General features: G+C 45.6%; 3 protein-coding genes and 1 long non-coding RNA gene across 4 annotated transcripts in view; 1 reads left to right on the top strand and 3 right to left on the bottom strand.

Moving 5' to 3' along the window:
* Positions 1-373: 373 nt before the first annotated feature.
* Positions 374-9,607, bottom strand: BNIPL (BCL2 interacting protein like). The gene is given in 14 exon segments (XM_075331113.1): positions 374-926; positions 1,381-1,479; positions 2,052-2,138; positions 2,325-2,456; positions 2,776-2,878; positions 2,972-3,136; positions 3,188-3,251; positions 3,253-3,375; positions 3,377-3,438; positions 3,530-3,591; positions 3,687-3,721; positions 3,723-3,752; positions 3,754-3,793; positions 9,513-9,607. Coding segments are annotated over 14 exon segments (1,122 nt in total). The 3' UTR covers positions 374-901.
* A 1,148-nt stretch (positions 9,608-10,755) lies between these two features.
* Positions 10,756-32,871, bottom strand: PRUNE1 (prune exopolyphosphatase 1). Its single transcript, XM_075329909.1, has 8 exons — positions 32,799-32,871; positions 26,653-26,754; positions 25,932-26,137; positions 25,668-25,852; positions 25,419-25,577; positions 24,734-24,828; positions 24,452-24,613; positions 10,756-12,940 (listed from the first exon to the last, which is right to left on the bottom strand). Exons 1-8 carry the CDS (start codon positions 32,835-32,837, stop codon positions 12,398-12,400), a joined length of 1,491 nt encoding a protein of 496 aa, XP_075186024.1. The 5' UTR covers positions 32,838-32,871; the 3' UTR covers positions 10,756-12,397.
* Positions 32,872-38,097: 5,226 nt separating this feature from the next.
* MINDY1 (MINDY lysine 48 deubiquitinase 1) lies at positions 38,098-46,116 on the top strand. Its single transcript, XM_075329608.1, has 10 exons — positions 38,098-38,268; positions 39,515-40,522; positions 41,425-41,482; positions 41,740-41,804; positions 42,926-43,084; positions 43,244-43,346; positions 43,550-43,692; positions 43,892-44,068; positions 44,154-44,297; positions 44,747-46,116. The coding sequence occupies exons 2-10, from the start codon at positions 39,896-39,898 to the stop codon at positions 44,822-44,824; spliced, it is 1,554 nt and encodes a 517-aa protein (XP_075185723.1). The 5' UTR covers positions 38,098-38,268; positions 39,515-39,895; the 3' UTR covers positions 44,825-46,116.
* LOC142257480 (uncharacterized) overlaps positions 44,738-60,948 on the bottom strand; it is a 259,149-nt gene continuing 242,938 nt past the window's right edge. The window contains exon 3 of the long non-coding RNA XR_012727634.1: positions 44,738-45,050. This is a non-coding gene — a long non-coding RNA (uncharacterized LOC142257480). The remainder of the gene's footprint in view (positions 45,051-60,948) is intronic.

Genomic DNA, 60,948 nt, shown 5'->3' with positions numbered 1-60,948 from the left:
ATGAACATCCTTGATATAGATTTTAACCAAGGATTGATCAGTTTAAGAAGTATGTAGTGTCTCTATGATCTGCCTTAAGAACAGAGACAGGAAGTGTTGTCATGAGGATTTGATTCTTTATTTTTAAATAATTTGATTTCTAGGCACTGCTTTCATAATAGTTACTGAATAAAATATTATTCAAGAGCTGAATTGTTTAAGTGATGTCCAGTGTTTCCAATTTGCCAGTGCACAGGGACAGTAAGTGTTGTCATAGGATTTTTTTTTTTTATATATATATACATATATATATATATATATATATATATATATATATATATATATATATATATATATATATATATATATATATATATATATATATATATATATATATATATATATATATATATATATAGTTAATCCTCCCACAAACACTATTAAAATAAATACTAATTGAGGTGCAGTGTATGAAACATAAAAAAAAAGAAAAAAAAACCATGACCTTAAAACACAAAAATATATACAGATATATGTAAACAGTTCGTAAATTAAAATATTCTACAAATTGTTCCGTTCACTTTGTAGCTAAACATAAGAACGTTAGAAGTCACTATGAAAGGACACGTCATGGCTTTGTTATTCTCTAAAGGGCAGTGGAACCGGGAAGTGTTGTCATAGGGAAAAGTCCATTTTTTTACGTTATAATTATTACAAACTTTGGCCACCAGGTGGCGCTATTGTCTTTATTCTCAGTCTCATCTGTGCAGCTTTCCAGAGAGTTGCCTATCGTGGGCCCTATCTCAACCTGAGACGTCTCACTAGTGCTTATTGCGGAAGATCTCCACTTACAGTGCACGTTATTGTTCCCACCGTGGTGTAAGAGTTGTCATAGGGTTTCGCAGCTACGTTATTATGGGCGCTATCTCTTTAAATCATTGTCCAACCTGAAAAAAGGAGAAGCGGAGGGTTTTACTGCAAAATATCAGTAGAGGACAAGATGGAACATGCAAAAAAAAAAAAAGAGTGAGAACTGTCATAGAATGACAAATGCAGAGAGCTGTAGTGTAAAGCATGGGGGAAAGTGACAGCCTGAGCCTTAGATAAAGCAAGACAGCACTCAGCAGGAGCATATATACATTTAGCTATAGCAAAAAGAGCAAAGCTGCAGTGTAAAGCATATGAAGAGGTGCAGCTTAGCTAAAACACAATCATAGCTGTGTCCTAATAGAGAAAAGCTGCAGTGTAAAGTAAGAACAGACTAGTCAGGACAGAAGTTCATGCATTTGAGACTACTGCAGACGCCACCAGACGGGGCAGCTGAGCTGAAGTCACTGATTAGAGCAGAAGAAAAGTAAAGCGGCCAAGATAATAATGTATGGAATACAGGGGGCGACTCACTCTTGTATACAGTCCGGTATGTGAACGTTATCTAGTGACACCAACTGCTCCAGCTCGCTGAGGCTGCTGACAAATCTGATCTTTTTTCCAAATTTAGAGCTTTAAGATAAAAAAAATGTATTAAAAAAAAAACAATAACAAAAACAAACAAACACAGGAGGGGACGGAGAGTGGTTACAAAGTGCCTCACTACCTGGAGGACCCATCCTGCCCTGCATACACACACACACACACACAATCTATTGATGGGACACTGCAATTCCTCAGTTGTCCTCTGGGTGTGCTGGGAAAAAACTGAACGCTTACCACAAGCAGATCACAGCCAATCACTGAAAGCTTGTGATAAGCTTATTGTCAAGGAACAACCTTTTGTTTCTGTTATTAGGAGTTGTTTTTTTTAATATTTTTTTTTAACTAGAGTTCCCCTTTAAATTTAAAAAAATAATAAATTTAAGAAAAATAGAGAATATATATATTTAAATTAATTTATTTTCCCCGAATTCTCCGTAAAATATACATAAAAAAATAAATCAATTTTTATATAAAAATATGTATGTACACACATATACACAAATTTTTTTTTATTATTTTTTTTAAATAAAAAAATATGTAAATATATAGTTCCCATTTAAACATAAATCCTGAATACAGTATTCGGTTAGAACACTAACCTGATAAATGGCCGTGTGATGACCAGTAAGACTTTCACGTACCATGTCGAGTGCACAATCAGGACAGATTTCAGATTTTTCTTTAACCTAAAAATAAAAAAAAAAATATTTCAAGGGGAACCCTGCCTGCAATGCTTCGATGCAGCAATCACTTGTGATTGATTCTTTATAAAGTCTGAACTTTTGGGGCCTTTAATCTTTTTTTTTTTTAATCTGAGTTTCCCTATATTATTTCCGCTCCACGTCGTGGGTCTCGGGGTGTCATGCACTTACCGTCTCCCTGTGGACTGGTAACAGCGCTTGATCCAGCTGATTGGGGGGATTTTGCTACGTGGGGTACATCCGTTCAGGTAGATCATCATGTAGTCCTCCGCCACCAGGAGGTCCAGAGTTCCTATGATGTACCTGCATATACAGCACAAGAGACTAATATAAGGAAAGATGGTGAAAAACCTAACAAAAAAAGAATTATGGGTGCAGTTCTCCTTTAAATATACGCATGGAAGGGGCGGAGCTATGAAAACTTTTTATTCATCTGCTCACGTGGTTGTCAGCTCATAATCTGCTGCTCCTGGATCATCAGAGATGAACAAGCAAAAAAAAAAAAAAATTAAAACCACAATAGGTTTTTGTATTTTGGGTGGAGTTTTCCTTTAAATGACTTTCTTCACGGTATTGTGTGGCAGTGCTGCCCCCCGGTGGCCAAGCTTTGTACTGAGTGTACCTGAATAGATTATCCATGATGTACTGGTAATCCGGAGTATTGCTGTCTGGTAGATAACAGGAGGCGAACGTAATAACGGCGGTCAGTCCGTCACCGTAATAACCTGCCGGTAAGCACAGGATAGGATTAGATACACGGCTCTGTGGACAGTATAGGATTAGATATGCTTTTATATGCCCCCCAGGCCTCAACCTACCTCCGTGGGACACTACCCTCTTGTAGGGCTCGATGGCTGTCATGTCCACCTTGTGTTCCCCCATCAAGAAGATTCTCCATTTTCGGCCATTTTGATCTTCCATGTCTGTCACACGGTTTTCGACTTCGGAAAAACTCTCCGCCCCTTTGACCTTTGGGAGATCGTCTGTAATAAAGGAGATTGAGGTCATGATCACATCCCCCCCACCTGCAGAGCCCCTCCATAGAGGAGGACGTTACCTTCCCACCTCATACTCATGGCTGAAGTCTAGGTTTTCACTGCGTGTTTGGAGTCTCCAAATCATCAATGTTAAAATCTAAATCTTCTTCGGTAGTCTGATCGTCGCGGGGGTCACTGAAGAAAACAGAGTCCTGGCTGTTCTCCAGATTGAAGCTGATATCTGGAGGCAGACAATCGTTTCTTCATGTGGCGGTTACCGCACAACTCCAGAGTACTGGGAGGACAAGCTGCGGGGGTCAGAGATAGGGCAAAATCAGAGCTCCTGAAATACTCTGTGCTGCAGGGGGGTACCTGGTGTCCGCTTTTCTCCGTCCTCACCTGAGGGATTATTCTCTTTGGAATCTGAATCTTCTTCCGTCGCCGCTTCCTCTGGAAAAGGCCTAAAAACAAAAACCGAGCGTCACATGATGGTAATAAGCACTATAGTAACGTTAGGTCCTGTGGATGGATCAGGTGGGACGGAGCGGGGAACGACCTAGGAAACTCTTCATCTTGCCATTCTTCTTTCACACTCCATGTCATCGATACCCAGACGAGAGGTCAGCGGATGAGGCTGCTGGCCGCTGCGTGACGTTGCCGGTGCTGCCGGAAGAGAATAGGACAATGAAGGGTCACATTTTATCCAAGCTGTCGCTGAAACGTGTGAGTGGATCGGTTGCGTTCATGTCAGGAGACCCGGTCGATCTGCTGACAGACACTGTGGGCCGTACGCATAAAACATGGATTTCAGTCGTCTTTGGCCAAACTCTGATCACACCAGACATTTGCTGTTGCGTCAGGGCTGGCAGACGCGTTATGTAAGGGCGGACAGTGCTATCAGGCTAGACCCCTGTGTTATCCCCCGCCAGGGCGGATGCTTAGCAGGGACCCCGGCCATAGTTGAATGCACAGCAGGACCAATACCAGGGAGAACGTTCAGCGGCATGAACGCTCAGAGCGGGACCACAGCCAAGACAGACTCTCAGCGGGACACCACCAGGGCGATCGGTTAGCGAGGCCCCCGCCAGGCCAGACGTTCAGTGGGACCACTGCCAGGTCAGATGCTCAGCGGGGCCCCCGCCAGGTCAGACGCTCAGCGGGACCCCTACTTGGGTGGGCATGCAGCGGAAACCCCAGCTAGGGCAGATGCTCAGCGGGGTCACTGAGCGGGACCAACGCCAGGGCTGATGCTCAGTGAGACCCAACACAAGGGCAAACGCTAAGCGGGACCAATCCCCAGGATGAGATGCTCGGAGCGGGACCCCCATGAGGGCCTATGCTTAGCAGGTACCCCGCCAGGTCAGACGCTTAGCGGGACCTCCAAGTGGCAGTGGCATGCAGAGAAACCCCAACACAGGGTAGATGCTCAGGGGCCTGCTCAGCAGGACCAATGCCAGGGCTGACGCTCAGCGGGACCAACACAAGGGCGGGTCACTAAGCTGGACCACCACCAGCATGAACGCTCAGAGTGGGACTATGGCTAGGACAGACGCTTAGCGAGACCCCCACCTGGGTGGGCATGCTGCGGAACCCAAGCCAGGGTGGACAATCAGCGTGACCTCCGGTCAGGGCAGACACTCAGCAGGACCCCTGGTCAACGTGGACGCTCAGCAGTGGGAGCACCACCAGGACAGATGCTTCAGCGGGATCCCCACGTGGGTTGGCATGCAGCGTAACCCCCTCCCAGGGCGGATGCACAGCGCGGACCCCCATTTGGGGGGACGCTCAGCGTGACCAACCCAAGGGCGTATGCTCAGCGGGACCTCCGGGTCAGAGGTGGACACTCAGTGGGACCCCTGTCAACACGCACACTTAGCAGCTAGAGCACCGCCAGGACAGATGCTCAGTGGGATCCCCACCTGGGTGGGCAATGCAGCGGAACCCCTGCCAGGGGCAGATGCGCAGACCAACACCAAGGGCGACCATGCTCAACGGGACCCCCATCAGAGTGAATACTAAGCAGGCACCCTGTCAGTGTGGATGCTTAGAGCAGAACCCCGTCAGGGCGGACACTCAACGGGACTAACGCCAGTGTGGGCACTCAGCGGGACCAATCCCCAGGATGCATGCTCTGAGCGGGACAACTGTCAGGGCGGACACCCCAGCGGGATCCCCCGTTAGGGTATATGCTTAGTAGGAACCTCGCCAGGTTAGATGCTCGGGGGCACTCTCAGCAGGACCAACGCCAGGCCTGATGCTCAGCGGGACCACGACCAGCTATGAACGCTTGGAGGCGGGACTATGGCCAGGACAGATGCTCAGTGGGTACCCCCCACCTAGGTGGCATGCAGCGGAACCCCAGGCAGGGTGGACGCTCAGCGGGACCTCCGGTCAGGGCGGTATGCTTAGCAGCGGGGAGCATAGCCAGGACAGACGCTCAGTGGGATCCCCCACCTAGATGGGCATGCAGCGGAACCCCTGCCAGGGCAGAAGCTCAGCGGGACAACAAAAGGGCGGACGCCAAGCAAGGACCCCTGCCAGGGCGGAAGCCAAGCGGGAAACCCTGCCAGGCGGACAATCAGCAGAACCCTGCCAGGGCGGACAATCAGCAGGAACCCCTGCAAGGGCGGACACCTAGCGGAAACCCCTGCCAGGGCGGACACCTAGCGGAAACCCCTGCCAGGGCGGACACCTAGCGGAAACCCCTGCCAGGGCGGACACCTAGTGAAACCCCTGCCAGGAGCGGACACCTAGCGGAAACCCCTGCCAGGGCGGACAATCAGCAGGAACCCCTGCCAGGGCGGACGCCGAAGCGGGAACCCCTGCCAGGGCTTACAATCAGCGGGAACCCCTGCCAGGGAGTGGACAGTGACATTACTGAGAAATATACATTTTTAAATTTTTTCTATCATAAAACCTGGTGGGTAAAGTGGCGACTCCCTTTAAGGGTCCTTCAGAGCAGAGTGTAGGGACAGAGCTCCCATCAACCAAACATATATCTAGTCATGGAAAATATCTCCTATAGATTTTCTGTCACTGGTCTACTTTCTGCAACAAAACATTCCCTTTGTCTACTCCCATAATGATGGCCATTTTGGACGTCAGCCATTTTTTCCCCACAGACAGAAACAATAAGAACCTGTCTGTGTTGCCCATAGTAACCAATCCCAGCTCAGCTTTCATCTTTAACAGAGCAGTTTTAGAGATGAAAGCTGAGCTCACATTGGCTGCTTAGGGCTACGAGGACAGATTTGATATTGAAGGTAGTTGTATGTAGGAGTTTAATCTCGTGCATGAAGTTTATTTCATTTCTGAAGATCCTCAGTAATCACACATCACAGTGAGCTCAGCATCCAAAATGGACGACACCTTCATAAAAATGCATTTTACGACTGATTTGTCACTGTTATAAAAAAACGATTCATAATATAAATCACTACAGAAAATGGCTGTCAGTATAACAAAAAAAAAATAAAATAAATTTGAGGACTACGGCGCTAAATCTCTGATAGGTTTGCTATTGGCAACGTCTCCATGGTGGAAAAAACTGCTGCATATGTGTTAAGAAATAAGTGCTCCCCCCCGCCAATACGTGCATATAGCATACGCCTTTATTTGTCGGTAGGAGCCTGTGTAATAAGCCATGTTGCCTCAAATAAACTCACACATGATAAATAATACCGCCATAACCGTGCTGAGCAGATACTTACACACTGCGTGTCAGGAGCTTGAGGACCCTGAAGTAGGCGGCTGACATCACCCATGTAGCTAGAGGCTAGGGAAGGTACAGCATAATGGGCAACTCCTAAAAAAGCTCATGTTACCTAGTAACGGCACTATCGGCCTGCAGCGCACCCTGTGCACACACGGCACAAGTATAGACACGCACCAAGCCAGCCCGGCCTCGTATATGGATATATTCATACTTTGGGACTCTGATTGTTCAACTCATTGAGTCTTTTTTTCCCCCACAATTCTCCTGGTGTGTGCTAATTTGAATATTAAAAAAAAAAGGTAACCATTGTAGGCCTAATTAAAGGGGCAGGTGTGCTGCCATGTCATTAAGGGTGGAAGACGCAAACGTATCCACCTTCAAAAAGTATTTGTAGACGAGACATCATCCGCGCTGCTCACTCCCTGTTATATCATGGTTAAAGGGGTTGTACAAAATGAGAACTAAGATGGCTGCCCCCTTTCAGACACAGCTCCACACTCTGATCATGGATTGTGCTGACGTGAATGGAGCTAAGCGGCAATATCACGCATGACCCATCATCAAAAAGGAGGCAGACATGTTTTGGCAGTAGTAGGGAAAAAAAAATCCTGATAAATGGAAACCATCAGCAAGTATGTGAATACTGTTGATCTCACAGAGGAATGTCCAGACTGGTGACAACCCCATAAGGCCCTGTCATGGCTGCCTACGATTGTTGCCACAGCATGTAGAGGGCAGTCCTGGTTACAAAATCTGAGCAGACGAGGACAAGTCCTTACCGGTCCGTCACTTTAACAGTTTGCCCGAGGCCAAACACACCTGTGAGAAACTCGCGTCTGAGTAATGTAGGTATATGTGTACAGTAATTAAAGGGACAGTGAGCAGGACATGGACGGCTTAGAGGTGACATTTTTAGGGCCTTGTAAAAATCCCGTGTTTATATACTGTCAGACTTGTTAATGTAACAAGGAGGTAATCTCCAGTCATTACCGAATCCAACAAAGTCCACATAAATAATCCACCTGCAGTTTAGCTCCGCCCCCCGGACTCCTCTTCTCCTCAGACACATTAAGGGCTTATGCGCACGTAACTGCTGAATATTCTGCAGTGATTTGACAGCACATGTGCGCTTCAAACCGCTGCAGAAACACTACGTAACGGATGCAGTATTTTTGTTATAAAAAAGCTGATTTGATGCGCTCTGGCTGCTGCCCCCACCATAGACAGAGCGGGAGCTCATCATTAGCGCACGGAATAAGTGACATGCTCATTTTATGAACGCACGGATTTGGGTCAAAATTTTAGCACCCAAATCGCTGCGTTCATAAAAGCATCGTGCGCAAGTGTCATGCATAGATTGTGCTGGGGACGCAGGATGCATGCATTTACGGTGCAGTGCAATACGCAGCGTAAATGCATGCAATTATGCAACGTGCGCATGAGCCCTAAACCAGGTTTTGGGTACTGTTTTCTCACCTAAGTATGGGGCTCTTCACATGAACCCTTGCCAAATCTCAGAATCTTGACAAAATCAAATTTAATTTTTAAAAGGTGCAACAAAATATTGCAAGCCACAACCACTTCATGTGGAACACCACCCCATTACTACATCTACGTCCTGCTGGACTTTAATATATGCACCACAGCCTAAAACAAAAGATACAGTACAGTAAGATACAGATATTCCTATGAGTCAATGGTCCAGGTACTCTCTCCCTGCCATCCCTCTTTATCTTGTGTCAGATAGTAGTCCTACATATTGAAGTGACACAATATACACAGAAAGATCGTGAAGAGTATCAGTGTTCATAGGGGGAGAGTACAGATGTTTCCATGAGCCAATGGTCCAGGCACTCTCTCCTTGCTATTCCTTTTTATCTTACGTGAGATAGTAGTCCTACATAGTGAAGTGACACAATATAGATAGAAACATCATAAAGAGTATCACACAGGGGAAAGGTGCAGAAGCCTCCATGAGTCAATGGTTCAGGTACACTCTCCCTGCCATTCCACCTTATGGAAACATTATCTTATGTAAGATAGTAGTCCTATATAGTAAAGTGACATAATATACATAGATACACCGTGAAGAGTATCAGTACTTATAGGGGACACATAGTTCTATGAGTCATGGTTCAGGTACGCTCTCCCCGCCATTCCCCCCTAGTACTATATATATCTATATAAAATCAACACTGTCATGAACTGTATAGGGGAAATGACAGGGCGAAAGTACCTGAACCATTAACTCATTGTAACATCTGCATTCTCTTATGGATGCTGAATATATTACTGATGCCTCTATGTATGTCAGTAATTGTACTGTGCTAATAACAGCACTACACCATTTAAAGTTGTTTCCATAGGAGGGAAATGGCAGGGAGAAAGTACCTGAACCACCGACTCAAACCTACACCTGTATCTTACTTTAAGACATTATCAGCTACTTCAGCCTTCACACACATAGCACCATACATGAAGGGATGAGTGGGGAAGAGATAGTGATATATACGATATAGGAACTATAGATGTCACCACAGGCCCCGATACAAATGAATGCTCCCTATTCAGTCACCAAGATACTATGGTTTATTTCAGGTCCAAGGAGAGGCTGCAGCCATCTTTCTTATGGCATGTACATGAGGGACGAGACAGAAGACCACTCACCTTTGGTGCGGAGATCCCGGCTTACCGTCCGTGTCCATCTTTATAAATAGATGTGTGATAGTTGTGAGTGAGGTTTTCTCATCGCCCAGCCTCATTATGCAGGGAATACACGCCTATCACAAACCAGTTCTTCCACCTCTCAGACCGGCATCAGTTTTTTTTCTTCCCTGTCAATTCAGCTGAGTTTTTATTTTTCTTCTCACATCCCTCCCCACCTCCATGACAAGTTGCATGGGGATTAATACTTATGCAACAGCCCTACATAGCCCAAAAACAATCACTAAAAGTTTCTTGACAAAGTAGTACCAGATTCCCTAACTTCCACTCCATGGTCGACAAGACTAGAAATGTTTGTAGTCCCCTGCTGCTGACCGCAGTGTCCAGACTAACAAGAGACAGCTCTGTCTTGATCACAGAAGCACATTCCAGCATTAGCGGAAACTCCAATATAATTTTTCTTGACGTGTTTGCAGTTGTTAAAGGGATGCTCCAAGAAGGGCCCCCATCCCATATTTCAAACAGCTTTAAAATTACACAGCTGCAGAGAACTGTGTCTCAACCGACATAGCACCTGTACTGCAAACACAAGTATCTCATAAAGGGACCCTATCAGCACAGGATGACTGTTCACACCGAGTAGAGGCACTTATATCATGGCGGGGATAATAATTGACATACACCTTCGCACCTGCTTGTTTTCCCCTCAATCTGGATCCTCCCCACTTCTGTGATTGACAGCTCTGGCTTCATAGAACCAGAGAAGGGAGGAGATGGATCAAAAACCAGCAGGTGGGCAGTTGTATTTAAATAATTAGTCTACACTATGACACCCAAGCACCCATACTTAGTATTATCAGTCATCCTATGCTGATATATTTATTTTCTTATCACTGTCCTTTTTCTATATCTTCTGGACTGATGGAGAATACAGGATTTTATTTTTCTTCTGCATCATTCCTCTGTGCACCATTATCTGAGATTTATTTCTTCTCCTGTCACAGCCCTGCTCCAGCATGTGTGCTTACGATACAGCTCCTCTTTCACTTGAGACATGGCTATTGATAGCTGCTTTTTATCAGACTGATGCGAGATAAGGACAGGTTGCTGCTTGAATTATGTGAAGGAGGCTCATCTGCCTGCTTCAGATGATGCTGACCTGTGTTGCTTGTGGACGTCGATGCTATGTGTAATATAGTACACTATAAAACAGGTGTAATGAAATCACAACTCCAGACACAACAGGGAGGAAGTATTAATTTAATAAACATTACATCCAGAGTCTCAAAATCAGGCATAGAAAGAAGCAAAAACAAAGGATGTACAGATGATATCTGATGTCAATGCTTTGTGGTACTGATCGTTTACACATATGATAAATGATGCATGCTGTGCAATCCTTCTGAAAGTGTAGTAAAAAGAAAAACAGTCGAGTCCAGTTCTGTGAGGGATTTCCCTTCCATACAAATTTTATTTACATCATATTACAATTCAGTGATGTCACTAACAGTAGGTGGAGCCATGACTACAAAGGATATGTTATTTTAGATAGAGTTGCCCTTTAAGTTACACCATATTTGATTGTCGCACCTTGGTACCTCCCATTGATACCGCATTTATAACAGGCGTCCCATAAAGTACAAATACACAAGCCTATAGGCCTTTCGCATATTTAATCCAAAGTGCAACAGTCCACAAATGACCTCCTAGATGTTGTGCACCTCGACCATGACGATCATCCCAAATACTCCTCGAGCCCCAATATGACCAGTCTAAAGAGCGCTCCCCAGTCTTCTTCTATGAGGTGAATTCTCCTTTAAGAGGTTTTTGGGCTCTTTTTCTACTCCATCACCAAACAGACGCCATTTTGAAACAAAACTAAGTCCCTAATGACCACCTTGTTTCTTCTATGTCTCAGGCAAAAACAAGGACACCTACAGCAGTTCTACTGTGTGAGGACCCCAACATTCAGCACCTCGTATCTCAGCTTCTTGAATCACCGTGAATCTGGATTTTTAGAGGTGGGATGCTGGGGTGATAGGCAGTCATGTCCCAATTTTCCAGTTTTAAATGGAGTAATCCTTGGCCTTCCTCATATATTTAATATATCCCCTTTATATAAGAGCAGGACCTCAATTTCCCAGGAATCACAGCTCAGTTAACTTATTAATATTAGTTTGTTTTCATCAAAATTTGTTTTCCTCAATAATAAATAATACTTCTATCAGGCTGTGGACATATAATGCCGCCATCATCCAGTTCAATCATTTTCTTCCTCTTCTATCTGGCAATAGCTGACTTTTTTTGCACTGCTCCACCAGCCAATCAAATTTAAACACCTGTCTTCGTTGCCCACGAAAACCAATCACAGTACAGCTTCCTTTTTAACACAAAACGAAAGCTGACTTGTGATTGGTTGCTATGGGCAACTAAGGTTTGTTGTTTTTAGACACTTCCGGCGGCCATTTTGATTACGTCAAGTACCATATTAGAAACTTATTCGCTCTACAAAATGGCTCCCTCTATAGAATGTTAAGTATTAGATAATAAATATTCCACTTCAAAAAGGAGTCTTATTACATGCGCCATTTTTACTTCATAAATGTTATTTCTGTTGAGTCGCATAATATAAAGCGCTCCCAGAATCCACTTCTGTCACAAGCAAACAGACAATGTTAGGAACATTTTTCCTTAAAGTTACTTCCCGACCTGAGGTAATTCACACATAACAGAACCCGAGCCTGCGACATCTAAAAATTTCCAAATTTGACAAGTATCAAAAATAAAAATTGCATTGCTGTCTGACGAGTACCTTGATTTTTTTTTTATCCTTTTACTGAAAAAAAAAAAAAATCTTTATTTGCATTTTAAAGGAGTTTGGGACCTTGTCATTGGTTTCCAGTCGTGGAATTTACGTCAGAAGCTACCACAGTGATGCGGTTAATCCGCTCTAAAATGGCTTCCGCAGTCAATTTTGGCAGCCCCCGATCAAGGGGACAACCTTCCACCAGACTGTTCATAGGGGTCGGAGGGAAGGAGTTGTCCTCGTCCAGTCCATCCTCCATCTGTCTTCTGAAACTGGTGCCGAACCCTTTAACCTTCATTCCGTCTCCGCCACAAACGTCCGGGTTGTCCGGCTGCTCCTCGGGATCTTCGTGTTGCCCGTTGCTCTCTGAATTCTCTTCCACATGAAGATCTGTAAATTCATTATGTCTCTTACAGTCCTCGGCCTCCCGGAAAGTCTGCATGGGTCGGCCGCCGCACTCCTCGATGTCCCTTTTCTTTAAGAAATCCTTCAGGATGGGCAGGACTTTCTTGCGTGAAGCGGCAGTGTTGCCTTGGCTGTAGACCGTTACGTGTTTACAAGAAGGGAGGGTTATAGGGGACAGCTCCAAAGATGGCGTTGTGGCTTCCTCCAAAACACTACTCACCTAATGCAGAAAACATAAAATAAATTAAAAAAAAAATCATAGCGACATACATATATTATATTTATTTTTACATATATATACATATACATACATTGTGTGTATATATATATATATATATATATATATATATATATATATATATATATATATATATATATATATATATATATATACATACATACATACATACATACATACATACATACATACACACACATATACATACATATATACATACATACATACATACATATATATATATATATACACACACACACACATACATGTCTGTATAATATATGTGTGTGTATCCATGTATGTGTGATATATATATATTATATATATATTATATATATTACACGTATGTATGGGTATGTACAGTTAGGTCCAGAAATATTTGGACAGTGACACAATTTTCGCGAGTTGGGCTCTGCATGCCACCACATTGGATTTGAAATGAAATCTCTACAACAGAATTCAAGTGCAGATTGTAACGTTTAATTTGAAGGTTTGAACAAAAATATCTGATAGAAATTGTAGGAATTGTACACATTTCTTTACAAACACTCCACATTTTAGGAGGTCAAAAGTAATTGGACAAATAAACCAAACCCAAACAAAATATTTTTATTTTCAATATTTTGTTGCGAATCCTTTGGAGGCAATCACTGCCTTAAGTCTGGAACCCATGGACATCACCAAACGCTGGGTTTCCTCCTTCTTAATGCTTTGCCAGGCCTTTACAGACGCAGCCTTCAGGTCTTGCTTGTTTGTGGGTCTTTCCGTCTTAAGTCTGGATTTGAGCAAGTGAAATGCATGCTCAATTGGGTTAAGATCTGGTGATTGTCTTGGCCATTGCAGAATGTTCCACTTTTTTGCACTCATGAACTCCTGGGTAGCTTTGGCTGTATGCTTGTGGTCATTGTCCATCTGTACTATGAAGCGCCGTCCGATCAACTTTGCGGCATTTGGCTGAATCTGGGCTGAAAGTATATCCCGGTACACTTCAGAATTCATCCGGCTACTCTTGTCTGCTCTTATGTCATCAATAAACACAAGTGACCCAGTGCCATTGAAAGCCATGCATGCCCATGCCATCACGTTGCCTCCACCATGTTTTACAGAGGATGTGGTGTGCCTTGGATCATGTGCCGTTCCCTTTCTTCATCAAACTTTTTTCTTCCCATCATTCTGGTACAGGTTGATCTTGGTCTCATCTGTCCATAGAATACTTTTCCAGAACTGAGCTGGCTTCATGAGGTGTTTTTCAGCAAATTTAACTCTGGCCTGTCTATTTTTGGAATTGATGAATGGTTTGCATCTAGATGTGAACCCTTTGTATTTACTTTCATGGAGTCTTCTCTTTACTGTTGACTTAGAGACAGATACACCTACTTCACTGAGAGTGTTCTGGACTTCAGTTGATGTTGTGAACGGGTTCTTCTTCACCAAAGAAAGTATGCGGCGATCATCCACCACTGTTGTCATCCGTGGACGCCCAGGCCTTTTTGAGTTCCCAAGCTCACCAGTCAATTCCTTTTTTCTCAGAATGTACCCGACTGTTGATTTTGCTAGTCCAAGCATGTCTGCTATCTCTCTGATGGATTTTTCTTTTTTTTCAGCCTCAGGATGTTCTGCTTCACCTCAATTGAGAGTTCCTTAGACCGCATGTTGTCTGGTCACAGCAACAGCTTCCAAATGCAAAACCACACACCTGTAATCAACCCCAGACCTTTTAACTACTTCATTTTTTTTTTTTTTATCATCAAGGTTTTTATTGAGTTTTCAGAAAAATACAAACTTCTCATACAACAACATCAAGAACAGGAGCATTGAGTAGCAAGAGGTGGAATAGCCTCGAGCCATTATCAGAATATCAATCTGGGACATTAAATACCCCTTACAACAACAACCTGAACATAGGAGCAGGGAGGGAGGGGGGAAAGAGAGGGGGTGGGGGAAGCAGCTCTACAAGACATTCTTAGGCATAATCAATTTATTTATGGTGTAGGTGTCGGTATCTGGGGGAGGGCCGTTGCATAAAGGGAAGTGGCCCACGGGTGCCATTGTTTAAGTCTCGCCGTTCTCTTCTCTAGGTTGGGGGCCAAGTTGGTTTCGTATAGCCAGTGTAGGTTGATCCTCTCAATTAGATCTCTTTTTGTAGGGGGGCTCACCGACCTCCACTTGTATGCCACACAGTACCTGCCAGCTATGAGAATGTGAGAAATGATGTTTTTTAAAAGATCCGGGATCCCATCTAAGCCAATGTGTAGCACCGCTAAGGTTGGGTTTGGAGAAAGGCGGAGACTAGTAACCTCATGGATTAGATTGAGCACCTCCTGCCAGAAGTTAGATAACTTAGGGCAAAACCACCACATATGACATAAGGTGCCCCTGTGGTTGCAGCCCCTCCAGCACAGTGGTGACACATGTGGGGAAAAAGAAGCCAGTTTAGTAGGGGAGTTGTACCACCTCAGATGAACCTTTTTTAATTGCTCTATATGATTGAGACAAGAAGAGAACTTGTGGATCCATTTTGAGGCCGCGAACCATTCTTGCGGCGGAAGCGGAGAAGCTAGATCTTTTTCCCATTTGAGCATATACGGCAATTGTTTGTCCGGTTGTGGGGAGTTTAGCATATTATGGATATATGAAAGGCCTTTGATTTTGCTATTTTGAAAGAATTTTTTAATTGAGGCGTGGTCAGCTGTCGTGGGAGCCGGGAGATGAGGAGCGGACTGAAGAAAGTGACGTATTTGAAAAAACTGGAATAGACTGTGTCGGGGAAGGTTAAATTTATCACACATTTCTGAGTACGGGAGTAGGATGCCTTCTCTATAGAGATCTGCTAGGGTGATTGGACCTCCACGTGTCCAGGCGGCAAGATTCAAGTTCGGAATGAAGGCTTCTAGCGATCTAAGGGGAATGCTGGGACCTAAAGCATGTGACACTGGCTTGCTCCACAAGGACCAAGCTTTCTTTAGAGCTGCTGTGGTGGGTAGAAGATCGCCGGGGGGCGAAGGGGTTAGGAGCAGGGAGTCTATGAATTGTTTAGGGGAGTGGACCTGTGCCCAGGTGTACTCAATCTGTAACCATCTTAAGTCTGAATCATTCCTCCACCAATCTCGAGCCGGTTCCAGGATAGCGGCTCTGTGGTATGTTAGAATATTAGGAATACCCATTCCTCCACCACTTAACGGGGCATGCATGCATCTCAGGGCTATTCTAGGTTTTTTCCCAGCCCATATAAATGTACTCATTAGCGAATGAATTTTGGTGAGATACCGTTGCGGAATTGTTAGGGGCAGGCACCGAAGTAAGTAGATAATTTTTGGGAGGCAGATCATTTTAAAGGTCTGCATTCTCGCCACCCAAGAGAGCGGGAGAAGAGAAAGGCGAGTAAGTTCTCTATCCAGTGAGGTGTGCAGGGTCAGCAGATTTTTCCGGATCACGGAGTGTAGCGGGGCCAGTATAATACCCAGGTAGGGGATACCCTCGTCTTCCCATTTGAAAGGGTAAAGATGAGAAAGAGTGGCTCTAGTTGAGGCGGGCAGGAAGAGCGGAAAAATTAAGGACTTGGTAATATTAAGCTTGTAATACGAGACTTGAGCGAAGGAGGACAGGATCTCCATTACGTGTTTTAGGGACACCTCTACATTAGTGCAGGATAAAATCACATCATCCGCATATGATGATCCGCACATCATCACATCACATCACATCATCAGAATCACATCATCCGCACGACTGATCACATGGTTTGTACTTCCCACTCGAATCCCCGAGATCCGAGGGCATTCACGGATAGTCTGCGCCAGAGGCTCTATAGCAAGGGCATAGATGATAGGGGAGAGCGGACACCCCTGGCGTGTCCCATTGGATAATTCAAAACTCCGAGATATAAATCCGGATGCCAGAACTTTGGCGTTAGGGTTAGAGTATAGTGCCATTATGGCGGTAAGTATGGGGCCTTCAAATCCAAACTTGGCCAGTACAGATTTCAGATATCCCCAGTGCACCCTGTCAAACGCCTTCTCTGCGTCCAAGGACAGGAATACACTGGGGATTTTCCTCCCCTCAGCCACCGCAATCAGGTCCAGCATACGTCTCGTCCCATCTTTCGCCTGCCTCCCCGCCACAAACCCCACTTGATCCGGGGAAATCAGTGATGGAAGGACTTTATGTATTGTAGCTGAGATTATTTTGGCGTACAATTTTAAGTCGCAGTTTAGGAGGGATATTGGCCTGAAGTTTCCTGGTGATGTAGGGGGTTTTCCTGGCTTTGGCAGGGTAGTTATAATGGCCTCTAGATTATTTGGTGAAATATCTGCTGTGGCTCGCCAAGAGGAGAAAAGTCTCAGGAGGAAAGGAGACAGGGTTTCAGTGAATTGCCTATAATAGGAGTTAGTGAGGCCGTCTGGGCCTGGAGCTGAATTTCTTTTGGCTGTGATCACCGCCTGGCGAACCTCTTCCAGGGAGAAAGGGGAATTTAGTTGCTCTAGATGTACTGTAGATAACCGAGGAAGATTAATATTGTTTAAGAAGGAATTAATTGCCGATTGGGTAGGCTTTGGGGCAGTGGGGTCATTTTTAAGGTTGTAGAGAGACTGATAAAAATCAGCGAATGCATTGGCTATTTCCGTTGGGTTGCGTATTGTGGCATTAGAACCCGTCACGAGGTATTCAATTTTGTTTTGCATTTCTCGTTTTTTAACCCTCCTGGCTAGTAAGGCACCCGCCCTGTCACCCATCATATAGTACCGCTGTTTGAGGGATCTTAAATTTTTCTCATAGTCTACCATCAGCAATTGGCGGAGCTGTGTTCTTAGTTTCCTGAGTTCGTCAGATGTTGACATGTTTGGGGCAGATTTATTGTGGGCTTCTAAAAGCGCTATGTGGGACAGTAGAGCTTTGGAAGTTGCCTGACGCCTCCTTTTCTCCCTAGTGGCAATTTTGATGAATGACCCCCTAATAAAGGCCTTGTGTGCAGACCATAGCGTTTCCTCTGTCACCTCCTTGTTGTCATTAAATTTAAAAAACTCTGCGAGGTCGGCCTGCAACTCCTCAGAGATTTGTCTACAGGCCAGGAGGGAGTCATTCATGCGCCACCGGGTAAAAACGGGCGTGCGACTTTGCTCCTGGACTGTCAGGTATATGGGGGCATGGTCCGACCAAGCTATAAGTCCAATTTTTGAATCTGAGCAATCCAAAATAAGTGAGCTTTCAACCAGAAAGTAGTCCAATCTGCTGTATGAGGTGAACCGAGGTGAGAAGAATGTGTAGTCCCTCTCATTTGCATGTTGGTATCTCCATATATCATGGAGATGCCTTTCTGAAATTATTGTGCTCATTTCCTTCCTCTTTACAGCAGTATTGGAGCAATCCAGAGTGCTGGACATTAACATGTTAAAATCCCCGCAGATTATTTGCTTACCCTCTGTAACGGATGAAAGCTTGGAAAGAAACCTCCGCAGAAAGCTGATCTGACCAGAGTTGGGGGCGTAAAGGGTTGCAATAGTATACTTAGATCCATTTATGGAGCAATTAATAATGGCGTATCTACCTTCAGGGTCTAAATGTTGGGAATGTAGTGTGAACGCAACAGTATTTTTTACACAAATGAATACTCCAGCCTTTTTTTTTTTCCCACAAGCCAGCAGTATGAAAGGAAATTTAATCACACAAAAATCTGTTATAGGTATACAGATATTAAAGAAGCTCAAAGAAGCCAGAATTACTAAAAATATATTTTTTATTCATAATTTATTAAAATTCATATATGAAAAAACTCCACTATATAGTACCCTAGGACTAGGTTAAACAGGTCAGAAAGTTTCACCAATGGTTCTACATTTAACGTATAAATTCAAGGATTCATAGTGCCCTATAGTTGATTATACATATATAAGGCTACAATGAAAATTCAAACCTGCTTTTTTCAAATGCAGAAACCATTACATAAAACATCATCATAGTAGCATACTATATGGTAACCAATAACTAGGTGCAAAATACCATAACTCAATTTTCTAAGTCCCTGAGGAATTCCCAGTTAACATTAGTATCCTGCTATGTGGACATGTGACCGGAGTACCATAACCATAAGGTTATCCCATAATACACCACATAGCTAATCAATAGGAATAGTAACCCCCAACCCCTCAGGGAAACCAATAGTATGCAATTTACCTATTAGAGACCTGATGTCCGCGTCCTGCGACCCCAACACGTGTTTCGCCTTTTCTTCTTCAGGGGGCGTGTAAGTAAGACACTATTGATTAGCTATGTGGTGTATTATGGGATAACCTTATGGTTATGGTACTCCGGTCACATGTCCACATAGCAGGATACTAATGTTAACTGGGAATTCCTCAGGGACTTAGAAAATTGAGTTATGGTATTTTGCACCTAGTTATTGGTTACCATATAGTATGCTACTATGATGATGTTTTATGTAATGGTTTCTGCATTTGAAAAAAGCAGGTTTGAATTTTCATTGTAGCCTTATATATGTATAATCAACTATAGGGCACTATGAATCCTTGAATTTATACGTTAAATGTAGAACCATTGGTGAAACTTTCTGACCTGTTTAACCTAGTCCTAGGGTACTATATAGTGGAGTTTTTTCATATATGAATTTTAATAAATTATGAATAAAAAATATATTTTTAGTAATTCTGGCTTCTTTGAGCTTCTTTAATATCTGTATACCTATAACAGATTTTTGTGTGATTTAATTGAAATAGAAGCTTTACCACAGTGGTGGTGGAAGTATGTTATAGTAGGCAAAACGTGTGAATTATTGAAAGGAAATTTAGCATTATTTAACCTGTGCGAGTCCCCTTGGAGGAGATGAGACTCTTGACCACAAATCACGTCACATTTGGATTTAACCACTTCCCGCCAAAACATGGATCTCTTGGCCGGCGAGTTCAGGCCCCTAACATTTATAGACATACAGTTCAATACCATTGTACATGAAAAAAAGTCTCTTGCCTAGAGCTGCGGGGGGAGAAAGGAAGGTTAGGCAGGAAAGAGGTAACACTGACAACATTAACATTACTGATGTAGGGAGCATCAGTCCACATAGAAAAAAGCCCAAAAAGGGGGCCTGCGGTATGGTGGAAATGTACCGCCATGGGGGCTCAGGGTCCTGGTTGAACAGAACCAGCGGACCTTAAAAGTAGCAACTAAGTCTCAGCCGCGACTCAGACATATCACATAACTCACGCGACGGACCAATCTTCATTCACTTTATCCCTTTGGGATGATCCTGTGGCTCTTGGAGATCTGGCCGGGAGATTTGCCATGTTCCATGAGGATAGGAGCTTTGCCAACTGTTGTGGGGAATGGCAGACGTGGGTGTTTCCTGCACGGAAAAGCAGGATCTTTACAGGGAAACCCCATCTATAGGATATAGCTTCATCCCTGGGAATTTTGGTATAAGGGGCAAATTCCCTCCTTTTTGCCAGGGTTCCTGCAGACAGATCCGGAAAAATGGACAGGTGCCGGAATTGCTCAGACAGAGGCGGCCTCCTTCTCAGGGCTTGCAGCAGGGCTTCTTTGGTCTTGTAAAAGTGCAGGCGAGCCAAAGTGTCCCGGGGGGCATCAGCACTGAGGGATTTAGGCTTAGGGACTCTGTGTATTCTGTCCACCAGGAAATCAGTTGCAGACAGGTCTGGGAGCAGCTCCTGCAGCAAGGAGCCTAGAAAGCTCTGCAGCCCCTTGTCTGGTATGGCCTCTGGAATTCCTCTGATTCTTATGTTGTTTCTGCGGGACCTGTCCTCTAAATCCAAGACCTTGGTATGGAGCTTTTGCACTTGTTCCTCCAGTGCTGCATTAGCATCAATGAGGCTATTGTGTGACTTTGTCAGCTCCTGCATTTTAGTTTCAATGTGTGCTGTGCGACTGCCTATGGCAGTGATATCTCCCCTCAGCTCAGCCACCATATCTTTCCAATCCTGCTGCAGTGATGAGCGGAGGGCACTGAGCAGTTTCTGCATGGTACCTTTGGTAAGCGGTATATCTGCAGCGTCTGTGTCCAAGTCTGGGCCTGCTGTGGATCCCCTCCTGGATGAGCGTGAGGAAGCTGTGGAGGAGGATGCTGCTGCCATTTTCCCTCGTCCCGTGCTGGAGAAGAAGTCTGTAACTTTCGCCGGGGACGGCTTCTTCTGGGACTTTCCCCTTGGCATGCCACGTTCCTGGGTACCTCCGCAGCACTTTCCCCCCGTGTGCAGAGAGATTGGTGCCACTGGTGAGCCGCAGTGAGCCGGTTAGGAGTCGAGGTGGCTGGAGCTCAGCAGCTAGGTGACCGGTGCCATTAGCAAGCAGGCCACGCCCCCCCTTAACTACTTCATTGATTACAGGTTAACGAGGGAGACGCCTTCAGAGTTAATTGCAGCCCTTAGAGTCCCTTGTCCAATTACTTTTGGTCCCTTGAAAAAGAGGAGGCTATGCATTACAGAGCTATGATTCCTAAACCCTTTCTCCGATTTGGATGTGAAAACTCTCATATTGCAGCTGGGAGTGTGCACTTTCAGCCCATATTATATATATAATTGTATTTCTGAACATGTTTTTGTAAACAGCTAAAATAACAAAACTTGTGTCACTGTCCAAATATTTCTGGACCTAACTGTATAATGTATGTGTATATATGTATGTGTGTTATATTATATATATATATATATATATATATATATATATATATAAAACTATACACACACACATACTTGTACATACATATACACACACACATATATATATATATATATATATATATATATATATATATATAATGTGTGTATATGTATGTACAAGTATGTGTGTGTCTGTATAGTTATATGTATATATATATATATATATATATATATATATATATTACACGTATGTATAATGTATGTGTATATATGTATGTGTTATATATATATATATATAACACATACATATATACACATACATTATACATACGTGTAATATATATATTATATATACACATATATACACACACACACACATATAAGCATATACATACATACACACACACACACACACTCACATATATATTTCATACACAGATATAGATATATATCTCAAATGTATTTTTTTTGCTGTTAAATTATTTACCAACTTTACAAAAAGGGTATTATTGGACAGAGCTTAATCCTTTTTAAAAATTTCCAGCCATTCTTGAGAAGTGAACACTTATTTACAAATAGTTGCCTTTGTTACAGACCACCACTGCGAGACAACGGAATATATGAAATGCTTACAAGCTCTTCTCCACCGAGCTTGTGAGCCCTACCGTTCCCTTTTAATCAATCAGTGTTTACAAGCTAAACAGCAGAGGTGGTCGGTCTCTTAGGCAACGAGCTGGAAACAAAAGTGTAATCTCAAAATCTGTAAATTTTAATAATCAGTATGTATAAAACCCAATATTTTTGTAAAAATCTTTAATTATCTAAAAATTACAGGTCTCAAGACAAGGCTGCGACAAATGTATCTTAATTTATGGTTTTTAAATTACGAAAGTAATTGCACCCCCCCCCCCAAAAAAAAATAAAAAAAATTGATGTTTCTTGAAAGAATTAAAGATACAGGAGGCGCAGTGATCAGCTGACCACCATGGGTTTTGATCCTCAAGATGAACCCCCCAAAACACAGCCAGCTATGCACTTCTCCCCACAGTGGCCACTACAGGGGATATGTGATATTATACTCTGACCGATCAGATAAATACCATAATGGCTCATGGAGGGGAGGATTAAAGGGGTCTTCCTTCCCATCTAGGACATGGCCGCGCCTCGTCAGGACATATACTAATGCGGGTGTCACACGAGACGATCTATCGTGCGATATGTCGTCGGGGTCACTGTTTTCGTGACACACATCCGGCATAGTTTGCGACGTCGTTTCATGTGACACCTCTGAGCGACTCTGAACGTTCGCAAATCGGTTACAAATCGTGTATATCGTTGACACGTCGCTCATTTTTAAAAAAGTCGTTTATTTTTCTTTGTTCTGGTTGTTCATCGTACCCGGGGCAGCACACATCGCTCAGTGTGACACCCCGGGAACGATGAACACAGCTTACCTGCGTCCCGCGGCTCCCGCCGGCTATGCGGAAAGAAGGAGGTGGGCGGGATGTTACGTCCCGCTCATCTCCGCTTCTATTGGCCGGCCGCTGTGTTACGTCGCTGTGACACCGAACGTCCCTCCCCCTTCAGGAAGTGGATGTTCGCCGCCCACAGCGACATCGCTCAGCAGGTAAGTACGTGTGATGGCGGTTTAACAACTTTGTGCGCCACGGGCAACTAATTGTGACGCACAAACGACGGGGGAGGATACGATCGCTCGTGCGATTGCACGATAGATCGTACCGTGCGACGCCCGCATAAGTGTCAGCTAAATTAAGAGGTCCAGTTTATCTGAAGAACGAGGCATTCGCAAAAGGAAAAGAAATTAACATTTCAGATTGTAATAATCCCCCCTCATATATCCTGTTCTCACCTACCGCGGGTTGTGGCCTCTCGTCGGGGACGGTCGGTGCGAAAACAAGCAAATGTCTCGGGTTCACATTTCACAGCTTAAAGTTTAAACTTTGGTCAAGTTAATGAATGACCCAGATCCAGTTACAAGAAGGCATGACAGCCCCGTGGGCAGCGAAAACATATGGGGGGGGGGGGGATGGGGTAAAAAAGAAAAAAAATATTTGGAATTTTAGGATTTGCAACAACTGGGGTGAAAATGGATGACAAAAGATCAATCAATTCCCGCTGCTGGAAAAATGAACTTATTTCAATGATTAAATTCTTATATATAGGTCCTCCAACACCAGTGTTGGAGCTCCCTCTAGTGGTTGCTTTCACACATTACAGTTCTTAATCTATTATTGGTATTGGGGAAGGTGCTGGCTGAAAGTGCATGTCCTGACTACGATTTTTCTACCATAGGCGGAGAATATAGGTGGAGGATCCCTTGAAGAACTCATTACCCGATCCTAATACAGCTTTTACATACCATGAGCTGACAGAAAAGGACAAAGTCCGCGCCTTGTCCTCGCTGCCCAGTATATACATCTGCCCCTGCTGCCTCGTAAACATACACAAGTCTTAGGCCGGTTTCACACATCCGGATTTTCGCCGGTTTATCGGATCCGGCGCTCTCCCATACAGTGACTACAGTACAGTGACAGCGCAACAAGCGCCGGTCACATGCTCTCATGTGACCGGCGCATGTGACCCGGAAGTTACAGCGCTGTCACTGTACTGTATTGTCTGTACGGGAGAGTGCCGGATCCGGTAAACCGGCGAAAAGCCGGATGTGTGAAACCGGCCTTATCTGTCACTTCCCTCCACCGTGCTGGGACGTCAGATAAGGAAACGAGTCGTCAGGGATACAGGCAGAAGAAAGATGGCCGCCGCCAGCTTCTAACCCAGGTGGCCACAGGAGTCTGGGTGGCGACCATACTGGACGATTCCACACCACATGTCATATAAAGGGACTTACCACAGCTCTCAGCGCCCCCTGCTGGCTGTACACCGCTATCTGCCTCCTCGGTTCGTTGGCACTGGTGAAGGCAATCGACATGGCGACAATAACATTGTAACGGTGTCTGTGACAGAAATCCCACAGCTCACTCTCCACGTTTTCTTCCCTTCGGAGGAACGCCTACGGAATATAGTAATTAGGCAAAGAATAAAGTGTGGAGAATGGCTTCCGAGATGCCACTTTAGGTGCGGGCCAGTGATAACAGACCATCGCTCATCATAAGATTCCTCTCACGCTCACCTCCATGTCCATGTATATGGCACTGATGGCCAGCCGGATGTCCAGACCCACCAGGGCCTTCAGGTCCTTCCGGAGCATCTGATCTGTGGTTAGGCCTGCATAATAAAAGTGTTAATACACTAGGTGCCTCAGAGACCATCACCAGTCACAGCCAATTCAGAATTTTTTGAGGGGGTCCAAAACTAGCAATTTTGTAGTTTTGATTTTTTTTATTATGTTAATTATACTTATATATTTTGATAAATCAGACTTTTATGGACGTGGCGATAATGAATAGGATTTGTTAAATTGTCCAAATGTTTATGTTTTATTTATTTATTTTTTTTTTACTTCTTCAATGGGACTCGAACCTATGATTTATCATTTTATATTGCGGCATGTGATAACATGGGTGCTCTCCGAAGAAACCCAGACATAGGGTGGAAACAAGTCCATCATAAGACCAAGAAAGTAGTTATGGAGGTCCACAGCAGTCCAGCGATACAACAGGAGCTGGCAAACAGACCGTTTACATGCTGCAGTCAGTGATTAGCAGCATCTTAACGGTTGAGCAGCCGTGATATGAGCTAATCGAGGCATGTACAGTCTTAACAGCGGTCCAAAAATCCTACAATGTGACCCATGAATGGGTGACATTGCCTCATATATTCTACATTGAATTACAAGTTGAATATCTCAGCGATACCTGATACATCAAACTTGGCGTTCTGAAGAGAATCAAACACAGCGCCTCTCGGCGGTAGGTCGGGGAACTTCGACTCCAGGATTGTCACATATTCTGTATCTTTCGGAGTGACCTTCCCGGCCTCGGGTGCCATGTTCACACAATCCAGGACAATGGCACCTGTGAAGGAAATGAATAAATACTTCACACAACGTTTAACCCTTTCATGCTCATTAGGTAATCAAGGCAACCACCGTGTAGAGAATTTACCACGCAGCATGGACGCCACTTGAGGGTCCAGGATGTGAGGGGCTTCTCGCAGTATCTTTTCCGCTACCAGCGTGGTACAGGATCCCACCAGCTCTGCGGTAACCCGGCATTTACGAGACTGGCTCCTCTCTACAGCGCGGTGATCTATAACCTCGGTCACCACGTCTTCCATGAAAGAGTCCGCCCTGACCGACAAAACGATCTGTAAATATTCCTATTTATCAAAGTCAAAAAGGGACGCATTACCCACAATGCACCCCTCACCTCGGCAGCACATTGTGATCCACCAGCGACAGTGCCAACTGGCCGGCCTCATACAGTCCACCTAGGTCTATCTCATCGCGGAAAACCAAGAGCGCCTCAGGGAGATTGTTTTCTTTGAGGAAAAATGTGCTCTCTGTCCGGAGAGGAAAATCCTGACGGGGAATGTTCAGCACCGGAACGTAGACAATGGTCTTGCTGGAAGAAGTCTACAATAATGGAAGGATAAACACTATCAGTGAGCAAATCCTGTCCATCCGGACTGGCCAAAATGCCCCCATTAGGATCGTGTCACTTCAATGCAACGGTCAGAGAGCTCGGCTCCGGTCCTGGCCATTAATGGCAGATGAGGGCTGTATACATAGCTCCTGAGCCTGCGTCATACACTCGCACCATAATTTAATAGTACATTGTGGAGAAAGAAAGGGTTAATAGAGCGGCCATTAAGGGTTATTTTCATATACCACTTATAAGAGGGGATAAAGGAGCGACACATTTATGAGAACTACCAATCCCACAGACTAGGCCTCGTTTATCACAACTGGCCATGTTGCTCATAGCAACCAATCACAGCACAGCTTTGATGTTACCACAGCCATTTAAAAAAAAAAAAATGAAAGCTGAACTGTGATTGGTCGCTATGGGCAACACAGTTTTGAGACCTAGAGTACGTGTTTAGTTGTGGAGTTTGTTCCATATCAAGGGGATTAAAACTGACACTCACCTTGGCCAAGTAATACGCCAGCGTGATGGCCGACACCATCGAATCTAGGTCACACGCTTCATTGCCCAGGACCACGTGGAATTCCTGTCCATCCTGCTTCTTCTGGATAAAAAAAAACCAAACAAACAAAATAATAAAACCCAAAACTTTGCGGAAACCATACCTCACTATAGGGCGGCATGCCCTATGGGCGGATCCAACAATAAGGGCTCTAAAAAAACTATGCTAGCTGAGCAGTTCCGGCCCTTTAAGGGTACGCTATCTAATGGGGTTATGCTGGTTAATATTGCCATTATCTGTATTCTGCTGCTTTTATAATCTCACCCACTAGAACAAACACATCAGGTACTTAACTATACGTTACTGTAACGCCAGATTACAGGAGGCGCCATTAACCCCATATGACTTCCGCCCCTAGACAAAGCCCAAACATTGGCGCTAATGTCGTGTAGGCAAACATGGGTTCATATAGTGAGATACTTAGCACACAAAAATGGCCAGTTTTATGTGAGCCCAACAGCCAGCGGCAAGGAAACCTTTTTGTTGGGTCTTTACCAAACTAATGCCGTTTGGCTGTTGGGCTTACATAAAACTGGCCATTTTTGTGTGCTAAGTATCTCTATTTTTGCATGTTTTTCATAGCAATAAGGCATGTCTATATTACCAAATTCATTGTTCCACATCTCAGTGCTGCAGAGTGCAACTGTCTCCTTTTTATTACTATGAGTTCATACAGTTCAGGTTGCCCCTATAAAACTATTTGATAAAGGCAGCCATTTTTAAAACAGCTAATATGTTTGGCTGCCATATTCTAACACCGACCTGCATCACCCTATAGCATTGTCAAGAGGGTGTGGCTTACTTAAAGGGTGTGGCTTACTTAAAGGGTGTGGCTTACTTAAAGGGTGTGGCTTACTTAAAGGGTGTGGCTTACTTAAAGGGTGTGGCTTACTTAAAGGGTGTGGCTTACTTAAAGGGTGTGGCTTACTTAAAGGGTGTGGATTACTTAAAGGGTGTGGATTACTTAAAGGGTGTGGATTACTTAAAGGGTGTGGATTACTTAAAGGGTGTCAGTCCTTATCTTGCTTGGTCCCCATTGCAGTGAAGACAGAAAAGGCAACAGTTATTACATCACTCAGCCGCTTTAATATCAGCTCTGCCTTTTTCCCCCTCAATTTATTGATCACAGATTCTAAAAGGCGTCACAAAATGGCGACCTCCAAAGACAACTTTAAGGAGACTGGAAGACATTTTTACGAGTTTAAAATAAAGAAAAGGCTCAAGCACAATCCAGGCATTATGCAAGACCCAAGTGCTGCTACTTTTTTCCCCCCCAAAATATAGTCCCTTTAATTTTTTATTTTTTTAAAGGGACGGTAATGTGCCACTTAGCACGCAGAACAGAATCAATCGCATGAATGGAAACAAACAGGAACTGTGATATACCGACAGATGACGGACAATCCCGGATGACGCCGTTTCTGGGATACGGCAGAGACTTCGGAGTCACGGCAGCGGACGTCGCAGCGTAATGTGTTTACAGAATGGATAAGTAATTGATTTATGGAGCGCGACCTAAAGTCCTAATGTCCGTAAAAGAAAGAGCACACAGCGCACCATATGCCACCGCTCGCCCCATTTATTTCGGATAAGCAATATTTGGAAACCGACGCTTAAAACCCCAACTGAAATAAATTAATGGAGCTGAAATGGAAAGAGCGGCGTGTGGACACAGGAAATCTGTGATCAGCAGCGGAAAATTAACAAGCCCCGCCTCCCCGACAGAAAAACAACTACAGCAGAAAGCAAGATGGACGCCAAGGGTCTGAAAGTTACCCCACTCTGCTCTACCATGTGGTGTTCTTGGGTTTGAAGAAGCAAGATCACAGTCATGGGGGGTCTCATGGCAGCAATAATAGAAGTCTTTTCTAGAAAAAGTAGACTGGTACTAAAACTAATATGGCCGCCTCCACTACAACCCAGCTTTCCCAAAAGTGAACAACAAATATGGCAGCTTCCACTACAACCCAGCTTTCCCAAAAGTGAACAAATCTGGTTGCCTCCACTATAATCCAGCATTCCCAGAAGTGAACAATAACAAATATGGCCGCCTCAACTACAACCCAGCTTTCCCAAAAGTGAATAACAAATATGGCTCCCTCCACTATAACCCAGCTTTCCCAGAAGTGAACAATAACAAATATGGCTCCCTCCACTATAACCCAGCTTTCCCAGAAGTGAACAACAACAAATATGGCTCCCTCCACTATAACCCAGCTTTCCCAGAAGTGAACAATAACAAATATGGCTCTCTCCACTATAACCCAGCTTTCCCAGAAGTGAACAATAACAAATATGGCTCTCTCCACTATAACCCAGCTTTCCCAGAAGTGAACAACAACAAATATGGCTGCCTCCACTATAACCCAGCTTTCCCAGAAGTGAACAGCAACAAATATGGCTCCCTCCACTATAACCCAGCTTTCCCAGAAGTGAACAGCAACAAATATGGCTGCCTCCACTATAACCCAGCTTTCCCAGAAGTGAACAGCAACAAATATGGCTCCCTCCACTATAACCCAGCTTTCCCAGAAGGGAACAGCAACAAATATGGCTCCCTCCACTATAACCCAGCTTTCCCAGAAGTGAACAACAACAAATATGGCTGCCTCCACTATAACCCAGCTTTCCCAGAAGTGAACAACAACAAATATGGCTCCCTCCACTATAACCCAGCTTTCCCAGAAGTGAACAGCAACAAATATGGCTCCCTCCACTAAAACCCAGCTTTCCCAGAAGTGAACAACAACAAATATGGCTCTCTCCACTATAACCCAGCTTTCCCAGAAGTGAACAACAACAAATATGGCTGCCTCCACTATAACCCAGCTTTCCCAGAAGTGAACAGCAACAAATATGGCTCCCTCCACTATAACCCAGCTTTCCCAGAAGTGAACAACAACAAATATGGCTGCCTCCACTATAACCCAGCTTTCCCAGAAGTGAACAACAACAAATATGGCTCCCTCCACTATAACCCAGCTTTCCCAGAAGTGAACAGCAACAAATATGGCTCCCTCCACTATAACCCAGCTTTCCCAGAAGTGAACAACAACAAATATGGCTGCCTCCACTATAACCCAGCTTTCCCAGAAGTGAACAGCAACAAATATGGCTCCCTCCACTATAACCCAGCTTTCCCAGAAGTGAACAACAACAAATATGGCTGCCTCCACTATAACCCAGCTTTCCCAGAAGTGAACAACAACAAATATGGCTCCCTCCACTATAACCCAGCTTTCCCAGAAGTGAACAGCAACAAATATGGCTCCCTCCACTATAACCCAGCTTTCCCAGAAGTGAACAGCAACAAATATGGCTGCCTCCACTATAACCCAGCTTTCCCAGAAGGGAACAGCAACAAATATGGCTCCCTCCACTATAACCCAGCTTTCCCAGAAGTGAACAGCAACAAATATGGCTCCCTCCACTATAACCCAGCTTTCCCAGAAGTGAACAGCAACAAATATGGCTCCCTCCACTATAACCCAGCTTTCCCAGAAGGGAACAACAACAAATATGGCTCCCTCCACTATAACCCAGCTTTCCCAGAAGGGAACAACAAATATGGCTGCCTCCACTATAACCCAGCTTTCCCAGAAGTGACTACATTTTATATTGAGGTTGGCATGTGTTTAAATAGGACCATACGCCAGGAAATCCGATATGTGGACGCACCGGTGTAAAAATAGTAATATTTGGCATAAGCCAACTGGACATGTCCAGAGCGAGATATTTTAAGACTGGCTTGATCAGGTTTCAAAATGGGAAATCCCGAGCAACGTGAGGTGCGGCCTTGAAGCGTCGCTGCATCTTTAAATGTAGAATGTACAGACCGGGGGAAAAGCAGATGGTTCAGGGAAAGACGGGTGAAACCCGGCACCAGCAGGAGCACCCGGCGAAACTGGTGCCAAGATATCAGATCAGTTTAGTTGCCAGCGGTAACACAAGTGTCGCTGGCCGCCATTTCTAAAGGTATTAGTAATGGATGACACTAGTGCAGGTAGCATCATCTACAGCAACCAATCAGATCCAAGCATAGTGTACAAAATAAAAGCAGTGATCTAATTGGCCAAGATGAGAATTCAAGACACAGACTGGAAAGTGTGGTGTTTGTCGTCTGTACTTTTCATCCTGTGGTAGTTTTACCCTTTGTATTAATGTTTGCTCACATGTCCAGGAATTACTGCAGGGTTTCCCGAGGCCCCTGGACACAAGATGGGGCTGACAGAACGCAGATCATGTGACAGTCACACAGAGGACAAGAAATGAAGGGCCGGTACATCAGATGACACAGCAGTCCCCCACTGCTGATAACAGGAGTCAGCGTGATAAAAGCCTGACAGCAAAACACGGGACGGCAAAACGCGAGGACGGCAAAACGCGAGGACGAGACGGCAAAACGCACGGACGGGGACGGCAAAACGCACGGACGGGGACGGCAAAACGCACGGACGGGGACGGCAAAACGCACGGACGGGGACGGCAAAACGCAAGGACGGGGACGGCAAAACGCAAGGACGGGGACGGCAAAACGCAAGGACGGGGACGGCAAAACGCAAGGACGGGGACGGCAAAACGCACGGACGGGGACGGCAAAACGCACGGACGGGGACGGCAAAACGCAAGGACGGGGACGGCAAAACGCAAGGACGGGGACGGCAAAACGCACGGACGGGGACGGCAAAACGCACGGACGGGGACGGCAAAACGCACGGACGGGGACGGCAAAACGCACGGACGGGGACGGCAAAACGCACGGACGGGGACGGCAAAACGCAAGGACGGGGACGGCAAAACACACGGACGGGGACGGCAAAACGCACGGACGGGGACGGCAAAACGCACGGACGGGGACGGCAAAACGCAAGGACAGAAAAACATGTAAACCAGAAAATACAGAGGAGCAGTGTACACTGTACTGAGCCATGGCACCCCTCCTGTACCCCCGAACTACCACCTCTCCTGTACCTATATCCCTCACCGACAGGCGGCACCCCTACTGTACCTCGCATCGACAGGCGGCACACTCCTGCTGTACAGATACCCCTTACCGACACTCTGCACCCCTGTCGTACCCCACACAGACAGGCGGCACCCCTCCCGTACCCCAGCTTACTCCTCCTCCTGTATCCCGACTTCCCCCCCTCCTCCTGTACCCCAGTTCCCCCCTCTCCTGTACCCCGCCTCTCCTCCTGCACCACAGTCCCCCCCCCTCCTCCTGCACCACAGTCCCCCCCTCCTCCTGCACCACAGCCCCCCCCCCTTTTCCTGCACCAGTCTCCCCCCCTCCTCCTGCACCACAGTCCCCCCCCCCCCTCCTACTGTACCACAGTCCCCCCCCCTCCTCCTACTGTACCACAGTCCCCCCCCTCCTACTGTACCACAGTCCCCCCCCCTCCTCCTACTGTACCACAGTCCCCCCCCCTCCTCCTACTGTACCACAGTCCCCCCCCCTCCTCCTACTGTACCACAGTCCCCCCCCTCCTCCTACTGTACCACAGTCCCCCCCCTCCTCCTACTGTACCACAGTCCCCCCCCCTCCTCCTACTGTACCACAGTCCCCCCCCCTCCTACTGTACCAAAGTTGCACCTCTCCTCTCCTCCTCCTGTACCCCCCTCCTGTACCCAGTCTCTCCCCATTAACACCATATGACTTACGCCTCTAGACCAGGCCCAAACATTGGCATTAATGTTGTGTATGCAGACACGAGTTCATATAGTGAGGTACTTTGCTCACATAAAACTGGCCAATTCTGTGTGCTAAGTATCTGTATTTTTGCATGTTTTTCAAAGCTCCCCCCTCCTCCCCTTATACCCCAGTACCCTTCTCCTGTACCCCGGCTCCCCCCCCAACCTTCTCCTCTTATACCCCAGTACCCTTCTCCTGTACCCCGGCTCCCCCCCCAACCTTCTCCTCTTATACCCCAGTACCCTTCTCCTGTACCCCGGCTCCCCCCCCAACCTTCTCCTCTTATACCCCAGTACCCTTCTCCTGTACCCCGGCTCCCCCCCCAACCTTCTCCTCTTATACCCCAGTACCCTCCTCCTGTACCCCCTTTCTCCTATAGTCCGGCTCCTCTCACCTGTACTCCGCTCTTACAGCCCTGCAGGAATCCCTCCATCCTGCTCCTCTGTCTCCAGAATACTAATCCGCCCCCCAGCGCACTGCATGTTGGGAGACGTCAGGGACAAGGGGCGGAGCCAAATCATGTGACAGAGTAGAGTATCTAATCTACAGAGTGTGATACCGAGAGCTTATCAATGTATCTAATTCAGTGTGACACTGAGTGCTGATCAGTGTATCTAATCCACAATGTGTAATACCAACTGTTCATCAGTGTATCTAATACAGTGTGATACTGAGTGCTGATTTGTGTATCTAATCTACAGAGTGTGATACTGAGTTCTGATCAGTATATCTAATACACAGTGTGATACTGAGTGCTAATCAGTGTATCTAATCTACAGAGTGTGATACCGAGTTCTGATCAGTGTATCTAATACACAGTGTGATACCGAGTGCTGATCAGTGTATCTAATCTAGAGTGTGATACTAATTGCTGATCAGTGTATCTAATGTACAGAAAGCGATACTAAGTGCTGATCAGTGTATCTAATCTACAGTGTGTGATACAGAGCTCCGATCAGTGTATCCAATCTACAGTGTGATACTGAGTGCTGATCAGTGTATCTAATCCACAGTGTGATACCGAGTGCTGATCAGTGTATCTAATCCACAGTGTGATACCGAGTGTTGATCAGTGTATCTAATCCAGTGTGTGAAAGAGTGCTGATCGGTTTATCTAATCTACAGAGTGTGATACCGAGCTCTGATCGGTGTATCTAATCTACAGAGTGTGATACCGAGCTCTGATCAGTGTATCTAATCTACAGTGTGAAACCGATTGCCGATCAGTGTATCTTACCTACAGTGTGTGATACTGAATGCTGATCAGTGTATCCAATCCACAATGTGATACCGAGTGTTGATCCGTGTATTTAATCTACAGTGTGATACCGAGTGCTGATAAGTGTATCTAATCTACAGTGTGATACTGAGTGCTGATCAGTGTATGTAATCTACAGTGTTTGATACCGAGTGCTGATCAGTGTATCTAATCTACAGAGTGTGATACCGGGCTCTGATCAGTGTATCTAATCTACAGTGTGATACCAAGTGCTGATCAGTGTATCTAATCTACAGAGTGTGATACCGGGCTCTGATCAGTGTATCTAATCTACAGTGTGATACCGAGTGCTGATCAGTGTATCTAATCTACAGAGTGTGATACCGAGTTCTGATCAGTGTATCTAATCTACAGAGTGTGATACTAAGTGCTGATCAGTATATCTAATGTACAGAAAGCGATACTAAGTGCTGATCAGTGTATCTAATCTACAGTGTGTGATACAGAGCTCCGATCAGTGTATCCAATCTACAGTGTGATACTGAGTGCTGATCAGTGTATCTAATCCACAGTGTGATACCGAGTGCTGATCAGTGTATCTAATCCACAGTGTGATACCGAGCTCTGATCGGTGTATCTGATCTACAGAGTCTGATACCGAGCTCTGATCAGTGTATCTAATCTACAGTGTGAAACCGATTGCCGATCAGTGTATCTTACCTACAGTGTGTGATACTGAATGCTGATCAGTGTATCCAATCCACAATGTGATACCGAGTGTTGATCCGTGTATTTAATCTACAGTGTGATACCGAGTGCTGATAAGTGTATCTAATCTACAGTGTGATACTGAGTGCTGATCAGTGTATGTAATCTACAGTGTTTGATACCGAGTGCTGATCAGTGTATCTAATCTACAGAGTGTGATACCGGGCTCTGATCAGTGTATCTAATCTACAGTGTGATACCGAGTGCTGATCAGTGTATCTAATCTACAGAGTGTGATACCGGGCTCTGATCAGTGTATCTAATCTACAGTGTGATACCGAGTGCTGATCAGTGTATCTAATGTACAGAGTGTGATACCAAGTGCTGATCAGTGTATCTAATCTACAGAGTATGATACCGAGTGCTGATCAGTGTATCTAATCTACAGTGTGTGATACCAATCACTAATTAGTGTATCTAATCTAGTGTATCTAATCTACAAAGTGTGATACCGATCTCTGATCAGTGTATCTAATCTAGTGCGTGATACCAAGAGCTGATCCATGTATCTAATCTACAGCACGTGATACAAAGTGCTGATCAGTGTATCCAATCCACAGTGTGATACTGGATGCTAAGCAGTGTATCTAATCCACAATGTGATACTGGATGCTGAGTATTGTATCTAATCCACAGAGTGTGATACTGCATGCTGAACATTGTATCCAATCCACACAGTGTGATACCGAATGCTGATCAGTGTATCTAATATACAGAGTGTGATACTGATCTCTGATCAATGTATCTAATCCACAGAGTGTGATACCGAGTATTCATCAGTGTATCTAATCTACAGATTGTAATACCGAGCCCTGATCAATGTATCTAATCTACAGAGTGTGATACCGAGTGCTAATCAGTGTAACTAATCTACAGTGTGATACCGAATGCTAATCACTGTATCTAATCTACAGAGTGTGATACTGAGTGCTAATCCGTGTATCTAATCTACAGTGTGTGATACCAAGTGATTATCTGTGTAGCTAGTCTACAGTGTTTGATACCGAGTGTTGATTAGTGTATCTAATCTACAGTGTGATACCGAGTGTTGATCAGTGTATCTAATCCAGTGTGTGATAGAGAGTGCTGATCGGTGTATCTAATCTACAGAGTGTGATGCCGAGCTCTGATCAGTGTATCTAATCTACAGTGTATTACCAATTGCCGATCAGTGTATCTTATCTACAGTGTGTGATACTGAATGCTGATCATTGTATCCAATCCACAATGTGATACCGAGTGTTGATCAGTGTATTTAATCTACAGTGTGATACCGAGTGCTGATAAGTGTATCTAATCTAGTGTGATACCGAGTGCTCATCAGTGTATCTAATTTACAGAGTGTGATACTGAGTGCTGATAAGTGTATCTAACCTACAGTGTGATACTGCGTGCTGATCAGTGTATGTAATCTACAGTGTTTGATACCGAGTGTTGATCAGTGTATCTAATCTACAAAGCGCGATACCAAATTCTAATCAGTTTATCTAATTTACAGAGTGTGATACAGATGCTGAGCAGTGTATCTAATCCATAGTGTGATACAGATGCTGAGCATTGTTTCTAAGCCACAGAGTGTGATACTGGATGCTGAGCAGTGTATCCAATCCACACAGTGTGATACTGGAGGCTGAGCAGTGTATCTAATCCAAAGAGTCACAGATGCTGGATGCTGAGTAGTGTATCTAATCCACCGAGTGTGATACTGGATGCTGAGCAGTATATCTAATCTAGTGTGATACCGAGTGCTGATCAGTGTATCTAATCTACAGAGTGTGATACCGAGTGCTGATCAGTGTATCTAATCTACAGAGTGTGATGCCGAGTGCTGTTAAGTGTATCTAATCTACAGAGTGTGATGCCGAGTGCTGATAAGTGTATCTAATCTACAGAGTGTGATACCGAGTGCTGATCAGTGTATCTAATCTACAGAGTGTGATGCCGAGTGCTGTTAAGTGTATCTAATCTACAGAGTGTGATGCCGAGTGCTGATAAGTGTATCTAATCTACAGAGTGTGATGCCGAGTGCTGATAAGTGTATCTAATCTACAGAGTGTGATGCTGAGTGCTGATAAGTGTATTTAATCGACAGTGCATGATGCCAAGTGATTATCAGTGTATCTAATCTACCTGTGGAAGCCTAATCAATAGGCGAAACGGCCGTCGTCCCTGCACAGGAGCCAGGTTGCGGGCTGTTTCCCAGCCTTTTACCCTGCACTTTTGAATAAGCAAGTTATCCTGCAGTAGGAGTGCGGTCTGTTCTTCATACTTTGCCTCTCATGGATCCTTTCTTGTGACGAGCACCCCGCTTTGGATTAGGAGATCTGCAGCTGTCCTCCGGAACGTACGCGGTACCGCAGATAACGCGCAGTGGTGCAGGACCATCCTTACCTTCTGTGCTACGAGTGCTGATCAGTGTATCTAATCTACAGAGTGTGATGCCGAATGCTGATAAGTGTATCTAATTCGCAGTACATGATGCCAAGTGATTATCAGTGTATCTAATCTACAGTGTTTGATACCGAGTGTTGATCAGTGTACCTAATGTAGTGTGATACCGTACCGAGCTCTGATCAGTGTACCTAATCTATAGAGTGTGGTACCGATTGCTGATCAGTGTACCTAATCTACAGAGTGTGATACTGAGCTTTGATCAGTGTACCTAATCTACAGTGTGATACCGAGCACTAATCAGTGTACCTAATCTACAGTGTGATACCGAATTCTGATCAGTGTATCTAATCTAGAGTGTGATACCGAGTGCTAATCAGTGTATCTAATCCACAGAGTGTCATACTGCATACTGAGCTGTATATCTAATCCACTGAGTGTGATACTGGATGTGGAACAGTGTATCTAATCTACAGAGTGTGGCCTCCCTTCTCCAGGCCGGTAGGTGGCGCTGTGATAATCTCGCCCGCTTCACTATACTTGCAGTCCTTCCTCCCAGCCGCCAGGTGTCACAGTGCTAAACTGTGTCTCTCCCTGAAGAGACGATAATGTGCTAAACTACGCGCGTTCTTCTATACTGCACTTCTTCCTCTGGGCCGCGTGGTGGCGCTGTGCTAAACTACGCCTGGTTCTCTGTACTGCCTTATATTTTCCAGGCCGCTAAGTGTCGCTGTGATAAGTTATGCTCGTTTCTAAACGCTGCACTCTCTCCTCCGGGCCGCCAGATGTCGCTGTGATAAACCTGCCCGTTTCTCTGCACTCTCCTCCTGGCCGCTTGGTGGCGCTGTGAGAAGCTACGCTCGTTTCTAAACGCTGCACTCTCTCCTCCGGGCCGCCAGATGTCGCTGTGATAAACCTGCCCGTTTCTCTGCACTCTCCTCCGGGCCGCCAGATGTCGCTGTGATAAACCTGCCCGTTTCTCTGCACTCTCCTCCTGGCCGCTTGGTGTCGCTGTGATAAGCTACGCTCGTTTCTAAACGCTGCACTCTCTCCTCCGGGCCGCCAGATGTCGCTGTGATAAACCTGCCCGTTTCTCTGCACTCTCCTCCTGGCCGCTTGGTGGCGCTGTGAGAAGCTACGCTCGTTTCTAAACGCTGCACTCTCTCCTCCGGGCCGCCAGATGTCGCTGTGATAAACCTGCCCGTTTCTCTGCACTCTCCTCCCGGCCGCTTGGTGGCGCTGTGAGAAGCTACGCTCGTTTCTAAACGCTGCACTCTCTCCTCCGGGCCGCCAGATGTCGCTGTGATAAACCTGCCCGTTTCTCTGCACTCTCCTCCCGGCCGCTTGGTGGCGCTGGGCGTTGTCTCCTGCTCCTCTGTACGCTCCTGGTGTCGGTGTCCGGCTACAGAGAGCTGTCCCGGAATATAAACAAGAGGCCGCAGGATTCCGGGTGTGTGCCCGCAGGAGCCGCCCGGGGCCGGAGCAGGTAGGCCCCTGTGTGTCGGCGGCGGGCGGGGTCTGTGGAGACGCAGGTCTGATGGGTGTCAGTGAGCGGAGGCTGCTGTGTGCGGACACCACGGGGCGCGCTATAAGCCCTGGCGGGGGAACTTACTGTTTATTTGCAGGGATTTTATTATTATGAATATTATTTCCTTATTCTTCTATATTTTTATTACTTGATACAATTTTTGTTTTCTATGCTTTCATTTTTGGGGTTTTTTTTTGCCATATTTCTAGGTAAAATATTTAAAGGAATTGTCCATACATTTTTTTTTCTTTTAAACCGTACTCCCTTCTTATACTTCGGCTGTGAACACTTTCCACTTGTTTTTAACTGACAGCAAGTGGAGGGTTAAAAATAAATATAGATTTGTGTATTTTTGATATGTGATGTAACTGTAGTTCTGGAAACCTACTATGACTTTGTTCTATAAACATAAAAGGGCTACATAAAGAATATGTTAAGGCAACAACTCAAAATAGCAATAATCCAAGGCAGAAGAGTCTTTTATATTTGCCCAGTGACCGAGACACCCATACACGTCACAATTATAAATGTATAAAACATTTTATTTATAATGCTGTAGGGTATATCAAACATGGACATACATAAGAAAGGACCAAGGGGAAAAGGTGCTAGAGGGGACCCCACGTGTCCCGGAGAAAAATAAGGGAGAGCAGGTCTCCAAGGAGTCTGATAGACTTTCCCAGGTCAGCATAATCACCAAGTGGATAATGACCCCGGGAGGTAAAGTATAGCCTAATAAACCAGAGTGGTTTAAAGTATGGCCCAAGGGGAGAAAAAATCCACTTACCAGGGAAAGAAATCAACCAGAAGGCCGGGGTAACACGTGGGGACCGGCCTTCTGGATGATCTTTCCCTTGGTCCTTTCTTATGTATGTCTTTGTTACATGTTTGATATAGCCTACAGCATTATAAATAAAATGTTTTATACATTTATAATTGTGACGTGTATGGGTGTCTCTGTCACTGGGTAAATATAAAGACTCTTCTGCCTTGGATTATGACTTTGTTCTGCGGCTCCTGGATCTGCATGGAGCCACACACTGTGTAGTGGTCACTTCAGGTACTGCCGCTTTATTTCAATGAAGGCTGCAGTACCTGACTATGGCCACGAGACCGTGGATGGCGCTGTTCTGTACTGAAGGAGGTGTCAGGAACCCATTCCATATAAATAACCAGGTTCCAATGTATTTTCCTGTCTCTGCAGAGCTCTCCGTCAGAATAAGTGGTCCATCTTGCCCTGCCTGATAATTCCAAAGTGCCACCTACAGGAAACAAGCTGCAGCACCCCTGATTTTTGTTTTTGTTTTTTTTCCTTGTATGTTTTTGATTTTTTTGCGCTTCCATCATGATTTCTGTCTAATTTATTTGTAATGATTTAATTTTTCTTTTTTTTTATATTTTTAAATATTTTGTGACTATTGATCGCAATGTGTGAATATTAGTTTTATAAAGAAGAAATGGACATGGGCAAATTTTGAGGAATCCCAGGTCATATTTATACATTTTTTTGGGGGGCAGACATTTGTATTTTTGTACGTTTTTTTTTTTTTTTCTTTTTTTGGGCGGCTCGGTGTGCGGTTGTTTCATGGAGCCATCAGGGAATGAAATGGACATGGATCAAAAAGGAAAGGTAGAAGCCGCACCCATCACGAGTCTGCAGGCGGAAAGCTGTGAGGCTGCCGCTTGTGAGAAGACGCAGGAGACGGAGTTACAAGCGATGGAGACAGACGCTCGAGATGGAAGCCTGTCGGAGGAAAGAGCGGAGAGGAGTCGAGAGACACCGGAGGAGCAGGAGACCTCTGGGTCCAGTTACAGCAGCAGTTACAGCACCACCCGGCCTAGTGACAGCCTGTCCGAGGGAGGAGCAGACGATGGGAACTGCCAGTCCACTCCAGAACTGGGAAAATCCAGCCAGATGTCCACTTCAGCAGAATCCGAGCCACCGGGGAGTCACCAGACGTCAACCGATCACACGAAGACTGAGAACTCATCGCTGCAGAATCTCTTGTGTGCCAGCGTTAGCGTCAGCCCCTGCGAAGAGGCATTAGAGCCCGGAGCGTCAAAGCCAGCCGGAAATGAAGCCTCAGGGACGGACTATTACTTTGTGAAGTGGATAAATTGGAAGGGAGAACGGACACCGGTGATCACACAGAGCGAGAATGGACCCTGCCCCCTGATTGCCATTATGAATATCTTGTTTTTGCGTTGGAAGGTGAGTACGGCTCTGAAGTATAATGCAGCCTGTCTCAGGATAAGTAATGCATGTAAACAGTGACTGCATAAGCAGAGTAGTGAGTGCAGCTCTGGAGTATAATTTAGGGTGTTTGCCTGTATGGTCAGTAGCTCTGGACATGACTTATCAGGAATGTGGTTGAGTTGGTCAATAATGGATGACCATGTCATTACAGCAGACCTGTCCTGGCCAGTATGAAGCAGCTGCTGTATCAGACCATTATCTTGTGTGCTGTATAAACAGGCGCCTGTGTTTAGTGTATACAGAGCTCACAACTAATTGTATTCAGCTTCAACCCCCCCCCCCCCATCCTCCAGCCTTAAGGTACCGTCACACATAACAAGATCTCTAGCGAGATCGCAGCTGAGTCACTGTTTCCGTGACGCAGTAGTGATCCCGTTAGCGATCTTATGTGTGACACCTACCAGCGATCAGGCCCCTGCTGTGAGATCTCTAGTCGTTGCTGAATGGTCCAGGCCATTTTCTTCAAAGGCGATGTCCTGCTGGGCAGGACCCATCGCCGTGTTTGACGCCTACCAACGACCTCCTAACAGGGTCCCACCACCGCCGGGATCGTTATACAGGTCGCTGATCGTTACTGCATCGTTGGTAAGGTCTGACTGTGTGACATCTCACCTGCGACCTCCCAGCGACTTACCAGTGATCCCTATCAGGTCGCATCGTGTTCGGGATCGCTGGTAAGTCATTGTGTGTGACTGGGCCTTTAGTTGGCTATGATTGATTCACTAAACCAGCTGGGGGGAGATGCCAGGGTATGAGTGCAGCTCTGGAGGTACACGGGCACACAACCTCATGCATGTCACCTGTTTAATAATGATGTTGATGAGTTTAGTCGGTGACTGATTTGTTGTTTAATACAGGTGAAACTCCCTCCTCAGAAGGAGCTGATCACAGCGGAGGAGCTGATGGCACATCTCGGTAAGAGAAGATTCCTCCCCCTTCCCCCTCCCCCCCCCCCCCCCTCTTTGGGGATATGGAAGTTGTATTGTGGATCTCAGAAACACTTCATGGCTGACTGCCATGTCCGGCTTCCTGAATCCGCTGTGTAATATTCCTCGTGATTTCTACTCCCTGCCAATACAAACAGCCCAGACCGATCCCAAAGGAGCCTGCGGCCATCACTGAGGTGTTAACCTCTTCAGCTGTCTCATGTGCATCTTCTCTCTCTTGTGCAGGTGATTGCATCCTGTCCATTCAGCCGCAGGAGAACTCTGAGGCGCTGCAGCTCAACTTCCAGCAGGTTGGTAACGGGCCAGACTAAATCCTATAGACCCTGAGATCCATGCCACTGAAACCGAGAAGTAGAATAGGCCATAAAGATCCGATTGGAAGACGTCTGGCATCGCTCAGCCCCACCAGCCCGGTTGTTAGATGGTACTAATATTAGTCACTCGTGTGCTCCCTGTATGGAGCCTGTTCCACTGCTGTTTTGGAGCTTCCTAATCCCCTGGATGCTGTGGTCAGTGATGGCCGGGCCCTTTCCGTGTAAGGCTGCTTTCACATAACCGTTTTTTTGCCATCAGGCACCATCCAGCGAAAAAACGGATGCGACAGATCCGGCGAAAAAACTGATCAGTTGCATCAGTTTTTTCCATCAGTTCCTTCAGATTTTTGACGGATCCGTTGTGATACTGAGCATGCTCAATTCAAAAAAACGGATCCGGTGGCGTTATCAGTTTTGTTGTTTTTTTTTGTCGGATCCGGCGTCCATAGGCTTCCATTAAAAAAACGCGCTGTCAGTGCTGGATCCGGCGCGATACGGCTTTTTGCCGGAGACAAAAAAAACCTTTCCCCGTTCCAGCCGCCAGACAAGCAAATTTTGGCGGATCCGGCGAAAGCTGGATGGAATGCAAGGCCATGCGACGCTAATAGAGGTCTATGGGGGGAAAAAACGGATCCGGCGGCAACAGATCTGTCTTTTTGGGCTTTTGCCGGATTGTGCCTGGTGGCAAAAAACTGATATGTGAAAGCAGCCTAAGAGGTAACAAACAAAAAAAAACAAAACCTCGCTGGTCAGGACAAAACATAAAAAATAACAAAACACAAAGTCGAATACATTTAAAAATGGGTTCAAATTAAAAATTACACTTAAAAAAAAAAAAAAAAGTACAAGGAAGAATTGGGCCCTTTGCTCCAAACTTCTGTCCCAAAGTGCATTGGAAACTAAATGTGCCCTGATGTAAGCGGTTCACCAGCTATCAGCCACTCTGTGCTTTTTTTTTTTTTATTTTTTTCCTCCCCCACCCATCCTCCTACACTGTCCCCGCAGGAGAAGTGTGGGATTACGAGGGACCCTTTTGGCATTGGCAATGCCTTGCAGATCAAGTAGATGAACTGTGGGAATTTGGTTTCTTGTTGCAGAATGTGAACGACGCCATGACTGTGCTTTCAAAGCTGTCCACGGGGCTGGACGTGAACGTGCGCTTCACTGGCGTGTCAGACTTTGAGTACACCCCTGAATGCATAGTGTTCGACCTCCTCAGTATCCCGCTGTACCACGGCTGGCTGGTGGACCCTCAGGTACGGCATTGTATGATGGTGATACTAGATGTGACTAGCTTTTTGCAGGCTCTGTGAGGTCATCTGACTGTGAAGGGCTGTAGAGCGGCTTCTTCAGAGATTACATAAATATAGCCAACGTTAATCTTTGTTGTTTTTTTTTGCCCCTCCTTCCTGTAGAGCGCTGAAACTGTCCAGGCTGTCGGCAAACTGAGCTACAACCAATTAGTGGAGAAGATCATCACCTGCAAACACTCGAGTGACCCCAACCATGTGACAGAAGGTATGGCCCCTCTTCAACGGTCCTATTTCTCTTACCTGACACGTTTCCACAGTGATCAGTGCTGGTGAATGTCCGGTCTAGAGCAGACACAACTGTAAGAGACCTTCAGCTGTGAGAAGTTTTGGGTTTGAAGGAATTCACTGCATCAAGATAAGAGCTACTCAACCCCTTTAGCTACCACCTACCTCCTCCTGTGTCCTCAGGTCTCCTGGCAGAGCAGTATCTGGAGTCATCAGCAGCGCAGCTAACCTACCATGGACTGTGCGAGCTGATGGCGGCTGTGAAGGAGGGCGAGCTCAGCGTCTTTTTCCGGAATAACCATTTCAGCACGCTAATAAAGCACAAGGTAACTTTACGTCACATCCCTGCTCCTCCCGCCCTCCGCAAGCTGTTTACAGCAGAATGAGCAATGTGGGGGATCATTCATCCTTCCCAAGAAGGTCACAGACGTAGAGCCAATTTTTGTTTTCAATTGTAATAAATCCGTTGGTCTACTATTGGTGCCACCAGTTTTATTTGCCTCTAACTTGCACCTCCTCCTCTAGGGCCACCTGTACTTGCTGGTCACAGACCAGGGCTTTCTACAGGAGGAGAAGGTGATCTGGGAGAGTCTGCACAATGTGGAGGGGGATAGTAGCTTCTGTGACTCTGACTTCCACCTCACTCAGCACCTGGAGAAAGATGCAGCGTACAGCTCCCCGCAGCAGCGACAGGTGGATCAGGTAATGCTGCGGCTTCAGCAGCAGATACACCAGGTATTGTTTGGTCAGTAACAGGCAGATAATTCTTGTATTTCTTCTCCCGCAGGATTACATGATCGCGCTGTCATTACAGCAGCAGCAACAGGGACCTCTGCCCATGAGTGATCTCGAGCTGGCGCGGCAGCTGCAGAAAGAGGAGTATCAGCAGCAGCTGCCGCCGGCCCAGGCGCCACCACAGTCTCCGCAGCAGGTACGTCTCCTCCATGTACCCACAAAGTGGAGACCAAGTCCCCAATGCTCTAATTTCATAACGACAACCCTCCTCTGCCAAAACACTAGAGCTTCACACAAGCCTAGCATCGGCTGGAGTGGTGTGTAGATGGGCACATACCTTTCTTCATATAGTTGACATCAATTATTGTGATTGGTCCTCTTCCCGGCCACTTGGGGGAGACGTTTGGCTACGATGAGCTCCTGAATCTGTCCTTCGCGTACGTGTGGAGAGTAGGGCATGGGCTCGATAATCTTCCCCATTATGTGGCCTGTTTCAGAAGTGTCTGGAAGTAGCAAGAAAATAATAATTGTCGTCATGCGAGTGAGTGGCAAGTGCTCCGCTCATCAATCTGTAAATACCGCATTACTTTTAAAGGCACAGTCATAGAAAAATGTATTTATTTTTTTTTTTCCCCTTCACTCTAGGCGAGGCCTCAATCCTCTGGACGACCAGCCTCAGAGCGGCGGCAGAGACAGAAGGAATCGGACTGCGTCCTGCTATAGCCCCCTCCATCATATTGTGTTATGGGTGAAGGAATTCAGGGTTCAGCCAGCAAGGGGTACAGCACAGATCTCCGGTACTGTAGGGCAGGCGCAGGGAGGCCACCACCGCTGCTCTCCGGAGTCTTCTTATATGACCACTCACAGCGTGCGACAGATTCTCCTCGCTGCTCCGTCTTCTGCCTCACTCAATCTACTCTTTTAATCCCTGGTGTCGGTAGTCTGTGACCTCCACAAATAAAACATATTATTAATGCTGGAGCTGAAAAAGGTTAAAAAAACAAACCACCTTTTATAGATGCAAATTGTTACATAGAACACCTGACTTACCTTAAGACTTCTACGCCAGTCTCCAGAGCTGCATTCATAACTCTGCAGATTGCTTCTTTGCAAGGATCTGGGTTCATCTTATGCCGGTTCAGTTTCAATTTAAGCTGACATTAGTATTGAAGAAAATAATGAACAGTTCAGTGCAGGCTGAATTATAAATGCAGCTCTGGATGATGCAGAAGAATAAGACTATGGAACAGATTCAGAGAGAAAATTGACCAACGATCCCAAGATAGAGCTCGGCAGAGCTGCCCTGAATGAGAGCGGGGGTGCGCATGCTCAGCCTGCACCCCAATCACTCTGTACGAGGTGCTATATCCAGCAGTCCTATAGACAAGGGCTGGCACAGCAGTGGCTGCGCATGCGCTTCTCTGTTCCCGTTCAGTACGGTTCCATGGAGCCTCGATTTTTGGGATTGTTGAGAATAAAATGAAAACTCGCTCGATGACTATTAGTCACTTGTCTGACATCGACGTCACTATCAATGCGGGTCAGTATTGTGTTGATCCATCTTAATAAGACTTGTACTACTGGGTGGAACTATTACAAAAGCTGATTAATTTGCCATATTCTCAATCAGCGCTTGTTACGAGTAATTTATTTTTCACTCCACATAATATGGTGTTCAAAGGTGGAGCTCTGCCCACTCACATGGGTCCAATCACCCAGGAACAAACTCTAAATATGGAGGGCTACAGTCTGACGGTCAGTATTCACCCGTCCCAGCAGAGAATACGGGGAGGGGGACCTATTCGCCATTTATTTCCCTCCCTAGATCCAGAAGTATAGTCATAGAAAAGACACGAGAATTGTATAATTATGTGACAGGAAGAGTAGACTCCTCAATGTAAAGGGGAACACTAAGCCCTGACAGGATGGCCACCTCCACTCTTGGGATTCGGCCTTCTCCGCCGTACGTTGCTTTTCACCTCATTTTCTGGTTTCTCATCCAGTCTGTACCTTTACACACATGTAAATATTAAGGAACTCTTCTCTTTTGGTGTTCATCATTGTCACCAATTTTTATTCCCGTCCCTCTACGTCCACCCTGCTGCTACTACGGACCAATGTTTTGTACTCTCGATTTGCTATATAAACCTCTTACCCCAAGTGTCCTTGTGAACAGACTGTAAAGCTGGAAAAAAAGAAAAAGGTCACAAATATAAAGTGCAGCTCCACAATCAAATATCACTTTATGGCACCCCGCTTTTTCAGTGTCTGGGTAGTGAGGTTACAAATGTGCGGCTACTCTTGGTTTATCTTCCAGAGCTGCATTTATATCTGCCAGTTTCTTCTTGGCACTGAGGTTTCATCCTACAGCGCCCCCTGTTGGTTCAGTGTCTGGAAAGTAAGATTCCAGCTAAATTGCTCTTAATTTACCTCCTGAAGCTTTATAACTGTTGGTCTCTTTTTACTGCTGACTTTTTATCCTATTGCAACCCCTGTTACTTCAGTGTCTGGATAAAACAAGCCATAAACTATAGGACTCTGTATTGTTAGTTTTGATTTGCTTTTCCCCTCACACGTCATTTATAACACTGTTTTCTTCTTGGCACAAAGTTTACATCAAACGGCACCCCCTGCTTGTTTACTGTCTGTGTTACATAGGCCACAAGCTGTAAGGCTATGTGCCCACGGGACAACGTACCCGTGGACTTTTCCGCAGGTTTACCGCAGCTGCTCCCTGGAATCTGCAGCTATCCATTGCTGCGGTATATGCGTGGAGTTGCTGCGGTAAACCTGCGGCAATACCTGCGGAATTCCTGGCCTGTATCTCCATAGTGGAGGAGCGGGTATTCCGCGAATATTTCTGCATGAACAATTGACATGCAGTTACGGGCGGCTGTGGGAAATCCACGGCATATTCCACAAATACCACACCATTGATACAGCACTTCCCAAATCCCATAGGATAACATGGGGAGTGTGTGTACTTGTGCAAACCTGTGGATTTATCTAAAAAAATCCAGATCTGCACTCTTCCACGGCAAAATCCGTGGGTACATTGTCCCGTGGGCACATGGCCTAAGATTGCAGGTCTTCTGCTTTACTAGCATGACAGAGCTGATTTATCTCTGGTGCTGGCTTATTCGCATCCTATCACAACCCCTGCTGGATATAGCTGGCCCTGCACTATATAATTGCAAGTTATGTGCTTTACTTATCTGATGTAAATCCCATAACATCATTTCCAATTTTGCTGGTTTCTGGTTCGTACGGACTTAATTTCCTATTTGCACTCCCTGCTGCTTCAGTGTCTGGATAAAGCAAGCCATGCACTATAAGGCTATGTTTACACACAGCATTTTGTTTTTTCTCTCTCAAAATAAAAGCAGTATTTTTTACAGAACCAGCACAAGCTACGAGATTTCAGTACTCTGCACACGCTTGGGTTTTGTATTTGTTTTTTCCTAAGTGAATTTGAGATTTGCAGCTTGTGAAAAAACGGTATTTTGAGTGCATTTTTTACTGCCAAGAAAGCAGATTTTAGCTGCAGTAAAAAAAAACAAAACAAAATAACTCAGCAGTGACCTGCTTTTACTTTTCTGATGCAACATTTCTAAACTTGCTGTTTTTTGTTTTTCCCTTGGTGCAGTTTACTTCAGCCGGCATCTCCTGCTGGTTCAGATTCTCAATAAAATGATATAGCTTCAGCGTGGCCACATATTGTAGTTCGATTACTGCAGTATATTGTGGAGTCATCAAAAAACAGCTCAGAGTGTGGACGTTGGTACAATCAGATGAGAAGGGTAGAATTGTGAATACAGCTCTGGAGCTAAATGCAAAGTAACTGAAAAGCAGGACTAGATAAGAGAAGCAAGGATTTTTTTTTTTTTGATTGACCATAGATTTAACAGTCGAGGTGATATATTAAGGTGGTGCTGCACTTGCTCTTGGTCCAGGAGGAAAGTGAAACGCCAAGTATCGGACAGAGGGACGCTTTTTTTTAGAATAGGAGTGCACTACGTGTGCAGACTCGGGATCCTGCCCATTTCACTAGAAGTTATTTTTAGGGATCGTCTCTATCGGCACTTTTTTGACGTTGACAAATTTTGGAAACTTTACGATCTCCTTTCATCTTGACTTTACGCTTTTGATCCAAGAACTGCATGATCAGAACTTCCTCCTCCTCAACATATTGTTTTCCCATCCCCCTCCCGGCTGTCCTGAGGGCCAACACTGTGAGCAGCTTTTGCACTGTGTAGAATTGATGAACCCATAGGAGAACTATACAATAAACTCTTTATATCCCTGCATGGCCTCCTGTGTTTTCTGCGAGTCTAATTAAGGGCTCATCAGTATGAAGAGGTTCAGCTCACCGTATATGGTGCTCAGGAGAAAAAAAAAGGTTCCTATAATGAAAAAGACTCCGGCACTCAACATTTTGTGGAAACTTTAGTAACTTTTATTCATTATGAAGCAGTCAAAAATTGACGTTTCGTCATAGGCCTTCTTCAATGACTAAGGCTAAGGAGTGTAACGAGATTTTTTTTCTTTATAAATACACCACATAAGGACTTCTATGTCATAACTGGAGGTGTCCTCCAAAGGATATAATTCATCTTATTCTACATATACAGACCCTGACAGAAGTTTTGTTGCTTATCCATGTTATGTAAATAAAAGCTCATAACCTGACTTTAAATTGATCCATTGGTTTTATAAATTACTCTTTTGAAAGCTGAAACCCTCCCAAATTTGGTTTAGGTTATGAAAATAAAGTTGCTGCAAAGCTGAAATATTGATCATTTAATGAGAACACAGGTCAGATTTTGGCAAGACAAACGTTTTGTCGCCTTGTCATATAATGCACCCAATCCTAGTTTACAGCCTCACCTGTGCTCACTAAATGATCGGTTAATTAGTGGGTGTGTATAAAAAGAAACCCAGCACCCCAGACCTTCAGTTGAACTGCAACTCTGACAACATGCCAAAAATCCACCCTGTGACCAAAGCCTTGATTATCAAGAGGCTGAAGACCAGATCCACTGCAGAGGTGTCTGGCATCTTTAATGTGTCTCTGCGTCCAGTACAAAGAATTAAAAAAAGATTTGAAGAGACTGGAGACGTTTTTGACAAGCCCAGGTCCGGCAGACCCCGCAAGACAACTGCTCAGGATTAGCATTTGTTGGTTAAAAAATCCGAAGTCATCCCCTCTTCTACTGCAGCAGAGCTCCAACAGGCCTGGTCACCTCAAGTCCCTGTATCAATCAGAACAGTTTGTAAGATTCTGTCTCGAAATGGCCTCCATTGTCGAATCAGTGCCCAGAAGTTAGCACTAAACAAAATGCAATTAAAAAACCGTGTGGCATTTGCCAAGTCCCACAGCCTGCTAAACAGATGGACGCTGGAAAAGTGGCAGAAGGTGGATTTCTCTGATGAATCTTCAGTTGAATTACACCACAGCCACCACAAATACTGCAGGAGACCTACTGGAGCCCGTATGCATCCAGAAAACAGTTACGTTTGATAGTGGAAAGATCATGGTCTGGGGTTATATTCAGTATGGGGGTGTGCAAAATATTTTTAAGGTAGAAGGCAATATCAATAGCCTAAAATACGAAGAAGTATTAGCTACCTCTTACATTCCCAGTCATAAAAGGGGTCAAATTCTGCAGCAGGATGGTGCTCCATCTCATACATCCATCTCTACTACAAAGTTCCTCCTCACAAAGAAGATCAAGGTGCTCAAGGACTGGCCAGCCCAGTCACCAGGCATGAACATCATTGAGCCTGTTTGGGGTAGGATGAAAGAGGAAGCTTGGACGACAAAACCAAAGAATCTAGATGAACTCTGGGAGGCATGGAAGACTGCATTGTTTGCTAGTCCTGATGACTTCATCAATAAATTGTATGAATCATTGTTGAACCGCATGGATGCAGTCCTTCAAGCTCATGAAAGTCACACAAAATATTAAATATGGCTCTAATAGCACCACAACTTCAGTCACCAATGTAATGCAACATATCTTTGTATTAAAAGTTAATTATTTGTTTGAATTTCACATTACTTTCTGTGAGCGACAAAACCTTTGTCTTGCCAAAATCTGACCTTTCTGTGTTCATTAAATGATCAATATTTCAGCTTTGCAGCAACTTTATTTTTATAACCTAAACGACATTTGGGAAGGTTTCAGCTTTCAAAAGAGTAATTTATAAAACCAATGGATGAATTTAAAGTCAGGTTATAAGCTTTTATTTACATAACATGGATAAGCGACACTTCTGTCAGGGACTGTATGGTATCTTGGACTGTGGCACTTCCCCTCTGACCACCGGCCTAACAGTTTGCTGCACGCACTTATCACTAAGGCTTTCTTTTAAAACCTGCCTCTACTCTGCAGTTCATTCATTGGATCTCTAGATATATTCCTGGATTATAATTGAAGCCTCCTATTATCACAGTCCAAAATAGGATTATTTTTCCATATAACTAAAGACTACTTTACACACTGCGATATCGGTCCCGATATCGCTAGTGTGCGTACCCGCCCCCATCTGTTGCGCGACACGGGCATATCGCTGCCCGTGGCGCACAACATCGCCCAGAGCCGTCACACATACTTACCTGTCCGGCGACGTCGCTGTGACCGGCGAACCGCCTCCTTTCTAAGGGGGCGGTCCGTGCGGCGTCACAGCGACGTCACTGAACCGCCGCCCAATCGCAGCGGAGGGGCGGAGATGAGCGGGACGTAACATCCCGCCCACCTCCTTCCTTCCGCATAGCGGCCGGGAGGCAGGTAGGGAGACGTTCCTCGCTCCTGCGGCGTCACACGCAGCGATGTGTGATGCCGCAGGAACGAGGAACAACCTCGTTACTGCTGAAGTAACGATAATTGGGAATGGACCCCCGTGTCGCCGATTAGCGATTTTTCACTGTTTTGCAACGATGCAAAATCGCTAATCGATGTCACACGCAACGGCATCGCTAATGCGGCCGGATGTGCGTCACGAATTCCGTGACCCCAACGACTCCGCATTAGCGATGTCGTAGCGTGTAAAGCCCGCTTTAGATCCTAAATTTTGAGGTCGGCTCTTCAAGCTTGTACTTGATTCTCTTTTTGTTGTATTTCAGTACCTTACAATTTGAGGTGTCCATGTTATTAGACAAGACAGATATCTACCATATATGTAGAATAAGATGAATTATATCCTTTGGAGGACACCTCCAGTCATGACATAGAAGTCCTTATGTGGTGTATTTATAAAGAAAAAATCTCTTGTTACACTCCTTAGCCTCAGTCATTGAAGAAGGCCTATGCTGAAACATCAATTTTTGACTGGTTTATATTGAATAAAAAGAACAAATAAAAGTTACTAGTTTCCATAAAATTTTGAGTGCCAGAGTTGTTTCCATTACTAAGGACTCATGTCCACTTGCGATTTACATGTGCGAGTGCAATCCGATAAAAAATCGGATTGCACTCGCACCAGTGTTAATCTATGGGACAGTGTCCTCTTGCTTAATTTTCTACGTCATGAATCGTGCTCTTGGTACAATCACAGCATGCTGTGTTTTGCACCGAGTCTCGGCTCACGCGTGTGTAAAATCGCACTGCACTCGCATGTTATGCGACTGCAGTGTGGTGCACGCAGACAGACAGCGGAGGAGATGAGGAGAAAGTGATCCCTCCCTCTTCTCCATTCCTGTGATGCGATCGCAAGATCTCATCACAGTCGCATGCCCCTTGGCTGACACCTGCAGCAGAAGGTCATTAGCATATAGCTTCCGATGCCCTCGCATCGGAAGCGGTACGCAAGTGGACAAGAGCCCTAACTATTGGTCTCCATGTTAACTGTGAGCGTAAAATTGTGATTTTTTTTTTTTTCCTTTTTTTCTTTTCTTATACAACAGCCCTTCCCAGGGGGATTACAAGCAGTGATATTACAGGTTACAGTAAAATTTAAACGTAAACCCAGACATTTCTGATCCAAAAGAAACAGTAGGGCACAATGTTATCCCTAGCCACTTCGAGACAGGCTGCAGCAGGATAAGGGAGCAAATAATCTCAAAAACATGCATCCAACTTTTCTCTCACTCACGATAAGAGGTTTAGAAGGTCAAGAAGTCATCCTGTCCTTACAGATTTGTGAAGTAGTGGCACGTGCCACCTTCTTATAGAAGGCTGGAGCTTTACTTTACTACTGTCATCAACTTCTTTTCCACACAAGATTTGGAAACATGAATCGCTAGCGTGTGTGTGTGTGTGTGTGTGTGTGTGTGTGTGTGTGTGTGTGTGTGTGTATATATACACAGTGCCTTGTGAAAGTATTTGGCCCCCTTGAATTTTGCAACCTTCTCCCACATTTCAGGCTTCAAACATAAAGATAGAAATCTTAATGTTGTGGTGAAGAATCAGCAACAAGTGGGTCACAATTGTGAAGGTGAACGATATTTATTGCTTATTTAAAATTTTTGTAAAAAATAAAACAACTGAAAATTGGTGCATACAATGTTATTCGGCCCCTTTAAGTTAATACTTTGTAGCGCCACCTTTTGCTGCGATTACAGCTGCATGTCTCTATCAGTTTTGCACATCGAGAGACTGATTCTTCTGTGTAAACAGCTGGAGCTGAGTGAGGTTGGATGGAGAGCATTTGTGAACAGCAGTTTTCTGCTCTTTCCACAGATTCTCGATTGGATTCAGGTCTGGACTGTGACTTGGCCATTCTAACACCTGGATACGTTTGTTTGTGAACCATTTCATTGTAGATTTTGCTTTAGGTTTGGATCATTGTCTTGTTGAAAGACAAATCTCTGTCCTAGTCTCAGGTCTTTTGCAGACTCCAACAGGTTTTCTTCAAGAATGGTCCTGTATTTGGCTCCATCCATCCTCTCATCAATTTTAACCATCTTCCCTGTCCCTGCTGAAGAAAAGCAGGCCCAAACCATGATGCTGCCACCACCATGTTTGACAGTGGGGATGGTGTGTTCAGGGTGATGAGCTGTGTTGCTTTTACGCCAAACATATCGTTTGGCATTGTGCCCAAAAAGTTAAATTTTTGGTTTCATCTGACCAGAGCACCTTCTTCCACATGTTTGGTTTCTCCCAGGTGGCTTGTGGCAAACTTTAAACAACACTTTTTATGGATATCTTTAACCCTAGAACGCATACCTGGGGCCTCGCAGGCCTGCTAGGTTACTTGTTGTCTATTGTAGATTTCTGTGCTTGCGCGTTCTAGGGTTAAGAAATGGCTTTCTTCTTGCCACTCTTCCATACATGCCATATTTGTGCAGTGTACGACTTGATTGTTGTCCTATGGACAGACTCTCCCACCTCAGCTGTAAATCTCTGCAGAGTGATCATGGGCCCCTTGGCTGCATCTCTGATCAGTCTTCTCCTTGTTTGAGATGAAAGTTTGGATGGACGGCCGAGTCTTGTTAGATTTGCAGTGGTATGATACTCCTTCCGTTTCAATATGATCGCTTACACGGTGCTTCTTGGGATGTTTAAAGTTGTGGAAATCTTTTTGCAACCAAATCTGGCTTTAAACGTCTCCACAACAGTATCACAGACCTGCCTGTTGTGTTCCTTGGTCTTCATGATGCTATCTGCGCTTAAAACAGAACCCTGAGACTATCACAGAGCAGGGGCATTTATACGGAGACTTGATTACACACAGGTGGCTTATATTTATCATCATCAGTCATTTAGGACAACATTGGATCATTCTGAGATCCTCAATGAACTTCTGGAGTGAGTTTGCTGCACTGAAAGTAAAGGGGATGAATAATATTCCACGACCCAATTTTCAGTTTTTTATTTTTTCGAAAAATTTAAAATAAGCAATAAATTTTGTTCAACTTCACAATTGTGTCCACTTGATTCTTCAACATAATTTTTTTTTTCTTTGTTTGAAGCCTGAAATATGGGAAAAGGTTGAAAAATTCAAGGGGGGGCAAATACTTTTGCAGGGCACTTATATATACACACAGAATAATATAGATACTGGGAAATACACCCATTATACAGGACAGGAGCAGTGGTACTGTGCAGTGTATATATACAGAATAATACAGGTACTGAGGATTACACCCAGTATACAGGACAGGAGAAGTGGTACTGTGCAGTGTATATATACTGAATAATACAGATACTGAGAATTACACCTAGTATACAGCACAGACGTACTACTGTGCAGTATATATACAGATAAATAGAACTACACTCCGTGTACAGGACACGAGAAATGGTACTGTGCAGTGTGTATATATACAGCATAATACAGGTACTGAGGATTACACCCAGTATACAGGACAGGTGAAGTGGTACTGTGTAATGTATATACAGTGGATATGGAAAGTATTCAGGCCCCTTTAAATTTTTCACTTTTTTTTTCATTGCAGTCATTTGGTAAATTAAAAAAAGTTCATTTTTTTCTCATTAATGTACACTCTGCCCCCTATCTTGTCAGGAAAAAAAAATTAAATGTAGAAATTTTTGCAAATTTATTAAACAAAAAAAACCCTGAAATATCACATGGTCATAAAGTATTCAGACCCTTTCCTCAGTATTGAGTAGAAGCACCCAATTGAGCTAGTGCAGCCATGAGTCTTCTTGGGAAGGATGCAACAAGTTTTTCACACTTGGATTTGGGGATCCTCTGCCATTCTTCCTTGCAGATCGTTTCCAGTTCCATCAGGTTGTTGGTGAACGTTGGTGGACAGCTAGAGTTGAGCGAGTACCCAACTATTCGTACTCGCTATTTTAATAACGAGTACTGTCTAATACTCCCGTATTCATTCCAAATAGCGTGTACAATGCAAGTCAATGGGGAAAACTTGCAAAGTAATGAGTAACCCGAATGCTGAACTATTTGTGGGAGAAGCAAATAGTGCGGAATTCAAGTAAAGCCTGCTTTACACACTTCAATAAATCTTTCAATCCGTCGTCGGGGTCAAGTTGTAAGTGACGCACATCCGGCATCGTTCGTGAGGTATTTGCGTGTGAAACCTACATGCGATCGATATTGAACGAAAATACGGTGATCGCATACACGTCGTTTATTCCTCATACATTGGACGTTTTGTTGTACGAAACTAGTGAATTGTAACGTGTGACATCCCTCATACGATTTTGGTGTCTGAGGCTATGTGCGCAGGTGTGCGCTCTGCACCGCAGCTTAAAAAAGGTCTGCTTCAGAGCGCAGCTGAAAAGCTGCGTTCTGAAGCGCCTCACAATGTCTGTCATGCACTAATCTCTGTCAGTCCGTCACTATCTCTGTCCCTCACTCTCTGTCCATGTCAGTCTATCCCCCTCTCTCATATACTCACCGATCCCCGGCGCTGCACGGCATTCACACTGCTGAGGCGGCTTTTACTGTTTTGAAAAAGCCGGCCGCCCATTAAACAATCTGGTATTCCCTGCTTTCCCCGCCCACCGGCGCCTATGATTGGTTACAGTGAGACACGCCCCCACGCTGAGTGACAGGTGTCACACTGCACCCAATCACAGCAGCCGGTGGGCGTGTCTATACTGTGTAGTGAAATAAATAATTAAATAATTTAAAAAAATGGCGTGCGGTTCCCCCCAATTTTAAAACCAGCCAGATAAAGCCATACGGCTGAAGGCTGGTATTCTCAGGATGCGGAGCTCCACGTTATGGGGAGCCCCCCAGCCTAACAATATCAGCCAACAGCCGCCCAGAATTGCCGCATACATTATATGCGACAGTTCTGGGACTGTACCCGGCTCTTCCCGATTTACCCTGATGCGTTGGCAAATCGGGGTAATAAGGAGTTAATGGCAGCCCATAGCTGCCAATAAGTCCTAGATTAATCATGTCAGGCGTCTATGAGACACCTTCCATGATTAATCTGTAAATTACAGTAAATAAACACACACGCCCGAAAAAATCCTTTATTGGAAATAAAAAACACACACACATTCCCTGGTTCACCACTTTAATCAGCCCCAAAAAGCCCTCCTTGTCCGGCGTAATCCAGGATGCTCCAGCGTCGCATCCAGCTCTGCTGCATGGAGGTGACCGGAGCTGCAGCACACACAGCCGCTCCGGTCACCTCCACGCAGGTAATGAAGACTGCCGCGCGATCAGCTGAGCTGTCACTGAGGTTACCCGCTGTCACTGGATCCAGCGGTGGCCGCGGGTAACCTCAGTGACAGATCAGCTGATCGCGCTACTCACCTCAGTTGCTGACTGGAGCTGACCGGAGCGGCGGTGAGTAGCGCGATCAGCTGATCTGTCACTGAGGTTACCCGCGGCCACCGCTGGATCCAGTGACAGCGGGTAACCTCAGTGACAGCTCAGCTGATCGCGCGGCTGTCTTCATTACCTGCGTGGAGGTGACCGGAGCGGCGGTGTGTGCTGCAGCTCCGGTCACCTCCATGCAGCAGCGCTGGATGCGACGCTGCATCATCCTGGATTACGCCGGACAAGGAGGGCTTTTTTTGGGCTGATTAAAGTGGTGAACCAGGGTATATGTGTGTGTTTTTTATTTCCAATAAAGGATTTTTTCGGGCGTGTGTGTTTATTTACTGTAATTTACAGATTAATCATGGAAGGTGTCTCATAGACGCCTGACATGATTAATCTAGGACTTATTGGCAGCTATGGGCTGCCAATAACTCCTTATTACCCCGATTTGCCAACGCACCAGGGTAAATCGGGAAGAGCCGGGTACAGTCCCAGAACTGTCGCATATAATGTATGCGGCAATTCTGGGCGGCTGCTGACTGATATTGTTAGGCTGGGGGGCTCCCCATAACGTGGAGCTCCCCATCCTGAGAATACCAGCCTTCAGCCGTATGGCTTTATCTGGCTGGTTTTAAAATTGGGGGGGACCGCACGCCGTTTTTTTTAATTATTTAATTATTTATTTCACTGCACAGTATAGACACGCCCACCGGCTGCTGTGATTGGGTGCAGTGTGACACCTGTCACTCAGCGTGGGGGGCGTGTCTCACTGTAACCAATCATAGGCGCCGGTGGGCGGGGTAAGCAGGGAATACCAGATTGTTTAATGGGCGGCCGGCTTTTTCAAAACAGTAAAAGGCGCCGGAGCAGTGTGAATGCCGTGCAGCGCCGGGGAACGGGGATCGGTGAGTATGAGAGAGGGCTGGTCACTTCAGGTACTCAGGAGATTAGCGGTCACCGGTGAGTCCTTCACTGGTGACCGCTAATCAGGACGCGGCACAGACAGAGCCGCAGCATGACCGTGAAGTCGGGTGAGGTTCACCCGAGTTCATTCTGACAGTGCGGCTCTGTCTGTGTCTGCTGTCATCTGCCATTCACCGCTGCTACATGGCTGTCTGTGTCTGCTGTCAGCGGCTATGTAGCAGAGCTGAATGGCAGATGACATAGTAAAAACGCATCTCTACACATTACACACGCTTGGCAAGTCAATAAATAAAAAAAAAAAAAGGGTGCCCGTTGCATACGTCACAGAACACATGATCTAAAGGATCGCACACAATATTGATCAATTTAACATAGGCTACTAACGCACGTGTGACAGCAAATGAACGACCTACGTGCAATCTCATTAGATCGCATATGCGACCTGGGCGTGTCACATCGCATACGAGATCGCATCCCTAATTGTAAGGTGTAAAGCTGGCTTTACTCGTTACATTGCGAATACTCCCCATTGACTTGCATTGCACACGCTATTTATTCAGAACAAATACACGAGTATTAGACAGTACTCGTTATGAGTATAGCGAGTACAAATAGTTAGGTACTCGCTGAACTTTATGGACAGTCATTTTCAGGTCTCTCCAGAGATGCTCAATTGGGTTTAGGTCAGGGCTCTGGCTGGGCTAGTCAAAAATGGTCACAGAGTTGTTCTGAACCAATTCTTTGTTATTTTAGCGGTGTGCTTAGGGTCATTGTCTTGTTGGAAAATGAACCTTCGGCCAAGTCTGAGGTCCAGAGCACTCTGGAAGAGGTTTTCTTCCACGATATTTCTGTACTTGGCCCCATTCATCTGTCCTTCAATTACAATTAGTCGTCCTGTCCCTGCAGCTGAAAAACACCCCCACAGCATGATGCTGCCACCACCATGTTTCACTTTTGGTATTATATTGGGCAGGGGATGAGCAGTGCCTGGTTTTCTCCACACATACCACTTAGAATTATCACGAACAAGTTGTATCTTCGTCTCATCAAACCAGAGAATCTTATTTCTTCGGCGCTCTATTGGGAGACCCAGACGATTGGGTGTATAGCACTGCCTCCGGAGGCCACACAAAGCAATTACACTAAAAAGTGTAAGGCCCCTCCCCTTCTGGCTATACACCCCCAGTGGGATCACTGGCTCACCAGTTTTCGGCTTTGTGCGAAGGAGGTCAGACATCCACGCATAGCTCCACTGTTTAGTCAGCAGTAGCTGCTGACTATATCGGATGGAAGAAAAGAGGGCCCATATGGGGCCCCCAGCATGCTCCCTTCTCACCCCACTGGTGGTTTGTAAGGTTGAGGTACCTATTGCTGGTACGGCGGCTGGAGCCCACATGCTGTTTTCCTTCCCCATCCCCCTGAGGGCCTCTGAGGAAGTGGGATCTTACCGTCCCCAAAGCCCTGAGGCCGGGCTCCATCCACAGACCCATTGAACCTGCTGGATGTGGAGCGGGAGTGCCGTTCAGGGACATGGCCCTGCACCATTCAGGTACTCTGTGTCCCCGTACACACAGGCACAGCACACTCCAGACTTGCTGGGTGTGCTAGTGCGCCGGGGACAGTAAAGGGTTACAGTCACTGCAGCCTAGCTGAGTGACTTTATTTATTGGGAACTACCGCGCCGGACGCTCCGGGAGCGGCGGCGCGGCTGGGACTTGTAGTGTGCCGGGGACTTAGCGCCGACCGCGCTTTTACGGCGGCGGCGCTTATAAATCCAGTCCCCGGCTTTTGCGGCCTAGCTCCGCTTCGTTCCCGCCCCCACCCTGTCAATCAGGGTAGGGGAGAGACGCTGTAAAATCAGCAGCGCCGAGGGCTGGAGCCTTATTTACATGCTCCAGCCCTCTCACTGGACACTGTGGGACGCCGGTTTCCCGCTCTGACTTGGGGCACGCCCACGGCCCGCCCCTACTCACACGAGCTGGAGAAGGACGCCGGCAGCCATTCCTGCAGTCCGAGCTGATCTTAGATGGCGACACTCGGACTCTGGGCAACCAGGCACAGGACTAGGGCGACCACACACCCGCTTATAGGCGGGCGGTAAGCGGCACCTGAAGTGCTGACACTAAGTACCGCAGTTTTGTCCATTTGTATTTTGTGCTTACACTGCATAGGTCGCTATTTTTGGCTATATGGCGACACATCAGCAGCAGGAAAGCATGGGTGCTAAGGCACAGGCTTTCTAGGCTGCGGGTATTGCACGTACTGAAGTGTTCATGTGTATTTATGCTTGTATGCTATACACTGCACTGTACGGTCGCTAGTCTTGGCTATATTCGCCATAGAATGGCTAGACTACAGCAGCAGAAAAGCAAGGGTGCTGAGGCACAGGTTTTTTTCTATGCTGCTTGTATTGCAGGGGTTGCAGTGTTCATTTGTACTTATGCTTGTATGCTATACATTGCACTGTATGGTCGCTATTCTGGGCTATATTCCCCTAGATGGCTAGTCTACAGCAGCAGAAAAGCAGGCTTTCTATGCTGCTTGTATTGCATGTGCTGCTGTGTTCATTTGTACTTTATGCTTGTATGATATACATTGCACTGTACGGTCGCCATTCTTGGCTCTATAAGTCGGCAGCAGCATATAAGCTACACAGGCTTTCGATGCTGTTTTTACTGCATGTGATACTGTTCCACGGCACTGAACTCCATTGTGTGCAATGCTCCCCTGTAGCACTTGGTCAGCCGGGGTCTCTACTTGACGTGGCCAAAAGAGCCACCTCTCAACCCTGTCCAAGGACAGGGATGGAGTTGCAATGGGATAGAGACTTGCAGTCCGGACAGGCCATGGGCAATCTGGAGCATTGCTCCCTGGCCACCCTCATTTGGAATACAATTGGTGCTCCGGGGGGGTCCCAGGAGGCTCTCTGTATGATGAGGCAGACGTAGCTCATCAGGACTTTGATCCTGACACCGCTCTCAATCCGGATACACCGGATGGTGACGCCATAAGGAATGATCCTATAGCGTCCATCAATGGAATGTTGGATCTTTCTCCCTCAGCTCCCCCAGCGGAGGAGGCAGCTTCACAGCAGGAGAAGTCCCGTTTCAGTAGCTCAAACGTATATTGAGTATTGTTCTGGCCACGCTGACTTCAGAGAAGCAGTCCAGGAACACCACGCTTCCCAGATAAGCGTTTTCTCCAAACGTATTAAGGATACACGTTATCATTTTCCCCCTGACGTGGTCAAGCGTTGGACCCAGGGTCCAAAGGTGGATTCTCCAATCTCCAGGCTTGCGGCTAGAGCCATAGTTGCAGTGGAGATGGGACTTCACTTACAGTGACAGACAGATGGACTCTGGTTGAAATCTGTCTATGAGGCTGTCGGCGTGTCGGTTGCTCCGGCATTCACAGCCGTATGGGCACCCTAAGCTTTTCAGCTGTTCTTGCGCAGCTGGTCTTGAGCACATGTACATCTGTGCCGCAGGTGGTGTCCTTAACCTCGCAATGTCTGCATTGCGACTTACCCTATTAATGCTGTCCTGGAAGGACAGTCGCGGTTTCGGTCCTTCCCAGGCTCGGGCAGGTCCCAATTGTCCTCGTCCAAAAGGGCTGAAAAGCCTCAGAGGGGCTCAGCTTACGGCCGGGCTCAATCACGCCCAAGGAAGGCAGCCGGAGGAACCGCTACCAAGGCGGTCTCCTCATGACTCTCAGCT

This window comes from Anomaloglossus baeobatrachus, chromosome 12 (assembly GCF_048569485.1).
Source record: "Anomaloglossus baeobatrachus isolate aAnoBae1 chromosome 12, aAnoBae1.hap1, whole genome shotgun sequence".
Lineage (NCBI taxonomy): Eukaryota > Metazoa > Chordata > Amphibia > Anura > Aromobatidae > Anomaloglossus > Anomaloglossus baeobatrachus.
This window is presented reverse-complemented; position numbering and strand designations above follow the sequence as displayed.

Coding starts and splice junctions, on each gene's coding strand:
- PRUNE1 (XM_075329909.1), bottom strand. CDS start 32,837: ATGGAGGGATTCCTGCAGGGCTGTAAGAGCGGAGTACAG. Junction 26,755..32,798: donor GCTGTAAGAGCGGAGTACAG/GTGAGAGGAGCC, acceptor TTTTTTATCCAG/AAGAAGCAGGATGGACAGGA. Junction 26,138..26,652: donor TGGCGTATTACTTGGCCAAG/GTGAGTGTCAGT, acceptor CCATTATTGTAG/ACTTCTTCCAGCAAGACCAT.
- MINDY1 (XM_075329608.1), top strand. CDS start 39,896: ATGGAGCCATCAGGGAATGAAATGGACATGGATCAAAAAGGAAAGGTA. Junction 40,523..41,424: donor TCTTGTTTTTGCGTTGGAAG/GTGAGTACGGCT, acceptor TGTTTAATACAG/GTGAAACTCCCTCCTCAGAA. Junction 41,805..42,925: donor TGCAGCTCAACTTCCAGCAG/GTTGGTAACGGG, acceptor TTCTTGTTGCAG/AATGTGAACGACGCCATGAC.